The sequence below is a fragment of the Callospermophilus lateralis genome, chromosome 16, assembly GCF_048772815.1.
Source record: "Callospermophilus lateralis isolate mCalLat2 chromosome 16, mCalLat2.hap1, whole genome shotgun sequence".
NCBI classification, from domain to species: Eukaryota; Metazoa; Chordata; class Mammalia; order Rodentia; family Sciuridae; genus Callospermophilus; species Callospermophilus lateralis.
The window spans coordinates 10,210,028-10,282,116 of record NC_135320.1 but is presented as its reverse complement, the minus strand read 5'-3'; the positions used below and the strand labels follow the sequence as shown (position 1 = coordinate 10,282,116).

Below are 72,089 nucleotides of genomic sequence, written 5' to 3'. Positions count from 1 at the left end.
AATAAAAGGTTCTAAAAAGACGTCACCTGAGTTTATCAATCACCCATGGTCAGCCAACCTAAGAGCCATATTGAGACTGACTGTGGAGGAACCAATGGGCCTGGAAACCCAGTCCTGTGACTTCAGAGCAAGGTCCACATGAGCCTATGTGAGCCTAGCAAAGGCTTAAATAGCCTTCCAAACCATGGAAATCAGAAACGGAGAGCATTTTGTCCAGAAGGACACAAGTTGGAAATGCTAGAGAGACCCCCAACTCTACTTAACCCTGTGAGTTCTGTGGCTCACAAAGAATAACAAGGCCAGCTATAGCAGTCAGACCAGTGGGCCCCAGAGACTGCCAGTCCAGCACCATCTGAGTTCCTGGGGCCCACTCAGGCCGGTCCCTGCTGGGTCCCAGCACCAGCCCAGTCCCCAGAGCCATCCAAGTTCCCTGGGTCTGTAGAACCCACCAGGTCCAACAGCTGCCCGGTTTCTGATACCCAACAGGTCGCTAGCACTTGCCTGTCCCACCTGGTCCATCACCCACCAGTTTCCCAGGTCCATGGTGAACACCAGATCTAGCATCAGTCCAGCATACAACCAAGCCCCTTGGCCACCCATATTCAATTCCCCTAACATCCAGGGCCCCTACCTAGACCACTGATTTTCTTACTAGGCCTGGAGATTTGCCACCAGCCCATCACCCAGGCTGCCTGGCTACCACTTTGCTGCCTGGCCTGCCCAGCCCTGCTTCATCAGTGGCCAGCAAGGCCCATCGACCAGCCCTGATCCACAAGCTCAGGCCAGCCAGGCCCACTGGACATAGCCAGCTGTGTCACCACCCAGCCACAGCCCCCAGCCCACCCATGCCCATCACCCAAGAAGGGACAATCCCATGCTCACTGATTGTCTTATCCACCATGGTGGAAAGGACTCCTTAATTCATTAACATTTCACCAAGTTTTCTCACCTTTTTTTTTTGCTTTTGTTGTTTTGTTTTGATTTTTTATTTTGCTTTTCTTTTTTTGTATATTATTTGTGTACTAAGTGACTCAAGAAGTCCTATACATATACACCCTTGTTTATTTCTCCTCATTTTTAGTTTTTGCCACAGTCTGGCTGGGCACAAATCACGAGCCACTCACAGCTTTGTAGATTCAAGCAGCAATTCTTTATTCCCGATCTCACACCAGCCGTCTACAAACACGTTCTGGGGAAAGCCACATTCTCTGCCCAAATCCACACTCCACTGGGCTTCTGTCTCCCAAATATATTCTGAATCCTGTGAGAACTCAAGGGGAACTCAGGCAGCAGGATACGCCCTATTCCCAGCAGGAATAACCTTAAACCGGGAACACCCTAAACTCGGATTATCCTAAACCAGGAACACCCTAAACACGGATCCGCCCTGGTCCTTGAGCAAGGTCACCTTCCACTAAGCAACATGGGGGTACGCTGGCAAGGAAATTGTCATACCTACTTGGCTAATGGATCCCAGCATCTCCCCCCTTCTGATTAATTAAACAACAAGTAATGTGGCTTAAGGACCGTTCCAATTCAACATATGGTACTTACCCGTCATCGGAAAACTGACCTTTAGGCATCAGCCTCCTGTCTTAGGTTGTGTGGAAAGGAACTTGGACAACACCTAAGAGCTGAGATTGGTCTGCAGCTGACAGAGAGCAAAGCATTGGGACCTCTGTGCTACTTCCATAAGGAAATGGCTTCTGCCACACCCAGAAGAGCCTGGAAGAGAACCACAAGCCTCTAGAAGAGATTGTGGCTTGCCTGACATCTTCATTTCTATTTCATGATGTCCTGAGAGCCCTGGTAACAACTGTGTCACACAAAGAACTACACAAAAGTAGGAGTTGTCAGCTGCTACTTTTGCACTCTGTTAGAAAAGAAAAAAAACACACAGCAATAACAAAAACAAACATGGACCCAATCATCCCTGCAAAATATTTTTGAAGTAGAGAGTATAACTTTGCCAGAAATTTGGGGCAGTTCCTGTCTAAGAACTACTTGAATGAACCCCCAACAAATATGAGTCAGGTACACCTCTTCTGTTTGGTACCCAAGCAGCTGACAACTAAATGTCTGCCAAGGCTTACTTACTTGGTTAATCCCACATCCATGCTTGGCACAAATCCTTCTATTGACTTCCACTGATTTATAATATCATAGAAACAATCAATACCAATGAACGTTGTTTTTCCAACTTTTTTTTCAGAAAAAAAGTAAATTCAAAACAGAAATATGAACAAAACTTAATTATTAGATTAAAAAGTAGACTTTTAAACTTCACTATGCACAAATAGAAGAATAGAAACTCGATTTTGTGAGTACACAGCTGGGTTTTTCTGGTTTCCACACAAAGAGAAAGGACTGTGCACAGAGGGTAGCATTCCCTCCCAGCCTGCCCTGCTGAACCCCTCAGCCAGACTCTGGGGGATGCCTTAAATGCATTCTCAGCAGCTGTTCCCTCCACTGTTCCCAGAGAAAGTGCAGGAAGACAAACAGGCCATGATCCCAAAGCTGCCACCACCTGAAAATGCTGCTCAGCCAAGAAACTTGCCCCCCAGCAGTTCCCCTTCTGACTGTCCAGGCCCAGGCAGGACAGCAGACAGAACTCTGACAGCTCAGGGGCGGGGCATGAGCTGAGGGATTCTTGCCATTGCAAGAGCTCCTGGCTGTCAAACTAAGCCCCGCCCACTCTCAGCAGAGCAAGGCTAGATACAAACACTAGCTCACACCTTCAAGGGAGGACAAGGTGTCCTTGCCGGCCCTAGCAAGCGAGATCCTGGAGATGCCACCAACACTTGCTCACCTGCTGGTGCACCGCCTATCTAATGACATTGCTTTCCCCTTCAGAGGCCCAGGGAGGCTACCCCCTGCTCCAAGCTTGGAGGTATGGGGAGCGCTTATATTGGGGCCATGCCACTTCCCGCCTTTTCCGAGAAGAGCACTCCTGAAGAGGCACCGACCTGTCCCTGTACCGGAGGTGCAGGTACTGCCAGCCAAACACCCGCTCATCACCCTAGTCCGCACGTGCTCCACGCCCCAAGAGCTACCCTCAACCTGCAGCAAGAGCCTTCTCAGCCCTCTGACTGCCCCCACGTCCATTGGAGTACAGCCCATCTGTGCTGCCATCCTGGCTGCCTCTGGGCAGGGGCAGGGTCATTGCACCAGTCTGAGGGGAGAGATCCCTGGCCTTGCCATAGCTGCCAGCCCTCACACCCAGCATCTACAACCCTTCCGAGATGATCCCGAAACGTCACTGGGTCAGGAGGTGGGTGGACCAGCGGGATCTGAATCACACCCCAGTGTCAGCACTCAACAGTCCCCCCAGGACCCACGCACGCACCAGGCACGCAGTTCCCTTGCCTATTTCTCCCGCATCTGGTGCAAGCACGTGGACTTTGCACGTGCATGCAGACTTTGCACATGCACGCGGAATTTGCACGCGCGTGTCCGTTCCTGGCGCAAGCCTGCCTCTTGCCCAGTATTGACGGTTTTCCTCACGTGCTCGCCTGTTCTTCATTCATTCCTTCCTCAGCTGCGCCGGGCAACAGGTCTGACAGCCATTTCGCCTGAAGCTGCGTGAGCAGCGGAAGAAGGCCTTCTGCCATGGACGCTAGACCATCTAGCGCCCACTAGCGACTTCGCTAAGACTGCCATGGAGACATCCCACAGCAAGTGTTGTCGCTCACCCCTGCCCCCGGCGCTGAGGGGCAGAGACCTGCCAGAAGGGTCCCACAAGAAGACCGGTCATGGGCCGCGCAGACTTCCCTATACTGGTTGGCCACTAAGGGCTTCCTGGGCTGGTGGCACCACTCGCAGGTCATCTTGCCGCCATCCTGCAACTGCTCCTCAGCGGTTGGGAAAAGTGCCTGCTCGGTGCTTTTCCAGGGTCCTGCGGACCCTTCGATCTTTTCTCGGAGACTTGGATATTGCCTCCTCCCTCCGCATGCCAGGTCTCCTGAAGAGGACGCTGCTGTCAACTGCAGCTTTCATGAATTCCTGCATCCCAGGCCGCAGACTCAGACAGCCGCCTTGTAGGGTGCAGGGGCAGGAAGTGGCTCCTTGCCAGCTTCCAGCACCCCAAGAACCCTGCCCAGGGAGGACTGTGATCACAGCCCCTGGAGACAGTGGCCAAGTGGTGGCTGAGCAAGCAGAGCACCCTGTAGACAGAGAACATCAGAGGGGGCGCCCTCAGGTCACTGCAAGAGCATCTGCTTTTAGGCCCCTGGGGGCCCATAGCTGTGTGCCTGCCTTTGTGCCCAGGCCTGGGCCTCTGTGCAGAAACCTCTGCACCCAGAGCTCCCAAGACAGAGCTGAGAGCTCCCGGGCCATCTGCATGAGCTCCTGCCGCAAAAGAAACCCCATCAGCAGCTCCTACAGCTCCACGCGAGGTCTCCAAGCCCTGAAGAGGAGGGCTCCAGACCCATCCAACGGGGAGCCGCCCCTGGGATGTTCTTCATCCCCAGGGATTCCCCCAAAGAAGAGTGAGAAGGTGGCAGAAGGCAGGGCGGGACACCCATTGCCCAAGAGGAAGATCTCACCCACGGGAGACACCAGCAGGCCACGGAAACGCAAGTTTCCTCTCCTGCAATGCCGCCGACGGGAACCTCTGAAGCTGCCACCGCCTCTGTTACTGGCCTGTGCAGTGACTGCTGAGGACCTAGACAGGGAGAAGAAGAAAGCTCTGCAGCGCATCAACCGTCTTCTGATGGGTGAGACCCAGGCCATTGGGAACAGCTGTGCCATGGCCCCACAAGCCCATGGGGGGGTCCCCGCTCCACTGGGAGGGGCCAGGCCTCTGGCATCAGTGGGCCTCAGCCAGAGCTTTCCCCATCCCCCCAGCAGCACAACCATGGTGGCCCACACCCCAGTGTGGGTCAGCTCTGCTGTCTCTTCCCAGAGCCATCCTCCCATCACCAATCTTACAGGACCGCTCTCCTCCAGCCTGCCAATTGCTGCTTTGGCCCTTCCTCCCAGGCCCTCTCTCAGCACATTGGCAGGCTTGGCTGCACAGCCAGTGGCCCCCTTTGGGGTCACACCCTTGAACACCACTATGCCTTCACAGCCCCCACACCAGGGGCCTCCCTCCACCTTGGGTAGGAGCTTCCAGTGCTCTCACCAGGACCCAAAGCCCTACTGTACTCACAGGCCCTCACCTGTAGCAAGCTCCAGCTCTCCAGCTCAAAGGGTACAAGGACACATTCCGCAGGGTAAGCAGCCTCTCACCCCTGGAGCCACCGTCCCACCCAGTTCTGGGGTTCCTGGTGGGATGAAGCCTGGAGCCCCTAGCTTTGCCAGCTTTCATCAGCTTGGACAGGTGGGAGCTCCAGGTCCAGGTGCAGCTCCGATGCCACCCTTGACTGTGGGCCCAACAACCTTGGGCAGCCTAAACTACTCAGCCCTTGGGTCTGACAAACACAGAAACTCCACCGTGGGTCCTCGTGGCAGCACCCAGACACATTCAGTGACCTCAAAGGCAGCTGGGAGGAGAGATTTGTCCTTGGGTCAGACATCACACAAGGAAATATCCAGCTCAGAAAGTAGAGAAACCCCCAAAACTAGAGAGCACTGTGGGGCAAGTTCGGGAAATGACACCTACACTGCCCCTAGCCAGAGCACCACCATGGCACCCAGAAAACACACAGACAAGGGTAAAAAAGGGCAAGGAAAGAGTGGAGTTCCCACCCCGAGTGCCATTCCTCAAAGCCTGCCCATCCAGAAACATCAAAGCTCACCTCAAAGGACAAGTACTACAAAGGGTATCTCTAGTTGCCCTTCAGTCCCTGGGACATCAAGGAGATCAGAGAGCCCAGACTTGCTCCCTGAAATGATGTCAGCCTTTGGGGCCTGGTGTAGCTCCTCCCAAAGAGGAGAAACCCCAAGCAACAGGCAGCAAGAAGGAGCAATGTTGGGACAGAACACCTCCAGTGCCCCTAGCCAGAGCACCACCATGGCACCCAGAAAACACACAGACAAGGGTAAAAAAGGGCAAGGAAAGAGTGGAGTTCCTACCCCGAGTGCCATTCCTCAAAGCCTGCCCACCCAGAAACATCAAAGTTTACCTCAGGGGACAAGCACTAACACTGAAAAGGGTATCTCTAGTCTCCCTATGGCCCCTGTGACATCAAGGAGATCAGAGAGCCCAGACTTGCTCCCTGAAATGATGTCAGCCTTTGGGGCCTGGTGTAGCTCCTCCCAAAGAGGAGAAACCCCAAGCAACAGGCAGCAAGAAGGAGCAATGTTGGGACAGAACACCTCCAGTGCCCCTAGCCAGAGCACCACCATGGCACCCAGAAAACACACAGAAAAGGGTAAAAAAGGGCAAGGAAAGAGTGGAGTTCCTACCCCGAGTACCATCCCTCAAAGCCTGCCCACCCAGAAACATCAAAGTTTACCTCAGGGGACAAGCACTAACACTGAAAAGGGTATCTCTAGTCTCCCTATGGCCCCTGTGACATCAAGGAGATCAGAGAGCCCAGACTTGCTCCCTGAAATGATGGCAGCCTTTGGGGCCTGGTGTAGCTCCTCCCCAACAGGAGAATCCCCAAGCAACAGGCAGCAACATGGGGCAAGGTTGGAACGGAAAACCTCCAGTGCCCCTAGCCAGAGTACCACCATGGCACCCAGGGAAAACACAAAAGAGGGTAAAAAGGGGCAAGAAAACAGTAGAATTTCTACCCTGAGTGCCATCCCTCAAAGCCTGCTCACCCAGGAACACCACAACTCACCTCAGGAGACAAGCACTACAAAGGGTGTCTCTAGTTTCTCTTTGGTCCCATTGACATCAAGAGGATCAGGGAGCCAAGACTGGCTCCCTGAACTCATTACAGCTTTTGGAGCCTTGTGTATCTCCTCCCAAAGAGGAGGTACCCCAAGCAACAGGCAGCAACATGGGGCACAGAAGGCCTCCAGTGCCCCTAGCCAGAGTACCAGCGTGGCACTGGGGAAACACACAGAAAAGGGAACAAAGGGACAAGGAAACACTCGTGTTCCTACCCTGACTGCCATCCCTCAAAGCCTGCCCACCCAGAAACACCCAAGCTCACCTTGCGGGACAAGCAGTGCAGCCAGTAAGGATAACTCTAGTTACCCTTTGGTCCCAATGACATCGAGAGGATCTGGGAGCCATGACATGCTCCCTGAACTCATTATAGCTTTTGAGGCCTTGTGTATCTCCTCCAAAAGAGGAGGTACCCCAAGCAACAGGCAGCAACATGGGGCACAGTTAGAACAGAACACCTCCAGTGCCCCTAGCCAGAGCACCACCATGGGGACCAAGGGACAGAAAGCAAGGCACACCCCAGGGAAATCAACCTCTGGTGTGGCCACAGTTACTGCCATCCCCCAAAGCCTGCCCACACAGAAAGGCTTAAGCTCTCCTGGGGGAACCAACACCACATCCTCAAAATCAACCTCTACTTGGACCTCCACCCATAGTCCATCTATGAGCCCTGGGAGCCCAGACTGGCTCCCAGATCTGATCTCTGCTTTTGGAGCCATGGTCATCAGCCCACGTGGAGAAACAAGAAGCGCAAAAAAGCGCTAAGAACACACTTGGGCTTTAACACCTTCAGCCCCCCTACCCAGATAGGATGATGCTAACTTCTCTAAGGACTGACACTGCCTAGATCCCAACAGTCCTCCACTGCCCTCAGCTGGGCCTCAGCTGGCCCTGCCTCCACTCCATGGGGCCACTGGGCATCCTATCACTTCCACCATAGGATGGTGAGTCTGGCATGCTGTAGGCCTTGAAGACTTGTGAGGGCACTCAATTTGGCCAGGGCATCCACCCAGTGAAGCAGGGCCATACCTGCAAAGACAACAGCCCATGGGAGCAATCCCAAGGTCAGCTACTAAAATACAGTATTACAACTTGTTTGTCTTATAAGTAATCACCTTATTATTATAAATTACCTTCAGTTGTTACATTAAAATTTGTACTTGCATAAGGCTTTACGAGATAATAGTTTTAAAACTTGTAAGGATAATACAATATAAAACGAATAAGAGTAAAAGATTTAATTTTATAATAGTTATAGATTAAGGAATATATTTTTTCATAATTTGAAGCATTTACTTATTTATATATAGTGTTTTTGTTTACTTTAGGAATATAGTAATCTTTATAACAGAAGCCTATCTTCTGAATTTAATTTTAAATACACTTGAATAATTGTCTAGATTGATATGGGAAATGATATTACCTACTGCCCAGCTCCACATCCTGTCTGTCCCCAGAGTGGGGCTGCAGTTGAACCCTTATGAGGTCATTCAGACCTCACTAAGAAGAATGCATTCTCCATTTTGAAAATATGAAGACAGCACTCAATATTCTTCACAGCTGCTGAAACTAATTCTGACCTCCATGCAGGAATTTCCTTCTTCTAGGACAACACCCACTCCTCAGGACCCTTCTCATACATTCTAGGCAGGAGACTCAATCCTACTTAAGACATAGAAAAGCCAGAGATCAGAAGTGCAACTCATGGATAAGTGGACAGGCCCTCATGAATTTCTCCTAACCACGCACTCACACATTTCTAACCCTCATTCACCACATCTGAAGAGGAAGGACACCACCAGAAGATGATTGTCCTGCTCATCCTGGGAATCCACAGTCCCTGGTTAGCTGACAACCCCTCTACAAATCTCACATGTCTGTTCAGGAGACAAGCCCCAGATGGAACATACCAAGCTTTCATGTGTTCAATTACTGTTCCACTTGACCTTCTCTCTCCCTCCCTCAATCCAGGTCAGATTCCTTTCCACCTGGTTACAGATTGGGCTCTCAGTTTCTGATCTCTATCATCAGGTAGATGGCTGGGACTTCAGAGAGCTCCCTCTGCTGGACACTGACTAACTTGGAAAATTCAGGCAGCGATTCAAAGTACCTGGCAGCAGTTTCCTAACTGGCTCAGATCAGGGGGGAATGCTGCCATGCTCAACCGAAAATGCCTCCTTCCTCCTTCTAACCAGGAGAATCCTGAGATGTTAAAAATCAAGGCTGAGAAGAGAAAATATGTCTCTTCTAGAAAGAGAAGTATTCGACACCACTCCAGACAAAGGCAATGGAGTAGGTAATGGAGCCAGATGGCTACTGGCAGGAGAAGCTGAATGGGTGAGAGATCCACCTCATGTATTGGTACACTACATGACTTTTGTGGGACTCTCCACCAAGTAGATTGGGCTCCCCAAAGATGTGGAATGCAACCATCACTCCAAAGGAGACCATGTGCCTTGGCCTATAGATGCATTCTTGCAAAATAAAGCATCCCCCTTTCTGGCCTATTCAAAATATTTCTTGAGTTGAAGGGATGCTGGCCCCTGATCTAGTGCCCCAACTATAAGTGTAAAGGGAAGACTCACACTTGCTGTACGAGCTGCCACCTGTCACCCACTTCCTTGGTCTTAAAGGGTCTGCATCATCTGTCACATCCACTAGGGGCCCCACTGTCCACACTTTGCCCTTTCTGAGGTGGCCTCTTTTTGATCTTTTGTGAAGTTTGTGAGTCTTGGGCCAATCACCATCACGAACATCTTCCACAGAGAGTGCAGGCCTGGCATCAGAACACCTGGGCCAGGAAGAACAAGAAAAGAAAACTCACTTTTTTTTGAACCTAGGGAAAAATTACTTCAAGGGTGTAACATATTCTTGAGGCATTGGTGTCATTCTGCTTTGACAGAGAAAGAGTGCCCCCTGAGTACATCTTCCCACTTTCTGGAATTGGGATGATAGTAGAGTGTTTTCTGTGTGAACAAAAAACTTGATCACAGTAGAATACACTAAGATGGTTATTCTGCACCTATTTTATAAATTTCATGAGGGAAAATGAAACGGTCATAACTACTACCAAAAGTGGGAGTGGGGGAATGTAGTATCCAGGAGCAGCTCTTGGTTGGGTCATCACCTCTAGGATTCCAGCTCTCATTTAGCTTGATTTGGATCACTTCACATTTCTACCAGGACACTTAATTTACTGAGAGCCATGTTGCCTGCCTCAGAAGGCTGACACCTGTGAAGACTTGTGTTGGTGTTCCTTTTTGGGCTTCCTCCGATGTCATCAAACAAATATCTTGTGGCATTTTTTCTATACTAAAGGGTAGGCTAATTGACAAGTCCCCTCTCTCCCAACCCCCCAGAACAAGCAAACCGTGGTTTTATGTGAAATGTGATACCTCTCAGTTTTTGAGAGCTGTTCCATTCTCTTAATGACTGGTTGTCTCAGTTGTTGGCGTTAGTATCAAGATTTCCTAGAAATCTTTATCATTTTCCCCATATTTTTACTGATGCAGTATGGCTCAGCTCCCCTACCCCTACCCCTTGGTCCCTTTTCTCTACTCATCTTTCCCACATTTCTTTTCCTTTTTGTTCTTTATATTTTGCATATCAGAGAAAACGTACATCCGATATTTGTGCATCTAAGTTCTTTGGGGATGTTGATGTGTAGGTTTTTTTCCTTCATGTGTCCTTATCTGGTTTGGGTATGTGTGTGATGCTGGCTTTATAAATTTGGAATGTGTTCCATCCCTTTGTATTTCATGGAGTAATTTGAGGAGTTTTGGCATCACTTCTTCTTCAAAGATTTTTGGTAGACCTCAGCTGGGAGTCCATCCAGCCCTGAGTTTTTCTTTGTTAGAGACAGTAACGAAAAGCCTTCCATCTCATTACAAGTCATTGGTATGTTTGGGTTTTCTTTTGCTCTGGATTCAGTTTTGGTAGATCCTATTTATCTAGAAATGTATTCATTTCTTCTAGGTTTTCCAATGTATTGGAGTACAAGTTTTCAAACTAGTCTCTAATGATCCGCTGGATTTCTGTGATATCTATGATGATTTCACCTTTTTAATCTCTAATTTTATACACTTGGCTTTTCTCTCCTTTTCTCTTGGTTATTTTAGCATGGGGGCTTATCAATCTTGTTTACCCTTTTAAAGAAACAACTGTTTCATTGGTCCTTAGTGTTGTTATGTTTGTTGTCAAGTTCCTTAATATTGGCTCCCATTTTATTTCCCTCCTTCCTTCAGTGTTTGCTCCTCCACCATAGCCTGGCTTTTACACCATTTCCCATGTACACAGTGCATGATGTCGGCTTCCTCAGTAGAGGGCGCTGAAGTGACACTGCAGGAAGCAGAGGCCTCTTTTTGGTTAAGCTACTGCACCATTGCTCTGTGATGCTGGTATGAGTCCATGTGAGGGCAGTGTGGATCAGGCGAGGAGATCCTCAGATCCTGAGGAAGGCTTTGGTCTCCAAAAAAATTTCCCAACACTTTCCAAGCTGAACTTAGGTGATGGTGCCCTCCTAGTGAATGGTCCAACTGTAGTGGGAGGCACCTGGCTCTGAGTTCAGAACTTGGTAATTCCTGGCTCTACCCATGCCCACCTGAGTTGTAGCACACCAAACACACTGCCCTTAGCAGGCACATATTCCCAAGGGTCCCCCATCCCTTTCTGTTCAGAGGATGCTGTGAGAGCCATGGCTGCTGCTCCCTCAGGTAAGGAAGGTCCAGGTGGGCTGGGGAGTGGACAGCCGTGGATGTTCCTACCATGTGGTCACCCATGCCCACCAGCTTGTTCCCTAGAGATGAAGACCTGGCATAAGGCAGAAGCTGCTGCAGAGTATTGAAGCTGCTGCTGACCTTGAGGAAGAAGGTAGGTGCAGGACGCACATCTGGGAAGGCACAGCCAACTTGGGTGGGGGGCAATGGTTCCTGGAGGGGTGCTCCCTTGTGACAGGAGCTGCCACATTGTAGGCAGGCTCACCCAGGATGAGCATCTACCTCTGGAGGGCTGAAGGGGTGACCCATATGTTTAGGGTTCTGGGGCTGGAGGTATGGGGTACCTGTGGTGTCTTTAAGCTGTGTGCAGGGGTGGATGCAGTGTGAAGATCCTCCAGGTTGGGGGCATAGCTTGAGGTGTCTGGTTGGGACCCCCTGTTGTGCAGGAACAGTTGTGTGGATCTCAGTGAGGGGGCCTTAAAGGAGAGACAAGCTTCTGGGGACAGGTAGGCCTGTTTGGGGAGGTCCATGTTGAGTGGGCCTGCCAAAGAGGGCCCAGTGTTCAGCAAAGGAGAGGTTCAGTTTGGGAACAAAAAGACTCCCTCCTGCACCCACACATTTGCAGTCCCCAGAGCCACCACCACCAGGAGACAGAGGCCACTTCTTGGGGGTCTCAGTTCTGTGAACTGCTCCTTTGGCAGGCAGGGAGCCTGCCAAAGGAGAATGACAAACAGACTTCTGCTGCCCTGCTGCCCATTTACTGTCCCTTAGGCCATGGTGGAGATTAGTCCAGTCTCTGGATTTATATCTAGTCACCTCTGAGGTCCCTGTAGAGGTGCGGAACATGTATACTGGCGGGGCTAAGGATGGCATCTGCAGGTCTGGACTGAGTGTGCATGGGTGCACACATGGCTGTGTGTGTGTGTGTTTGTGTGTGTGTGTGTGTGTGTGTGTGTGTGTGTGGTGTGTATATGTGTGGAGTTTGGGCTGCAGCGTGTGAGTATGAGAATGTATGTGCATCTGTCTGCAGATGTCCAAGTGCATTTCCAGACATTGCATGTGAATCGGTGTGAACTGTTTTTGTGAGTCTGTTTTGTGTAATGCATGAGTATATATGAATAAATAAGACTATGATTTGTGTGTGTGTGTGTGTGTGTGTGTGTGTGTGTGTGTATGTGTGTGTGAGATTTGCCCTTGTCTTGTCACCCCCCACCATTGCTCAGCCTGGCACCCCTTTGCAGCCATGTTTGCATCTTGTGAGCTGTCAGCTCGAGATCTTGCATGGTGTAGACATTTTGGCCCAGCCTGGTCTGTGTGTGTGTGTGTGTGTGTGTGTGTGTGTGTATGTGTGTGTGAGATTTGCCCTTGTCTTGTCACCCCCCACCATTGCTCAGCCTGGCACCCCTTTGCAGCCATGTTTGCATCTTGTGAGCTGTCAGCTCGAGATCTTGCATGGTGTAGACATTTTGGCCCAGCCTGGTCTCTGTGTGTGTGTGTGTGTGTGTGTGTGTGTGTGTGTGTGTGTGTTAAGGGTGGCATCATGTGGTGGACAAACTGAGCACCACTGAGGCTCCCCTCCCCATGCAGATGCAGATTGAGCACTTACTCACATGCTTTCATTGAGAGTACAATCCAGCCTGAGGACAGGTAGATAAATAATAAGTTCCATGGCAGAAATAAAGGTCAGAAAGACAGGGAAAGGGCTCACCAGAGGTGGTGGTCAGCTTGGCCTCGCTGAGGGGATAATGTTTGAGCAGAGCATTGAAGGAAGGGAGGACATACACTTCTTCAGGAAGGGTGTTCCTGGCAGAATTATCAACACCTGCAAGAACTTGAGCTGGGAAGACAGAGTAGCAAGGTGGCCAATGAAACCAGAGCAGAGTGAAGGAGAGTGATGATGAGGTCAGAGAAAGAACAGGGTCCACCTTGCAGAGTCTCGTGGCTGCTGAGGTCTTTGGCCCTTACTCTGGGTAAGATGGGTGCCCTGGGGGAGTTTGGACCAGAGGAGGAACATGGAAGTATCAGGGACAGGTAGTAAGGAAGCACAGTCACTAGGGTGTCAGGCCAAAGAAGAAACTTCGGCCTATTCTTTTCAGAATTTTGCCTCTGGGCTGGGAACCCCAGGCTCAGCCTCTACTTTTCAGCATTCAGAGTAGGGGTTGCAGAATCCTTGTTCATTGAATGGGCACAGAACTTCCAAGAAGGACATTTATGGGTCCCCTGAGTCCTGTAGGATTGACTCAGTTGAGCCTGTGTGTAGGCTCATGGGGGCAGAACTTCTCATGAATAATGCAGTCCCACCCACATGATGTGTTTTGCGGCTGTTTCAGGACTCTGACAGCACAGCTCCTGGGAGCTTTGGATAGTGTTGGGTGTCTGGTAGCCTTGATCTCCCTGGTTATCTGTAGTGAGAGTGACAAGAGGGGCCTGGCTTTCTTGTTTGCTTGTGTCTCCTGTGCCATGCTGTTGGGTCTCCCTGCAGAAGCCTCATGAGGTGCTGTAGTAGCTTTTGGGAGCATTTTGTCATGGGCTAACAAGTAGGAAAGGGCACTTTTGTCACCCCCATGGGCCTGCAAAATTGCTAAGGCTTCAGGCACCTGATGCAACAGGACATGGCCTGAGTCCTTTTCCCCAGGCCTCTATCCCTAACAACCATGTGATTCCTAAAGAGTCCTGGATCACATCCCCCTGTTCCTGCTTTCTAAGCACAGGAGGTTCTAGAGCTGACCACCACCTCTGGGAGCCCTAGGGTCTAGCCACCAGCTGTCACCATGATCTGTGACTGGGCCCTCCCTGGAATTTGCCAAGGCTGTACTTAAGATATAATAAAACAACAGCTAATAAGGTTTGCTCCCCTCCAGGAAGCCTAGAATTCAATTAAAGACATCCTGAATAAATAAAGGCATAAAAACAAACAAAACAAAAAATTACCATATGATACCTAGCTGTTCAATAGCCAATCTCATTTAACCACACCCATGCTCTGTGGAGTGAACAACACACCTTCCACTGGTGCATTAGAAAACTGGGACAAGGACATGGCAGGATTCTTGCCTAAGGTCACAGAGATAGTGAGTGGTTTACCCAGGGATCTGGCTGCAAACCGTGCTTTACAATGCTCTGCAGCTGCAACCAACAGCCCATAGGTAGTTATGACCTATGCTGGGAGTTGAGTTGGAGTTGGCAAAGGGCCAGACTTTGGAATCAGACAGTCCTGGGTTCAAATTGTGGTCCTGCCTGTTTAGTAGCACCTGAACCTCTGGAATGACAGTCTCTTTTCCCTTGTGCAGCAGTGTTGCTGACCTGTTCTCGTGGTGCCATCTGTATGCAGAAAGGACTGCTTCGCTCACTCCAGTGGGAGCAAGATGGACTCAGCTGCAGGGGGTCAGTTTCTGCCCTGTGCTCACAGATGACTTTGCAGATGCTCTCAGAGCATGAGCTTGATCACCTGGATAAGCCCTGGGTAGGGGTGCTGCAGGCCCCAGAGCTGTGCTATATGTTGAATGCAAGGGGTATTTCTTGATGTCCAAAGGGACAAGCTCTTTGGGGGGAGCCTCCTGATCCTGCCATGGAGTAAAGATTAAGGTAAGCTCATCCTGAGCCCTTGGGTGAGGGGTTTCAGAGTTCTAAATTCAAATGGGTCACTGTGATTTTCTTTTAGTGATATGAGAAGATGGAAGATCCATATTTTTATGCTTTTTCTGTGCCTGATGTTTTAGGAGCTCAGATTGAGGGTGTTCTTAGGAATGTGACAGTTGCTGCCATACCGAGGCCACATTGAAAAATCAGATAGCTGAGGCCCTAGGAGTCAGACACTCAGTGACACTTGGGTCTTTGAAAGCATTCCCTGCAGCTATTCTTCAGTCAATTATGCTTAATTAGTAGACTAGAATTATAGAATCTCCAGTTCATCAAACATCAATCCTAAGTGCTTTGCCTTGTCTCATGTAATCTACAAGGCTGACTTCCTCTTGTGTAGGTGAAAGTAGCAACTCCTCTTTATTAGCAAGGAAGTTGAAGCTTTGAGGGTTTAAGGACTTGAGCCAAGGCCACACAGCTATGAAGCAGCAAAGTGGTCCACCTTTCAAATTGGATAAACCCTAACAATGTTAGCTAGATCAATAAGTAAACAAGCATAACTTTACAGGAGAAAGAAAGGCTGACAAGTGGATTGCTTTGGTTCACATGTTTGGGAATTGTGGGCTGAACAGATTCAGGCACAGCTTTATCCAGAGGTTGCAGTGTCATCATCAGGACACTGCCTCTCTCCATCTCCCTGCAATGCCTTCTTTGCCCACCCTGTCTCTGGGGGTGGTGGCATGTTGCCAAGCATCTTTAGAGACACAATCTTCTAGTTTGGCATTGGAGGAAAAGACAGTGTCCTAATGATGATAGTGAAAGTCATGGGCCAGCCTGGGTCACTGCGTCTTTCTGCCCATCATGGTGGGATGGATTGATCTCAGTGGTCAAGCCTGGAGGGGCTGAATCATTGTGTGAGAGAAAGAAAGAGTCACCAAAAATATTCAAGGGTAAATGATGAGACAGGGAGATGAAAGCCAAGCAGGCAAGCCACAGATGTCCCCACTGAAGGGGTGAGAGCAGCTGCATTTAGAACACAGCCCCTTGCCGTAGAGGTGGCTGATTTTGCCCCTGTGCCTGTCTTTGGTCCTAAGTGCTGCCTGCAGGCTTACTATTTGCCAGGTGTCCACTGGATCAGGTGAGAAGACCCTGCTATTGTACAAACAGACACCAACTTGCTGCATGGAGAGAGCATGCTCAGCTTTCCTGGGTACCTCCAAGTGTCCAGAGTGCATTACCCAAGCCTGGCTCAGATTGCCCAGGTCTGAATCAGTGGAGGCAGTTGTAACTACTACCATCAACTGTGTGGCTTTGAAACATCAGAAAATGATTTCTCACAGATCTGAAGGCTGGCAGGCCAAGATCAGGGGGCCAGGATGGCAGGATATGGTGAGGGCCCTCCCTCAGGTTGCAGCTGACCCACTTCTCATTATATCCTCACCTATGACTTTTCCACAGCTTCCAAGCCCTGCTTTCCAATCCTGGGGGAGCTGGGGAGACCACAGTGAGCACAAGGAAGGCCTATACCCTCTTGGAACCCACAGTCTAGAAGGAGAGACCGAGCGAGGACAAGTCAACTGATGAAGAAATAGGATGAATTCAGAAATGGTTGAGGAAACAGAGGAGAGGGAGGGTCAGGGTGTTCCTAGGTGGCAGTCAGAATGGGCTTCTCAGAGGAAGTGTCATGAGAGCTGAGAGCTTATTGATGGACAGGAGCTGCTGGGCCCAGAAGTGGGAAGGACAGCTTAAAGGTGCTCAGGCAGCAAGCAGCTGGCAGACTCTGAGGGAGCAGGGGTGGAATGGAGATAAGTAGGGACAGTCCAGGGACAGAGAGAAAGAGGTGGGCCACCCTAAATCTGAGTCTTCCCTCAAGGCCTTCTGAGGAGGTGTCAGGCAGGGCTTCTGAGCTGTCACCATCAGACAGCTTCTCTATAAAGACCCCAAAGCCCCTCGAAGACCATGCTGTGCTGAGCTTGGAGAGAGGCAGGTTGGGAAGGAGGTGCTCGGTCTGTTTGCCCCAGCCTCTGGTTGCCTGCCCTCAGCCTCTCCCAGTGCAGAGTGACAAAGCACACTTCTTCCTCCTCTTGCTTTTTACTTGATAACATTTTAGAGCATTTTTAAGCTCAAAATTGAGGGGAAGAACAGAGATTTCCCAAATGCTCCGATCCCTGCCCAGCCTCTGCCTTTGTCACCATCACTACCCACCAGAGAGGCACATTTGTTCCAGTTTAGAAACCCACATCATTGTCACCTAGAGTCTGGAGCTTACCTTAATCTTTAGTCTTGCTGATGCACATTCTGTGGGAATGGACAGTTGTAGAATGACATCAACCCACCTTTGGCCATGACCATGATGTTTACTGGGTGTGATCTGAGGAAGCAGGTGCATTGGCCACCAGGACAGAGCAACCTGAATCCATGTGGAGCTTCACTGATGCAAAGTGCAGTCTCCTCACAGGCCTGATGGGCCTTGCCTTCCTAGGTCAGCAGCCTCATTGGAAACTTGGGAATGGTAAAAGTGACACCTACATTGCATGGGTGCTATGATCTTTGGGCTTACGCAGGAAGCACTCACATCTAGGAGGCACCCATAGGGGTTTGTTGAATGAGTGAATAACGGTACTCTCTTCCAGACATGGTGTGGGACAGCCTGGGTTTGAATTCCCACCCTGGCACATGTAGCTGAGTATTCTGTGGCAAGTCATTTCATCTGACCATGACTCAGTTTCCTCATCTATAGAGGGGGGATATATCCATCACATTGAGTTACCATGAGGAGTTGAAGAAACCATATCCATAAGCATGGGCCAGAAACACAGTGGTAGGTGGTGCTACTAAAACAAATGTATGCACACTTACTATGCAGCAGCTACTGTCTTCAATTCTTGAAAGCTACTTTATTCCTCCCCAAATTTGGACATTCCTCAGAAGGTGCTGGAGCTGCTGTGTAAAAGATGTGTATTGCTTCCAAGCCCTGGCACATGGCCATCTCCTGCTTGGTGCTGGGAATTCTGGGAACTCAGTCAGCTCTGGGGAAAGTAGTGTTTTCAGAGAAGCAGCCTGCCTGGATGTTTAGAAAACTGAGTAGGATGAGCCCAAAGAGTGTCTGCCTCAGGCCTGGTTCTGTGTAACTCTAGGCAGCCTATAGCTCTGGCCTTACCGTGTGGGCATATCCCCTCCCTGTGAGAAAGTTCTCTGCCTCAGGCCTCACTACTCTGAGGCTTCAGGAAAAACAATTTCCACATTTAGGAAGCAGTCTGTGGATTGCATCTGGGAGCATTTCAACCTGCATGTAGCCAGAATAGAAACACTTGGGGAGAAACAAATAGAGTCCTGGCCCTGAATAGCTAGGCAGTAGGTGGTTGGGCTCAGTCATCACTCAAATGTATGTGTAGCACCACCATGGGCCATCATTTGGCCTATTATATAGGAATCAATGCAGACAAACCTTCTAGTCCTCCTGGAGTTCCAATATTGTCAGGAAGTTAGTCAAGCCCACCAGCCATCTTGGCAGATGAGGGGCACAGGATGTTAGAGGTGTCAGCCTCCTCGCCATCTCTAGGTATAGAAACCTGGAGCCAGATGTTTGTGAGGAGTAGCTTCAAGGAAAGAAGGGAGTGGTCTTTGGGCCAGTCAGGAGGGCTCCTGTTTCATGGGGAGCTGTTATAAATGATGGCTGGGCAAACCCCAATTTCCACCCTGTGTGATTTCCATCAGAGGACTCAACTCTGGGTTTACCGTGTAGAAAGAACATATTGTGGTGCAATTGATTCTGGGCACCAAAGGAACAGAGCAGTGGTTGGGGCCTCAGAGCCAAGCCCTGTGTGGATCCTTTCCAACACAGCCAATCCAAACCCAAGTTGCCCATACTTTTTTTGTGCAGAGACCGGAGAGCAAGTCTGGGGAGCCCCTTACCCACCCATGTGCCTCACAGGTTGCCCTTTTGATCTGGTGCATGGACCTGCCTGGCTACTCTTTGGGAACCCATGATGCAGGGACCGTGGGAGGTTCCAGTTAAAAGAGAGGCCCTGTCCATCATGACTCCCTGTTTCACTCCACATTCCATAGCACCCCCTGCTCCATCATCAATACCTCTATCCAGAAGATTTTTGAGGTCCCAAGACTTGGACAACCTGAACCTTTCCAGGACCTTCCTGTTTGTCATTATGCCAGAATCAGAGGGGAACTTTCTTGTCCTTCCACAGCTGAAGAACACAGATCCTGTAAGTCTGAGCTCTCTGATGATGGGGTCTGGGGCGGATGACTGAAGGTGTGTGCAGAGGAATCTCAGCTGGTGCCCCTGGGATCTGCCATATGTTCCCAAGACACACAACGCTAACATCCTTCAGCTGGTGGAACCTAGTCTGGGAAGATGGCCAATTGTGGAGGAGGGCCAGGCCTATTCTCAGAGGCAGGGTTCTAGTGTGAGTTGGGAAATACCCAAGGAAATTCAGTCATGTTGGTGTTTTCTCCTGCAGCTCTAGCACCATATCAAGTGATATAATTGCCTCCAGCAGCTGTGGCCCAATTTACTTGCTTACATTTGGGGGAGCATATTATCACATTCCCTGTGAAGGAGGAGAAATAGCCCTCAAAATCAGAGGTTGGTCCTACACCAGCAATGACCACACAGGAAGATATGGAGCCACCAGTGGCCGCTGAGCCTTCAAGAAGAGGAGGAAGCTTAGCTGCCAATAAGCAAGTCAGTGGATATTGAACATTATCCTCCACTTGGTGTATATATATGGTACATATGGTGCTCCAAGCTGCCATCCCATCCTTTGAAAGAGAGCCACCTTTCCTGGCAGCAATATAAATTCAGGGTCCAAAACAATAGAGGCAGGAGGTCAAGAAACTATTAGGCCACAGCCCTCCACATCTACTAGAATGTATCTTCACTTCCCTAGTTCTAAACTTTTCAATGGCATCTCCCACATGTGAGCTCCTGAGCATTACCTAGTACCAGAACCCCCAGCACAGCTATCCTTCCCCTCCCCTCTGAGATTATCTATTTAATTTTTTGTGATGCTAATTCTTATGGCATTGTAAGTATTTTTAGTGGCATTCTTTTATGTTGACCTAAAAGTGCTTAATCCATTCACCAGGCTGTGCCACCACCAGTACTGCGTAGTTGCTGATGGAGCCCATGTAGAACTCATAGGTGCTGTGAGAGAGGATGCAAACAGGCCATCCAGGAGGAGGTGAGATAGATGCCCCTGTTATGGAGCAGAAGGGAATGCCTAATGAATGTTGAAGAATTTAGGCCATTATAACTCATACTATGATCTATTTTAACTGTCATGTGGCACTACAAATCCCACTCATATAAGATAAAAACCTTAATATGTACATTCTTATTGCTCCACAGATCATGGCTCACCATCCACTTATTCTTCAAGACACAAAATTGAAGTTAGAACCGTTAATGACTCAGCAATGGTCTGTACTGTTTAAATGAAAAGAAGAGTCTTACGTTTTGCACTTCAAATAAAAAGCTGTGCATCTTACACTACTTTGTCACACTGAGAATGCAAAGGAAAAGTTCAAGAAGGAAATTAAAGTGCTGCTCCAGGGCATATGTAAATGACTAGAAAGCAAAAACAGCCTTATTGCTGATCTGGAAAGACTTTTTATATTCTGAAGAAAAGAAGAAACAACCCACGTTCTATGAAGATGAAGCCAAATCCAGATAAGGCCATCACTTTAGATTGTTATACTGACAAGAGAAGTGAGAAAGCTGCAGAAGAAGTTTGAAGGTGCCAGAGTGTGGCCCATTATGTTTTTGGCAACAGGCCCCTCTCCATAAAATGAAAGTGCAAGGCAAAGAAACAAGTGCTGATGTATTAGCTCTTGCAAGTCATCAGGAAGGTCTTGCTAAGCTATTCGATGAAGATGTGTGGTGCTTTAGGTAGTAGGTGTCCCCAGAAGCTCATGGGTGAGCCAATACAAGGATTATCAGTGAAATGATTCAGTTCTGAGAGCTGTAACCCAATCAATGGTTTATTCCACCGACAGATATGAACAGGCAGCAGGCATGGAAGGGCATGTGCTGGACCCTTCCCAAGCCTGGAGGTATAGGTGGCACCTGCAAAGGCATCTAGTGGCGGTGAAAGAAGTCTGTTTTCTGGGACTGAAGCATATAGAAGCCAATCTCAGCGTTCCACAGCAGGGTTTCACATTGGAGGTTCCCAGTGACCAGGAGCAGTGTCAGCATCCATCTGTGGGGAGAATGTCAAAGAGCGAGCCAAGGTGTCTTAAGGCAGTTTGAGGAGCCCAGATGTATCAGTGGCAGGATGGAGAATTGGCCTCAGGCTTGGAGGACAGCCATGGGCAGGAGCCTGGACAGTGAAGCCTTGGCGTTTGGAATCTGTGGAGGTATTGGTGTCTGAAGTTCAGTTATGGCAGCGGTGGCAAAGGCAACCAAGGAGTCTGTAGGTGGCAACGTCAAGCCAGGCATCCAGAGAGGAGCATTCCCATCCTCTGGCAGTGGCAGCAGTCTGGTCCCAGTGCACTGATGGTGGCTGCGGCATCACTGGTGGCCCTGTGGGGACTCCAGTGGCCGCAGTGTGGAGCTCTGTTAGCGGTGATGGTGAAAGCTTGGGACAGCAGGCCTCAGAGTCAGAGGACGACTAGAGGCTGTGATGGCCTCTGCAGTGGCTCCTCCAGGCAAGTGGTATTGCTCCTGGTAGGGCCTGCCTGCTCATGAAGCAGGGCGCAGGAGCTGGTGGTACCCAGACACCTGCTGAGGACCTTATGCTGCCCATTCCAGCATTGCCTGGCATTGGCCTTGAGTCCACCAGGCTGCTCACCTAATCCTTGAGTTCACCCTGCCCCTCCCTGGGTTGCAGCCTCTGAGGGATGAGTAGGCCTGCTGCCAGCTGGGGCAACCTTGGGAGAAGATACCCACCCTCCCCAGCTACATCTCCCCTGGGCTGTGGTAGCAGATGCAGAGGTGGGAGGTGGGGGGGCCTAGAAAATCCTCACCCTCCAAGTGCATCCCTGGGGCAGGACAAGGGTGGAGGGCACAGGAGGCAGTGGGAGTCTAAGGGCAACAAGTTCTCTGTCTTGGTCTTCTGCCACCCCCAGCCACAGAAATGCACTTTGGGGGTGACGATGCCCTAGGACCTCTGCTTTCTGCACCCACAGTCCATGCAGGATGTGGCTGGGGATGGTGAGGTTCTCTCCTAGGACCGCCCCAACATAGCAGACAGCCTAGTTCCTCAGTAGAGAGGCTATATCAGGTGATGGGGTGAGCAGACATCCAGTGGGCACATGGCCAGAGCAAGACATGGCAGCTGTGGGCAGCATAAGGTCCTGGGCAGCTGCCTGGGTACCACCGCCTCCCGCGTGCTTCTTCCTGAGCAGGCCAGTCGACCAGGAGCAAGACCAGGGCCTGGAGCCTCCACCACAGAGGATATCCCAGCTACTGGTTACCTTCTCACTCTGACACCCACTATCCCATGCCCTTGCTGCCATGCCAGCCTGGAGCTCTTTGCTGCAGCCAACCAGACTCCCCACATGGCCACTGGATGCCACCTTCACTGCCCTGCAGCCGGACCCCAGTTACTTCTGCAGGATGAAGATGCTTACTGCTGGACACTGCCTGTTGTTGCTGCCCCTGCTTCTGAACTCTTATGGTGCCACCACCATTGTGCAGCACTCAAACTTCCAAACTCCAGATGGACTCCAACACTGCCCACCCCACACCTGGTGCCCAACCCCTATACTGAGGCTGGACCCCTGATGCAGCTGCATGTTGCTCCTGCCCCTGCCAGACTCTGGAGCTCCACCCTGCTGCCACCAGACTTTAACATGGATACTAGACAGTGACACTCGGTACTGGGGCCAACTTCATTGCAACTGCAGGAAGACCCTTGTCACTATGGCAGATGAAAACACTCATGGCTGGATGCATCTGTTGTTACAACCACTGTTTCTGGATTCTTCCACTGTCACCGCCACCATGAGTAGGAAGCAAGGAACTCTCAAATCACAGCTGCATGCTGACACCACCACAGTCACCCCCACCCCACGCCAGTACTCAACTCCTGACTTTGGACGCCTGATGCCTTATGCCCCAAACAGCTGGATGCTGCTCTTGCCACCATATGCCACCATTTCATGATGGTGCCATTGCAGTGAATTGACCCCAAGGATGCTTCTCTGCTCAAGATGTATAGGAGCTGGGAAACTGATCATTCTCCATTACAGTCACCTCACCAAATTCCACTGCATGCTGCCTGCCTTTTGTCACCCCAGGACCAGCCACCAGTTTTCAGGACCCTTGAGGAGTTGTGGCTCTAACTCAGGGAACTCATCCAAATAAACAAGTGAGCACTTTAAATAAATAAAGGCTGCAGTCCTCACAGCAGGCAGTGGGTGGGGCTAGGTGGGTCCAGCTCACTGGTGAGAGGGTGGAGTTAGAGCCTGGGAGCTGCTGGCCAGCTCTAGACCTGATCCTGTAGGCCAAGATAGGGAGGGATCTCTGGCTGCTCTTGGAGTCTAGCCCTGGAAGAACCTTCTGGTCCTTTTTGTTGAACTTTCCATGGTGTCTCCTTCCCCTACTCCTCCACTCTTGTGCAGCGACCGGAGAGCAAGTCTGGGGAGCCCCTTACCCACCCATGTGCCTCACAGGTTGCCCCTTTGATCTGGTGCATGGACCTGCCTGGCTACTCTTTGGGAACCCATGATGCAGGGACCGTGGGAGGTTCCAGTTAAAAGAGAGGCCCTGTCCATCATGACTCCCTGTTTCACTCCACATTCCTCAGCACCCTCTGCTCCATCATCAATACCTCTATCCAGAAGATTTTTGAGGTCCCAAGACTTGGACAACCTGAAGCTTTTCAGGACCTTCCTGTTTCTCATTATGCCGGAATCAGAGGGGAACTTTCATGTCCTTCCACAGCTGAAGAACACAGATCCTGTAAGTCTGAGCTCTCTGATGATGGGGTCTGGGGCGGATGACTGAAGGTGTGTGCAGAGGAATCTCAGCTGGTGCCCCTGGGGTCTGTCATATGTTCCCAAGACACACAACGCTAACATCCTTCAGCTGGTGGAACCTAGTCTGGGAAGATGGCCAATTGTGGAGGAGGGCCAGGACTATTCTCAGAGGCAGGGTTCTAGTGTGAGTTGGGAAATACCCAAGGAAATTCAGTCATGTTGGTGTTTTCTCCTGCAGCTCTAGCACCATATCAAGTGATATAATTGCCTCCAGCAGCTGTGGCCCAATTTACTTGCTTACATTTGGGGGAGCATATTATCACATTCCCTGTGAAGGAGGAGAAATAGCCCTCAAAATCAGAGGTTGGTCCTACACCAGCAATGACCACACAGGAAGATATGGAGCCACCAGTGGCCGCTGAGCCTTCAAGAAGAGGAGGAAGCTTAGCTGCCAATAAGCAAGTCAGTGGATATTGAACATTATCCTCCACTTGGTGTATATATATGGTACATATGGTGCTCCAAGCTGCCATCCCATCCTTTGAAAGAGAGCCACCTTTCCTGGCAGCAATATAAATTCAGGGTCCAAAACAATAGAGGCAGGAGGTCAAGAAACTATTAGGCCACAGCCCTCCACATCTACTAGAATGTATCTTCACTTCCCTAGTTCTAAACTTTTCAATGGCATCTCCCACATGTGAGCTCCTGAGCATTACCTAGTACCAGAACCCCCAGCACAGCTATCCTTCCCCTCCCCTCTGAGATTATCTATTTAATTTTTTTTTAATCAAAGTTTATTTCTGTGATCCTTTTCTCATTTTTTTGGCATTGAGAATAGTGAAACAATTTTTTGCTATTATTCACATATGAGTAAATACATGGTTTCAAAGTGGTAGTCTTACTTTTTCATGTCAAAACCATTTTCCTGATATCTAAAGTGAATCTTGGTATCTATGAACTATGTTTAGTATAGAGATAAGAAACAGTCATACTGTCCAATGTGTCCTTAAAGCTCAAATTGTTGAATCAGGTGATGGAAATTACACTTAAATCTGAAATTTTAATGAGCTTCCTTTCTGAAACTATTAATGAGCCATTCATTTTCTTTAGGTGTTTTAATATTTTTCCTCTGTATCATTTCTGATGATTAACTTATTAACAAATGATGATTTTATGGGACTATATGATATATACTCGGGCCATTTTTTGGTAAGTTTCTTGATTTGGTATCTAAATTCCAAAAGTCAGTTCTTATGGTTACATGAATTTAATTGGTACTCTCAGATGTCTCCTTCATAAAACAGGTGATAGATTAACAGGGTTTAATTATGAAAGACCCTAGGGACTAAGATACTTCAGTTCTAGTGTTGGATATCAAAGTAAAAATTTTAGATAAGTTATTTATTTAACTTTTATTCTTTGGTTTCCATAATTAAAAAATTAGAGGCAATATCCTATCTATCTTATTAAAATGTTTGAAATTGGATAATATATTGAAGAACTGTGAAATAGTATCAGTTTACCTTTAGCAATCTCAATTTTTCAAATTGTTAACCCTGGGATTGAAGTTATTAAAGGCACTTGTTTCTCTTTATTTAAAAGGTCTGTGAAAGTCTCTTACCATGGTGTGCCTCAATTCCTAAAGTTTCACTTTCCTTCCACAGGGGACATGTACTAACAATTTTAGATTGTCAAAACAGTAATTTGTGGTCATTATGATTTGTCACAAATTATACCCAAAAGTACTTCCATTGATAATAGCTTGCTTAAGGCCTCCCAGGAAAAATATTAATGATGTCATATTTGCATTGATATCTTAGAATATTATAGGATACTATGCTGCATAAATCCAGTAGAACTTTTGTTCAGATAATTTAAAAATTTAGAACATGATTTTAAAGGTGACATGTCTCCTGCAGAAGAAATCTTGCTGAAAGAAATTACAGCTTCTTGAATTAACAGTTTTTCCTGCTTGTGCACCTCTCTGAATGAAAGAATTAGGAAGAATGGTTTCACTGTTCATAGTTTCACTGGGGAGAGTGAGAGAGGGAATGAGAAAAGTCATAAGACATTCTTAGAACAACTGAACACAAAATATACACACAGATCCTGAGATGTTATAACAAATTTAAAAATAGATCAACATGATCCAAATGGTTTCCAAGACACCGTTATGGTGGGTAAACAGCCATTTTACAGGGTATGTTGCATGGATGTCCACATCATGCCAAGAAAACCCTACTCTTTATCTCCAAATCTGAAAGTTAGTCATCCAGAGCAGGTGGCCAGTCAACGTCTACAGACTCCACATCCAGCTCAAGAATGTCAGCAGTCACATTCATCAGAGAGCCAATGTTTGGCCTGGTTCTCCCAAAGTCTCCATGTACAAACTCTTTAATGTAGGTTCCAGCTTGAGTCTTCAGATAAAGGCAGAAATGATGTTCATCCACATAGTGTGTCTCCATAGAGTGGATGACACGAGTTCTCAAAGCCAAGGGTCTTCGGTGAAGGACCCGTAGAGGGGTTTTCTGTTCAATCTTTAGGTCCTTTATATCATTCAGGAATTCGATGTCTTTCTTCTGTATTACTTTATTTGTCCATATTAAGGCACTATAGGTCTTAGTCTTTTCTTCTTCACCTTCTTTCATATGACCTATTGCCTCTCTTGAGACAAGCTGCAAGTCACGTACTTGGATTTTGTTAGATGACTTATTAATTTTCTGCTGAAGTTCCTTAATTTCTTGTGAAGTGAAATGTACTCTATGAGGATTCACCAGCTCAATTGCAAAGGGCCTTCCATTTCCTAATGTTCTCACATCTACATCTTCTCTTCCAGAGGATGAGAAATTAAAACTCTCTGCTTTGAATACTGTCAGCAGATGATCTGAAATTAATTCTTCCACTGAAGATTCCAGCTTCCTTTCTCCATCAATTATCCAAGGAGTTTGTGGTAGATTCCTGGAATATTTATTGTATCTCCCAGCCACAAAAACAGCACCATGAGCACATTCAATTTCAAGAACAGTGCAAACAGCCTTTGGTGAGTTTGGAGGACAAGGAAACTGCTTGCGGAAATCCTCTTCTTTTATCTTATTCAAAGCTTTCATAACTGCCATTCTAGTGAATACCGACTGCTTATTTTTGGCTGGCTTGAAACAGTCTGGGAAAATTTTACCTAGGAAGTGGCAATCCCCAACTGTTTCTGGGTGAGCAAAGACCACACTCACTTCAAACAAGCTCTTTCCATCAATGGGAACACCCAGTTCCTCTGAAAACAGGGGGTATGTTATCCATTTGTAGGCTTCTTTTAGCTGTACTATATCATTTCTTCCCGGTGACAGACTCTGTTTTCCCATTTCCTGTTTTACCAGCAACCATGCAGCATGCTCTCTTACAGAGAGCTGTGGTGGGAAGGAGACTGAAAATACCAAGTTTGTGAATTCAAACCCAGAGGCCTCAACCTTTTGACACACCTTTTTAATGAACTCTTTCTCACAGAATTCTTGAAGAATTCCCAGGCAAACATTGCATACATTTACATTTAAATTTGAGTTTGGGGAAGCAATGCTCCCATCTTCAATAACAGAGATCTTGCTCTCCCCATTTTGACTCAGATTATCAATCCCATCTTCCAGTTCTTGAAGCCGAATTTTCTTGAGAGGTGGGTTTGGAACTTCCAAAATTAATTCATCTTTTTCAGCTTTCAGAAATTTCTGTATATCATTAAGCAACTCCTCATATGAATGTTTGTATGGTGCATGAAAATCCACGCCACAGAATCTGAAGATACATCTTGGACAGGTGCCAGTACTGAACAACAACTGAGCCACATGTTTATTTTCCTCAGTCAGTGGAAACATGCTGAATTATAACTTCTCCCAAGATCCTGGAGCCTAATATTTAACCCCCTTATTTAATTTTTTGTGATGCTAATTCTTATGGCATTGTAAGTATTTTTAGTGGCATTCTTTTATGTTGACCTAAAAGTGCTTAATCCATTCACCAGGCTGTGCCACCACCAGTACTGCGTAGCTGCTGATGGAGCCCATGTAGAACTCATAGGTGCTGTGAGAGAGGATGCAAACAGGCCATCCAGGAGGAGGTGAGATAGATGCCCCTGTTATGGAGCAGAAGGGACTGCCTAATGAGTGTTGAAGAATTTAGGCCATTATAACTCATACTATGATCTATTTTAACTGTCATGTGGCACTACAAATCCCACTCATATAAGATAAAAACCTTAATATGTACATTCTTATTGCTCCACAGATCATGGCTCACCATCCTCTTATTCTTTAATACACAAAATTGAAGTTAGAACCGTTAATGACTCAGCAATGGTCTGTACTGTTTAAATAAAAAGAAGAGTCTTACGTTTTGCACTTCAAATAAAAAGCTGTGCATCTTACACTACTTTGTCACACTGAGAATGCAAAGGAAAAGTTCAAGAAGGAAATTAAAGTGCTGCTCCAGGGCATATGTAAATGACTAGAAAGCAAAAACAGCCTTATTGCTGATCTGGAAAGACTCTTTATATTCTGAAGAAAAGAAGAAACAACCCATGTTCTATGAAGATGAAGCCAAATCCAGATAAGGCCATCACTTTAGATTGTTATACTGACAAGAGAAGTGAGAAAGCTGCAGAAGAAGTTTGAAGGTGCCAGAGTGTGGCCCATTATGTTTTTGGCAACAGGCCCCTCTCCATAAAATGAAAGTGCAAGGCAAAGAAACAAGTGCTGATGTATTAGCTCTTGCAAGTCATCTAGAAGGTCTTGCTAAGCTATTCGATGAAGATGTGTGGTGCTTTAGGTAGTAGGTGTCCCCAGAAGCTCATGGGTGAGCCAATACAAGGATTATCAGTGAAAAGATTCAGTTCTGAGAGCTGTAACCCAATCAATGGTTTATTCCACCGACAGATATGAACAGGCAGCAGGCATGGAAGGGCATGTGCTGGACCCTTCCCAAGCCTGGAGGTATAGGTGGCACCTGCAAAGGCATCTAGTGGCTGTGAAAGAAGTCTGGTTTCTGGGACTGAAGCATATAGAAGCCAATCTCAGTGTTCCACAGCAGGGTTTCACATTGGAGGTTCCCAGTGACCAGGAGCAGTGTCAGCATCCATCTGTGGGGAGAATGTCAAAGAGCGAGCCAAGGTGTCTTAAGGCAGTTTGAGGAGCCCAGATGTATCAGTGGCAGGATGGAGAATTGGCCTCAGGCTTGGAGGACAGCCATGGGCAGGAGCCTGGACAGTGAAGCCTTGGCGTTTGGAATCTGTGGAGGTATTGGTGTCTGAAGTTCAGTTATGGCAGCGGTGGCAAAGGCAACCAAGGAGTCTGTAGGTGGCAACGTCAAGCCAGGCATCCAGAGAGGAGCATTCTCATCCTCTGGCAGTGGCAGCAGTCTGGTCCCAGTGCACTGATGGTGGCTGCGGCATCACTGGTGGCCCTGTGGGGACTCCAGTGGCCGCAGTGTGGAGCTCTGTTAGCGGTGACGGTGAAAGCTTGGGACAGCAGGCCTCAGAGTCAGAGGACGACTAGAGGCTGTGATGGCCTCTGCAGTGGCTCCTCCAGGCAAGTGGTATTGCTCCTGGTAGGGCCTGCCTGCTCATGAAGCAGGGCGCAGGAGCTGGTGGTACCCAGACACCTGCTGAGGACCTTATGCTGCCCATTCCAGCAATGCCTGGCATTGGCCTTGAGTCCACCAGGCTGCTCACCTAATCCTTGAGTTCACCCTGCCCCTCCCTGAGTTGCAGCCTCTGAGGGATGAGTAGGCCTGCTGCCAGCTGGGGCAACCTTGGGAGAAGACACCCACCCTCCCCACCTACATCTCCCCTGGGCTGTGGTAGCAGAGTGCAGAGGTGGGAGGTGGGGGGGCCTAGAAAATCCTCACCCTCCACGTGCATCCCTGGGGCAGGACAAGGGTGGAGGGCACAGGAGGCAGTGGGAGTCTAAGGGCAACAAGTTCTCTATCTTGGTCTTCTGCCACCCCCAGCCACAGAAATGCACTTTGGGGGTGACGATGCCCTAGGACCTCTGCTTTCTGCACCCACAGTCCATGCAGGATGTGGCTGGGGATGGTGAGGTTCTCTCCTAAGACAGCCCCAACCTAGCAGACAGGCTAGTTCCTCAGTAGAGAGGCTATATCAGGTGATGGGGTGAGCAGACATCCAGTGGGCACATGGCCAGAGCGGGACATGGCAGCTGTGGGCAGCATAAGGTCCTGGGCAGCTGCCTGGGTACCACCGCCTCCCACGTGCTTCTTCCTGAGCAGGCCAGTCGACCAGGAGCAAGACCGGGGCCTGGAGCCTCCACCACAGAGGACATCCCAGCTACTGGTTACCTTCTCACTCTGACACCCACTATCCCATGCCCTTGCTGCCATGCCAGCCTGGAGCTCTTTGCTGCAGCCAACCAGACTCCCCACATGGCCACTGGATGCCACCTTCACTGCCCTGCAGCCAGACCCCAGTTACTTCTGCAGGATGAAGATGCTTACTGCTGGACACTGCCTGTTGTTGCTGCCCCTGCTTCTGAACTCTTATGGTGCCACCACCATTGTGCAGCACTCAAACTTCCAAACTCCAGATGGACTCCAACACTGCCCACCCCACTCCTGGTGCCCAACCCCTATACTGAGGCTGGACCCCTGATGCAGCTGCATGTTGCTCCTGCCCCTGCCAGACTCTGGAGCTCCACCCTGCTGCCACCAGACTGTAACATGGATACTAGACAGTGACACTCGGTACGGGGGCCAACTTCATTGCAACTGCAGGAAGACCCTTGTCATTATGGCAGATGAAAACACTCATGGCTGGATGCATCTGTTGTTACAACCACTGTTTCTGGATTCTTCCACTGTCACCGCCACCATGAGTAAGAAGCAAGGAACTCTCAAATCACAGCTGCATGCTGACACCACCACAGTCATCCCCACTTCACGCCAATACTCAACTCCTGACTTTGGACGCCTGATGCCTTATGCCCCAAACAGCTGGATGCTGCTCTTGCCACCATATGCCACCATTTCATGATGGTGCCATTGCAGTGAATTGACCCCAAGGATGCTTCTCTGCTCAAGATGTATAGGAGCTGGGAAACTGATCATTCTCCATTACAGTCACCTCACCAAATTCCACTGCATGCTGCCTGCCTTTTGTCACCCCAGGACCAGCCACCAGTTTTCAGGACCATTGAGGAGTTGTGGCTCTAACTCGGGGAACGCATCCAAATAAACAAGTGAGCACTTTAAATAAAGGCTTCAGTCCTCACAGCAGGCAGTGGCTGGGGCTAGGTGGGTCCAGCTTACTGGTGAGAGGGTGGGGTTAGAGCCTGGGAGCTGCTGGCCAGCTCTAGACCTGATCCTGTAGGGCAAGATAGATAGGGATCTCTGGCTGCTCTTGGAGTCTAGCCCTGGAAGAACCTTTGGTCCTTTTTGTTGAACTTTCCATGGTGTCTCCTTCCCCTACTCCTCCACTCTTCCCTGAGGAGACTCTGTGTCCTGGACAAAGGGTCATCTGGGCACAGGGTCTCTGGGCAGTGGTGTGAGGACCCAGTATATTGCAGCAGGCTGGGGACAGGCCGACTGGCCATACCTGGACTTGTAGGATAAATCGCCTATTGGGAAAATACCCTCGTAGATCTACCAAATTGAGCCTAACACTGGCTTCTTCCAAGAGATTATCAAGAAAGAAAAAATATAAGTAAGCAAGTTTGTCTGGCTAAAGCTTAGTGTGAGAAGTAAAGACTTCAGATTGGGTAGAGCTGGATTTAAATCCCTCTTAACTGGGTGACCTTGACCAGGTTGCAGAACTAGGTACAGCCTTGGGTTTGCATCTGGTAAAGTAAAGTTGGTGAGGAGGATAAGCCAGGGGTAAAATTAAGCTGTTGAGCGGTACCTTAACTTTGGGCGCCAGGAAGGCATTTGACATGATTTCCATTCAGAAATATATTCTGAGATTAAAGTCAATCCACTTAGAGGTGCACCTTTGGAAGGCAACTGACCTGTGAGCAGGTGGTTGAATTTACTTCATTTTTTAGATGAAATAATAATATATGGAAGATCATAAGCCAATGTTGGGTTAGGCTTGTGAAATTATACGCTGTTTTCAAATTTGTTTAAAGTTACATTGAGTTAAATTTACATAGTTCAAGCCTCCTGGGATATCCCCCACCTCTTGTCACACCCCCACATAGAGCACTATCTACAATCCCTTACTCTTTTTAGAGTGTCACCAAATATGTCAATACATGTATGTACACATGCAGAGATATACATTATGTAATACTTTGTTCCTTTTAGCCTGCTTTGGAACCTCCTAAAAATAAAATCTCTTATTCTTACGTACATTCTTTTGCAGCTTTCCCTCCTTAATTTGTACCCCTTAAGCTGAGCATCAGGAAGAAGGGAACACCAGAGAAACTCAGAGATCCAAAGGACACCACCCTGCTCAAGTCACTCTGGAAGCTGACTAGCCTGAATGTGCCCAAAGCTTGAGGAAACATCAGCCCTGCTTCAGTCACTCTTGGTTGGATGTACAAGGTGAAAGATATACTAAACAAAAGGAAAATGGACTGTTTCACTCCTTAAGACAGCTCTTATACTGTCATTGCCACCCCTTACTTCTGTCATATACAGAGTCCTTTGTTTTGTCTTGACTCTAGGACTGATAACAATCAAACACATAGTTAATAATATCAGAAAAAAACCCACACACACATGTATCAGTGCAATCCTGAAAGGGCTTTGCAGTTGAGATCCAAGCTCACTATTTGGAGGATGGTTTCCTTTTCTTGGTGGATTCAAAATCTTAATTGATATAGAATGGATTATGCTATGAACTTGTTTATTGCTTTCATGTTTGTTTCTTCTTTACATTAAAACTAGTGGTTCTACAATTGAAGCAGGTATTTTTTTTTTTAAAAAGAGAAACAACAACTATGATATTACATTATATAAAGCTTTAAGCCAAGAGGAAATAATGCCGTTTGACTTAGAGGATTAAATAATGAGCCTCAAAGAGGGTAATGCTGTAGTTCTCAAAAGACTCCCACCTTAATTGTAACACACAAGTCTCTCTCTTAGTCAAGAAGAGATTATTTTAAGAAGTCAGCAAAATTTTCAGAGCACTCATTGTGTTTGAGCTCCTTTCTGTTGTAAAGGCCAGGTTTCTCTTTCTTTTAAGAGTTAGGCCTGCAGGGCTGGTGTTGTGGCTCAGTGATAGAGCACTTGCCTAGCACATGTGAGGTCTGGTGTTCAATTCTCAGCACCCCATAAAAATAAAGGTATTGTGCTCATCTACAACCTAAAAAAAGTCTCCTATCAAGTTTGTTGATGTGCAAAAATTTCTGTTTTCTTTGTAAAAAATTGTGAAACATCTGTCCAACCTATGAATGTGGAACAAAATTAAGTTATATTAAACATTGTGCTGTGTAACCACCCATTGAAATCTTAGAGAATTTCCAGACCTGGGGTTCAGAGCTTGTTTGGTGTTAGCCCCTCTGGATTGCTGCAGCTTAAATATATCTGCTTCCTCCAAATTCCTCAGGTGTCCAGACTCATCTTTCTTACATCAATGCCTGCTTGAAATGCTAGAATGTCCTAATTCTTGAAGGGCCTGAAGAGACAGTCTCTCAGACTCTTGTCACAGTATGAATTCTAGGAAAAGTAATTCATCACAATGAAACTAAATTCAGGTTTCATTATAGGGACTTCCTGGATGTAATATCAAAGTTGCATGATAAAACTTGTATACATCTATTGAGTTGCCATAATATACCTCCTAAAGATATATAAATGATATATTTGAAAAAAAATTAAATCTGGGGGAAAATATGTTTTGTGAGAAATCTAAAGCCATGCTTGCATTTTGTGTTGTTTTAAATTCTATGCTGTAATAATATTAGATTTTATTATTACATTTTTAAATCTGAAAAAGACATCAGAATTTTGTACCATAATATTGTCATAAAGGGAAAATTTTATTGATTAGAACATATGCTTTCCTGCTTTTAGAGCTAACAGTTGAATTAAAGGTTTGCACCAGACACCAACTCCATCAGAACCTCAGTCTGGTGAAACCACATCTTGGTGCCTGCCCAGGCCAGTGCCCATGTGTGCCTGGTTCTTTGCCACCCAATAGATATGAGCCCTGAATGAGGGTGGTGGGACCTGAATTCCAACCCCCTTAGTGCTTATGTTTGGGCCACTTGGACAGCTGTGCTCTGCTTTAATTTCTTCTCTGTGAGGACTTGTGTCCAATCTGCCCATGGGACTGTTGAAAATCAGTGAAGAAATTCACCAAGTTTTAGGAAGCCTGGTTGCTGTACAGTGTGAGGAGGGACATCCTGACAAAGGTACCTCTGTGACTGACCCCTACCCTCTACCTGCTTTCCTTCACAGTCTGTGTGGAAGGCAGGGGGATTTTGTTCATCTGCCATGCGGCCTGCCAGCTCCAAGGCAAAGGCACCCTCCTCTGACCTCTACCTGCCAAATCAAAGAAGGCAATTGTCAGTTCTCTCAGTGGGTGAGAGATATTAGATCGCAGTTAGTAGTGAGCACTTAAATGCAAACAAATAACAGCCAATGTCATGGATTTTCTTTATGTTGCTCTTAAGGCTTTCTTTAAATTACTTTTAAGGCAAGTGGGTAGACAGATAATGCAGAAAAACAACAGGTACACAAATAATCAGAACAAAGAGAGTCAATTAAGAAATACACCAAGAAAGATTAATGGGGCTATTACTAATTCTTGTCAGGGTCATTTGGGGTCATTGTGAAGCTAGAATTTATGGCCATAAGTGTCTCAATAAATTTCAGAAGAGAAATTTTCTTAGCATTACAGGAGAAAAAAGTTAAGTCCTTTCTGGTCATTGACCCCAGTACTCACAGTAACATAGTATTTACTTGTAAATGAAGCCCCCCCCCTTAATATGATGGCCAATATGACAGTTCTGGAGAAGAACAACTAAGTAAAAACTCTACCCCTTGACATGAAGGAGTTGAACACCTGATTGTCAAAAAGTGGTGAATGTGGACCCAGTTCTCAGGGCAACCATAAAATACCAATGAATTTGGAGACGGCTCTCTTTCCTTCATTGTTCTCTGCTGGGAGTGAACCACTGTTTGGAGAATGCTCTTTGTTTGAGCCTTACTTTATTTTTACTTAAAAATGTTATCTTGCATTATCTTTGGTTTCTGACTTCAAATTTTCTTTCTTTGGAACACAAGACCTGAGGTTTGGAGTTTCAATTCCCCACTCTCCAGCAACATCTAATCAAGTGCCTTGAATCAGATTGACAGCCATCTACAGGAAGGAATTTAAACTTCACCTTATTCCTCTCCCAGCTTTGGTTGAGATGATGTCTAACTTAGCCTCTGATATCTTACAGTTTGCTTTAGTTTCTCTGTCTACAATTTCCTCTCCTGAAACCTCTTCCATATGTCACACTCATGCTTTGTCTAATGTCATTTATGTTGTCACTGTTCATCTTTTTTTTCCTCTTAATAACAGTGACTTTTTTTTCCTGCTGACATATAGATGTACACTTTCTCTTGCTTTTTGAGCAAGGCCATCAGAGAGGCAATGAGGCTCCACTGTTATGGCTGTTGCCTTTTGGTGTCCCCCTGTCTCTCTTCAGTAAAGGGTATCACACCACCATTTTCATAGGATACTTCCAGAATCTGGAGGGCAATGAGTTAACCACCTTTATCTACTTACAAATCTTCTCATGGGGCACTAGTTGAAGATCCCTCATAGCTAAGAAATATATTCTCAGTTGGTATCTTTTCTTCACCAAAGTGGTAGTTATGGTCCTTATTTTATAGTGCCTTTGCATGGACCCCATGTCCCCTCACATTTATTATTCCAAAGGAAAGCCAAGGAATACAATGATTCTTGCTCTTTTCTATGTCAGTAATCCAGTTGTTATTTTTGGACTATCTATGTTTCCAATAGAGTGACACAAAACTCTTGCTCCCCTCCCCCAGTTTTCAATATCATGCCCATCCTACTCTGATGAGGCCTTTCTAGTCAAATGAGTCAAAGCATTACTGGCCTAGGGACCCCCAAACCATACCTTCCTTCCTCTCAACGATGTACCTAACACTCATCTGTCAATATCAAAATTCCCACTCTCCTCTGTACCCACCATTACCTGCTCCCATTCCCGCAACCCTATTTCCCTCATCATGAGTCTGTCCCTATTTAGCCTACTACCAGTTTATACACATTACAAGAGGAAAATGGAGAATATTGACTGGTAAGAATGCAGGTACCTTTTTCTATGCAATATCTAAAACAGGCCCAACAGGATTTAGGAAGATTTGCTGATGACCCTGATAAATATATAGAGGGATTCAAACTCAGGCCTTGAGGTAATCTGGAGAGATATAACAATAATTTTGAGTCAAACTCTAACAGAGACCTCAGTTTGCTAAGGTTTGGAGGATGATTTATATTTTCCTAACACTTTATACCTTGTGGGCCCTTCTGCTGTTCAAACTGAGCATCCTCTTTGGAGTTATGATGAATCACTTTGAAGGTGATACAGAGATCACCTGATCATTTGTCTCAAGGCAGCACTTAAAAATAACAGGATGAAACCTATTCTATGACATTGGCATCAATTGATCAGGGGTTGGGACCTAAGAAAGGAGAAAAGAGGGCCAAGAGACCAATACAATTATTGACTGCAGCTCTTCATGGTCACCCTCTTTTCTTCCCCTCAGAACCCTTGAGCCTCTGTAGGTGTCTATCGTCATTACAGAAAGTGAGGGCACTAGAAGAAACTCTGCCTAATTAAGGGCAGGCTTCCAAAGACTTCTTGCCCTGTATGTGGCAGGAGAAGCCACTGGAAAGTGAAGCACATGCCTGAACCCCTGTGGCTGGGGAGGCTCAGGCAGGAAGATTGTAAGTACAAAGTCAGCCTCAGCAAAGTAGCAAGGTCCCAAGCAATTCAGGAAGACTCTGTCTTTGAATAAAATATAAAAATGGTTGGGGAAGTTGCTTAGTGGTGAGTTTCCCCTGACTTCAGTCTCTGGTAATCCCTACCATAAAAACCAGATTTGCATTCCCCAGAAGATGCTCTGTCCTCACCACCCTTGCCATGGAGACAAGTTTTTAGTTGGGGGTTTTCTAGCACTTTCTGGTGGAGGAAATTTCTGGTTTTTGGAACACCTCAATGTATCTTATATTTCTCTGTCTCTTGGTATATCAATTTTATGGTGATAGTTGTATCTTGTTGTTTTTCTCATAGGGCATTTGCCTCTAAATGATTTCCTCTATTTCAGATATTGAGGTCCCCTGGATAGAGCTTAACTCATAATCAAGAGCATTTCCCTGATAGCAAATATGGCAGATACCTACCCTTATCAGCTGAAAGTAGGCATTAGTCAACCTTGTCCCAGATATGATTTAGGGTCTTGAATCTTGGCAGGGGGTATTAGGTAGCAGTTAGTAGTGACCAGTGAAATGCAAACCAATAACATAGCAAGGTCATGGGATTCCTTTAAAGTTACTTTTATGGTTTTCTTTACGTTACTTTTAAGGCAAATGGGTAAACAGATAACTTACAGAAAAACAACAGGTGTGGAAACCTTAAAGAATAAAGAGGAAAAAGAGGTCCAATCAAGATATATATCCGGAAAGAAAGATTAACGGGGGCTATTCTAACTCTCGACAGGGTCAATTGGGGTCATTGTAAAGCTAGAAATTATGGCCATAGGTGTCCCAATATATTTCAGAAGAAAAATTTTCTCAGTAGTGCAGGGGCTGTAAGGTGAATTCTGCCTTGTCATTAACCTGAATATTCATATTAACAGAAAACTGACTTGTAGATGAAGTCCTCTGAACAAGAAGGCCACCATGACAGATCTGGAGTGGACCAACTAAGGTCAAAACTCCACCACCCAACATGAAGGAGGAGGACACCATATTGGCAAATAGTGCTGAAGGTAGACCCAGTTCTCAAGGCAACCAGAAAACACCAAAAAATTCAGAGATAGCACTGTTTCCTGTTGTTTTTGCTGGGAGTGCTCTTTGTTTGAGTCTTAATTTAGTTTTACTACTAATAAAATTCTCTTTTCTGCGTTTCAGTGACTGACTCAAAGTCTTATTTCTTCAGAACAGAAGAACTGGGGTTTGGAGCTTTACCCCCCACCCCCAGTCTCATACGACAGGAGAGACTCCGGGCCATATTTGGCCAGCAGAGTCCCCAGTAGGAAATAGGAGATTTGAGGTGATGCTGAGAGAGCTTTTCTTGCAAAGGTGGGGAGTTCTTCCCTGAGCTATCAGAAGTCTCCACGAGTTGGGTTCCACTGAGCAGCCTGGTTCCCAGCACAGCTGAGGTGTGGGGAGGGGCCAGCTATGTAAGCATCTTCACTCCAGGGTTCTGGCTACCTTATCTCTAAGCAGGCCAGCATCTGGATGTTTGACAGTGAATCCCTGAATCTCCCAAACAGAAACCTCTTGAGATATGCCCATCTTGGGAAAAGAGACACAGTTGTTGGCCAGTTGGTGGTGTTTCCTCTGTCCCTCATGGGCAGTGTTTTGCAATAGATTGTCTTGCCTGGCTTCTCTATGCATATAGGAATAGTTTATACCCCAGAGGGTTGCAGGGGTCAGGTAGCCCAGCCCAGAGGATTGTGGGGTGCCCGTAAAAACCAAATCTTTTTAGGAGAAGGATACCAGTCCAGTCTCAGACAGGAGTAAACATCAAAGGAGATTTGCAGTGCCTTTTCTTCATGGTGCCCATAGGCCCACTCTCACTTCTGTAGCCAGGCCTCTCACACCTGCCATGTCCCCATGAAAATAGATGCTTCCTGTGTCTTCTCCCTTCCCCTCCAACCCTTCTCCAATGTTACAAGCCATCTGCCGCAGTCTGGCTGGGCACAAATCACGAGCCACTCACAGCTTTGTAGATTCAAACAGCAATTCTTTATTCCCGATCTCACACCGGCCTTCTGCGAACACATTCTGGGGGAAATCCACGTTCTCTGCCCAAATCCACACCTCCACTGGGCTTCTGTCTCCCAAAAATACTGTCTGAATCCCATGAGAACTCAAGAGGAACTCAGGCAGCAGGATACACCCTATTCCGCTGCAAGGAAATTGTCATACCTACTTGGCTAATGGCTCCCAAGCATCTCCCCCCTTCTGATTAATTAAGCAACAAGTAATGTGGCTTAAGGACCATGCCTGGTAGGTTGTCCAATTCACCATATGGTGCTTACCCATCATCAGAAAACTGACCTTTAGGAGTCAGCCTCCTATCTTAGGTTGATACCACTGCAACTGGATCATACCCGTCACTGACTACCGGTCCAGCATATAGCCATACTTGTGGATAGGTCTATGCACCAGTGGGGGGGGTGAGGTTCTTTGCTTCACCTCTGTTGGCCCCCAAATTTGGCCTTGGTGCTGGTGGGGGAGTGAGGTTAATGTGGCTTAAGGACCATGCCTGGTAGGTTGTCCAATTCAACATATGGTTCTTACTCGTCATCGGAAAACTGACCTTTAGGCGTCAGTCTCCTGTCTTAGGTTGATACCACTGCAATTGGATCATACCTGTCACTGACTAATGGTCCAGCATATAGCCATTGGCCCCCAAATTTTAGACCATCACTAGCAGAAGGGAGGAGGATACAGAAATGCCATGACACCAAGCCAATTGATGGCTCCTTTGGAAAAATTGCATCACTGGTGACACCATCAGCAAAGATATGCCAGCACTACCACAATTAACATGGGGTGTGCTGGCAAGGAAATAAAAATTGTATCACTGGTGACACCATCAGCAAAGATATGCCAGCATTACCACAATTTGCTGCACCAAACGATAGTTACATAGTCCAGGCAAGTTCTGCAAGCAGTTCAAAGTGGAGGAATCTATCAATATGTCCATCTCCTCCCAAAGTCCGTTTCCTCCCAAAGTAAGTTGACTCTGTGAGCATTATTTGTTGAGTTATATTCATTGATGCATCAGTTTATACAGTTCACTGTGATAGCTATCATAGAAGCTGTAGTTTGGTTTTATCTTTGTCTTCACTGGCACTGGGATGAAGATAGGAATTCTGGCAATGATGCTAAACAGACATTATCCTGAAAAGAATTATTAAATATAATGAAAAGAAAAGGTGAAAGTAAACAAACAGATCTGTTAACTTTCTTTAAAAAACAATCCTTAACAGCTGTTTACCTAATTTAAATTAAGCCATTTAAATTACGTGAATAGAAAAAAAATAATTCAGATCCATATTTTCATGAGCACTCCTCATATAAGAAATATGGACATACGCACACACAGACATACAACATAAAACACAAGAGTACAACACATAAGACAATAATAAAGGCCTTGTAGCTTTACCTAGGTGAAATCTCCATTTCAATGTTTAAAAACTCCACAGTCAAAAAATAAAACTGATCAGAAAAACATTAACCTGTGTCTGTATGAGCTCAAAAAATAAAATAGAATTTTATGATGTGGAAAAAATGCAATAATAAAATAGATATTGAAAAAAGCACCCTGGTTAATCACTGTCGCAGATGTAAGAATGGCCAAGCTGAAGTTCTGGATATCAGCTGTTATGGATTTGAGTCAAATCATCTTCTTTTTGATCTGTAGAAATTGCTTTAGTTAGTCTTTCTGGAATCCAAATTGGCTGCTGTTCTCCCTGTGGAAACACACAAACAGAGCCCTGACTCCAGACAATCACTGGGTCAGGACCTTTCCATTGTCCTGTTAGATGAGAATTCAGAGTGTAAGTACAGGTTTTGTTTAAACATTGACATGCAGATTTTTTTTTATTTTAACCTTTAGCTGACATAATATCTGAACATAGGGAGTCTCATATTAGAATTCAATACATGTTGACATTGCTAGCTGAACACTTTAGGGGAATTAACATTTTGATTATCTCAAATTGTATAATTTCTTAGTGTGCAGAGTCTCAAAACTCTCATTTGGTCACCTGTAATCACCTGATGTAGATTCTGGCGACCACATTGAACTATAGACATGAGAAATGCTGACCCCCAGCCCTGCAGCTGTGCCCAGATGCCCCTCACTCCTCCTCTGACTACTCCTTCCACTGCCCCTTCCCGGCCTCTGCTGAGCTGCACTTCTATGTGGGCAACATATTTAGATTCCCTACATGAGTGAGGACATGCAGTAATTGACTGAAAGAAAAATTCTATAAAAAAAAATTGGGGGGGAAAAGTTTATTTTTTTCTGAAATGTGGTGAACAGGCAAAAATGATAATTTTATTTTTTCACTCATTAGCATATTTGGTCTGCTCTCAGGACAAGCTTGGGAAAGACACTTGAAGTATTTTACATAAGGGCACATCTGTTAGATGTGTTATGGATCACAGATGATCACAGACACATGGCCCTGTTATTCTAGGGTGTCCTTGTACATAAAACTGATGCACATCTCTTCTCATATACCTGTTTATTTCAAGGTAATATATGTACTGGTGAAGACTTACAGTATGTCTTTACAATATGTATATTATCCATTGTTTCTGTGAATTGAAAAGATTTAAGAAAAGCTCAGGGTTTCCAGGGTTTGTTCTATCTATCTATCTATCTATCTATCTATCTATCTATCTATCATCATCATCATCTATATATCTATGATCTATCTATCATCTATCTACCTCTCTCTCTCTCTCTCTCTCTCTATATATATATATATATATATATATATATATATATATATATATAATCATTTATTTACAACATTCTACAATAAAAATTTAAAATGATATTGCTGAAGTTGCATTCTTTTATGCCATTTCTGGAAAATGGAGACTTTGATTCATTATATTTAATTTATTTGAAAACATGGGGCCACTCAAACACCTACCATTATAAAATTTATAGTAACATCAATGAATTAGATAAAATTTTCTTCAGTGTTACTTAAAAATTTGTTCGTGCAAAGGTAGATATTTTGGAGAAAGCATGGATGAGAAGAAGCCATGAATTTTCAGTACCATGCAGGAATTAAAACTTCCGTTCATTGTTGCTTTAAAATGACCAGAAACTCTTATTTTTTCTGAAAGTGAAATTCCAGAATAGTAGCAAGAAAAAGAAAACACCTTTCTCCAGTGCATATAAGAGTAAGTGAACACACTAACTACAAAAACTGTGAAGAAGAAGGAGAGATCACATGTTTCTAGAGTTACCCGGGTATGTGTGTGTGTGTATGTATATATATATATATATATATATATATATATATATATATATATATATATATATATATATTGGTTCCAGGGTTTGTACCTATGGGTAACTGATCACTGACAAACATTTTCAGTCCACTCCACCTATTTTTAAAATTGAGAGACAGGGTTGTGGCTAAGATTCTTAGGGCCTTCCTAGACTGCTGAGGCTGGCTTTGAAATTACGCTTCTGCCTCAACATTGCCCCTGGAATTATAGTCATGCACAACTGAGCCTGGCTTCTGTCCAAAGTTTAGATCACATTCTGATGTATTCGTTTATCATATGCATCAGACACATAGGCCTTATTCACTTAAATTTTATAAAATATGTAAGTGTTCTAAAGGTAAGTATATAGCTATGTCTGTGTTAATATCTCCTTTATATTATATTCTGGTGAACAGGAGGCCTTCATAATAAAAGCTAAAATAAATCACCAGGCATGTCCTCTCCAGCCATGAGTCCTGGCACTCAGTACAGAAGAGACTAGAGGCTCAGGGACAAGATGAAAACTTCCTACCCCACTGCAATCTGTTCAAGGGGCCTCCTCATCTAAGGCTATTAACACAGTGATGGTACTTGGAAACATATTGTTTGAAGCAAAAACAATCATTTTTTTTAAACAAGATAAAGCAAACTATCCTAAAAATACTGGACAGTCCACAGAGGGGGACATAAATCACAGGGAAAGTAACATGGGTTGGGCATGGTGGTGCACATCTATAATCCCCACAGAATGGGAGTCTGAGGCAAGAGAATTGCATTTTTGAAACTAGCCTCAGCAAATTAGTGAGGACCTAAGCCTTATAGCAAGAGACTGTCTCTAAATAAAATGTTAAAAAGATTAGGGATGTGGCTCAGTGGTTAAGCACCTCAGGGTTCAAACCTTGGTATAATAATAATAATAATAATAATGATAATAATAATAACAGCAACTACAACAACAACAGCAGCAGCAGCAACAGAGGGGCATAATTTGTTTTCTCTTTTCCATGAACTTAAGCCTCCCCCTGCTCCCATCACCTACTCTATGTTAACTAAAGATGAACAATTGAGTTCTGGGAGGGGCTGGTCCTGCTTCATGTGAATTTGGGACTGAGGGGAAATTGGGCAGCAAGCTGTACTTTGCATCACAGTTCTAGCTGGGAAACTATGAAGAGCACTAGGGAGGAACAGCTTGCACATAAGGGAGGGCACAACCACTACCAGCCAGGTGCTATGCTGTGTGAAAAACCACTGTGAAATGTACAAGCTACAAGAATATGAAGAAGGAAAGCCTGTAGAATATTTGGGTAAACGAGTGATGGCTATTCCTGAAAAATCTGGTTGATGATCACCCATTGTTCCCATACATTGGAAAGATTTCAGTAAAGCTCAGGGTTCCCAGCTATGAATACACAATAACAATAGTTTGATATATGTCTTCAGGTTCATTATAAGAAAAGTTACTTTTTTAACAGCAACAAGAAACTCCAAAGGAGCTTCCTCACAGGCACTAAGCTTTCCTTACTGGGAAACCCAACATACCTGCAGGAGGATCTGTTTCCCTGATGATGTCAATAATAACCTGAGTCAAGTTCAAATTGCTTAAAGAGGAATAAAAGGAGATAGGTTCACATTTGTTCTGTAACTGCATTTGCATGAAAATATGGACTTAAAAAACAAATGTGGGCACAGACACCTGAACAGAATGAGGATCAACTTTTCCAAATATTCTTCCTAACAAAATGCCTATTAGACACAACCATTATTAGGAAAATGGGAAGTAGAATTTTAAAATGAATAATAAAAAGAGACCAGATGAATGGACCATATATTCTTTCTGCTCAACTATTGAAAATTATATTCCTAGATCTTTGGGGGCAAAAAAAGGAAACCACAATCAGGTTCACTTGTCTTCTCATGTGAAGGTGACACAGGACCACTGCCCTCTCACTTTAAATTGGCTACTGGGCAGAACACACAATATGGAGAGTCACTATTCATTTTTAATTTGAGAGATTAAATGTAGGACAATGAAGATTTCATGAGAAATTACAATACATAGTTGTGGTAATATAAGGTCACCCCTGTTACTTTCGGGTTTATGTAAAATTACTTTTTAATTACTGAAAATTTAGAAAGTCGCATATCAATGAGCATTCCATTTTTTCAAGAACATGAGAGAAGCCAAGCTGAGCATATTTAATAAAGAGGAGACATGGAAAATGATTACTTCTCTAATGATTTGTATAGGACTAAATAACATAGAAAACAGGAGCTAGCATAGATAGCATGTGCCGCTTTCCAGAGAAAATTAAATAGAAGCCTGAAATAGTGGAAATTTCTTATGGAAAACAAGGATTAATTTTCTAAGTCTCAAACTAAAGAATGATACATGCTAGGAAGATTTCCTTCATTGCATCTCATTGAGCACCGTTGTCTGGTTGAGTGCCATGGTTAATAATGGATGGCTCTTCTAAAGCTACAAAAACCCTCACTAGGACACCCAGTTTGCCCCTTCCTCCCTCCTACTAGAAGCCCATGTTCTCACAGCCTACATTTGGGGAAACAGAGAAGAGCTTGGCTGGATGGATGCCAGCAACTTGGTGCACCTGAGAATAACCTGCACACTTTTAAGGAAAGGGTGTGGTGAGCTCATCTCTCTGTAGCCTGTCATTTTAGTGTCTATAATTAGATGACAGGATCCCACTGGGAAGCCTAGGACAATGGAATCCCCAGGGGAACATTTCACTTGCCCCTTAAATGGATTCTGTTCTGGATAATAGCCACCTGGGGAGAGGTGTGCTCAAAATTTCCTCCAAGTTCCTTTCACAAAAAAAAAAAGTCTGTCCCAATCATCTGGAAACCCCAAGTTCTGTCACTTCCATCCAAAGTTCAAATTAGCCCATACCCATTCCACATGTCATGATGCCTGGAATCTGGGCAGAGTCTCCTCGTGCCTCCTGTGGCTCTGAAGGTCCTCTCTCTACAATGTCTGATAGGCACCCTCTTTCCCCACTCCATTCTCACGTAGGTCACCTGAGTTTTTACATTACTGCTCATGTGCACCAGGACTTCCATACTGAAGATTTCAGGATCCAAGCTGTGGCATCACATGAAAGTGCACTTGAAAAAAAATTGGAAAAACAGAGACAGAGCTGGAGTCTGTGAGCTGCAGTCATAGCAGCAGATGGAACATCCTTGAATGCAAGGGCTCTCTCGTTCACCAAGGATGTCCATGTAACAGGGTAGAGGAGTGTGTGGCTGCAGAGGCACTAATCAAGACCTCCAGAGACCAAGCAAGTATTGGGCCATGGAGCAAGTGCAAGGCTGCAATATATACACTCATATCCAAGGCTATGCCTATTGGGTAAGGGGTTTGCCGCTCACTTGCCTAGCACGGAGGAGTGGCCTGACACTCAGATGCCCTTAACATATGCCATGTATAAAGTACTCCATGCACTTGTCCCCACATCTCCCCCCTCTGACTGTGCTGCAAGGATTTCAGCCAGCATTGCTGTTTTCCATTCCCTGGCCTTTACAGGATTACATAAGTGTCACACAACACAGGAAAATATTATCACTATCATAAATAGTAGGGCCAGGGTGATAGCATTATATGACTTAGTTAATTTGGCTATCAGGTTTTTCCAATGTTCAGGTTTTTCTGCAGTCCAGCTGCAGCAAAATAACCGGGGGATGACGAACAACTTGTGTACATTGATACAGCAGGAGTGGGAGCCGTTTATTATAGGACAACAGAGGTATTTATACATTCCACACAGCTTATCTAATTAACATAAATTATATACAGCAGTCAACCAATAAGGAATTTTCACACTTAATGGCTCGATGGAGTTACTTCACAAACCACTCTCTCTGGCAAAATGCCAGGCGCCATCCAGACTTGTTTACAGACTCTAACATTTGCCAGGTGCCATTTTGACTTGTTTTCAGACTCTAACACCCTGGAGGAAAGAGGAGGTTGTCAAGATAAACACCTTCATCTCATTGGTTTTGATTACTGACATGGTAAGGTTATGCATAGTCATAACATAGTCAGCATCCCAAGCCCCCTCAATATACTGAGAAAAATTAGAGAGGTGTAAGGTTACATTTTCAGACATAGAATATTGGGTGACACAAATGCTATGGAATTCAGGGTCACAAGTGAGATATGCAACATAAATAGAATATCTAGATGTTCCTGGTGGAGGTCTAGTTCTTGATGAATGACTAAAATAGCAGCTCAGGACATTTTATTTAGGTCATTTTGAATGACAAGGGCTTCTGCCATAGCAGTAGACACCTTTTCCATAGTCTGAGCCATATGGACACTCAAAGTGAGCAAAGCAGTGACAGTGGCTGTGGTGGCAATGGTGGCTACCAGGGCGATAATCCAAGCAATGACAAAGCTAATTTCATGCCTTGTCCAGTTCAGGCTCTTTTTCAGAAGGTTCTTCATCTCCATGTCCGAAGGACCCCTGCACTCTCTGGACAGGCTCACTGGAAGCCAGATTTCTGGGTACACTCTAAGGATAAATATAAATTTTAGTTTTCATAGCAGGAGTTAGACAATTTATAAGCCAGATGGATGTATTGACTACACATGAAATTTCTGTATGAATGATATTTATGTCATCAGTATCATTGATTATTAGCATGGCAAAGGTTGGTGTACACAACATGTGCATCATGGATATGGGTGTAATTTGGCACAAGGCAAATCCATGGTCAGAGTCTGGACTCACTATAGACCCATTCATCCAGCTGGCTGCTGCTGTTTTGATGGAGCTAGCAGCAGGCAATATAGGTATGATACCCATTATGCCATACTGATTTCCTGCATAACAGTTGGTAACAGCTTGTCCCATGAAGCAGGTACTGCAGTGGCCCATATGGTTTTGGGGCACATCAGCTACATTCCAGAGAGCTGTACCCACTCAGGTGCATAGATATTTTTCTTCCCCAGAGAAGTTCCACTTATCAAGGAGATGAGGTATGTCAGTGACACGTTGATTCCATGGCATGCTATTATTATCTGAGGGGGGGCTTTCCAAAAAGCATTGTTGGACATGTTGGCCGCCAGGGTTTCTTTCATTTGCCATGGGGGAGTCTATGGCTTTAGGTAGCACTAACTATTACTCTAAGGTCAGTGAGAGATATCCCAACATATGCCTGATTATAGTTATCTACAACAGTTTCATGCGCAATAGTAAAACAGAGGGGACTGCCTGGATCATAGGTTTTATTATATACTATGGAGAAACAAATGGGCAGAGTTGGTGTGGAAATTCTGGCATTCCAGGGTACGGTCACATCCTGGATGGATAGCTCAGGATCAATAAGGTTGGAATTATTAGAGAAGAGCTTAAGGAAAGCCCCTTCCCAATTAGCAATTGCTAAAGGTAATGGAGACCAAAGAGACCAAAGCCCAATTTACCTGATGGGAGTCTTCACTGTTGTCAGTGAACATTGCACACAGTAGGACCACCATCATAGTAGGCTCAGGGATGGTGTTGCCATCAGGCAAAAAGACCAATCTGGTGGCTTGTTCAACAAGACCTTTAAGATCACCCAGGTTACTTTATGTGAGGTCTGTTTGTGTTGAGTCTCTTGCTTGTAAGGTTTTTCCTCCAAAGTTAATTCCTTCAACCTCTTGGTTTGTAGCTCTGGGGGGTCTAGGGCTTGACTTTCTGGCAGGCACCCAGATGCAGTGAGGCTCCTGTTAACATATGCAAACCCTTGACCCTTAGTTAGGAGGGGCCCTGGATCATGCCATGGATTTGTGATGGGATCCTTCCATGAGACCATAAGTAGATGGGAGGGCCCTGTGAGGGAGGCCCTATGTTAATGGGCTTCTGTTTCCATAGAAAATTTTGAAATTGAAAGAAAATTTAAAGCAAATAAGGTTTTGTTGAAGACATCGAGAGGGGACTTGGTATAGTTTGCCCTCTCTGGCTTGGAGCATGGTCTGTAAGTCCTTTCTATGATGTCTTGAGCCTGTGGGTTGTAGGGGATCTCAGCTAAGTGTTGTATATGCTGATCATCACTAACCACCTGAAATGTCTTGCTAGTAGAGGCCCTCTGTCAATTTTAATAGACATGAAAACACCCATAGTTCAAAACATTTCAATAAATGGGAGATGATCTTTATTGTGGTTTCTCCTGTGGGGGCTGTGGCCATCACACAGCATTGATAGATATCAATCATTACGTGAATCTATTTTAAATTTCCAAAAGAGGCAAAATGAGTGACATCTCTTTGCCATAAAGCATTCAATTTTAACCCTCAGGGATTCACTCCAGCAGGTTGTAAAAGGCAAATGGGGAGAAAAGTTGCACATTTTTGGCAGTCTCTGACTAGCTATCTCCAAACCTCCTTAGTCCTGCTTTTATGCAACAGCCATGGCTGAGTCCAGCAGAGAGTCTTGAACTGTGTGTGTCCCTATATCCTTGGTGGCCCCAAATCCCGTCATCCAGTGTGCCATTGTGTACTGGCACCCCTGCTGCTCTATGTTCCTTATTTAGTCTGTTCCAGATCAACTTCTTGACTATGGCCACCCAGGCTCCTTCATGAGATACCTTTCCTTCTATCACCTTGTTTACTCTGTCAATAAACTGTGACAAGTCCTCAGTGGCTTTTCTGCCTTAAGCCCTGTATAGAAACTGGACCTCTCCAGCTGGTAACTTCTTCCAGGCTTTTAAAGCACAGAGTCAAACCCGATTGAAATAATTGGGCCAACTTGTGGCTTGTACCACAGGGGAACAGCATATTCCCCCTCCCTGCAAGCATTCAGCTGGGAGGTTAACATCCGTGATTTGGTTGTGATCCCCCTGCTATTCACATTCATCATAGAAGAATGCCATCCACTTCAAGAATGTTGCAGGCTCAAAAGCGGCTCTGGCTCTGGGCAGAGTAGGAATGGAAAGTACCCATGAATTGACCATGAACTCTACAATCTTAAAAAAAAATGCAATGCCTTCTATGGTGTTGTTAGGGTAAGCACACCAGTACACAGCAAGTCTCAGGGGAAACGGAAATGTTATACCCATTTAAGGGCAATGACCCTTTCCTGCCAATCATATGCAATCAAAATGTCACTCTTTTTTCTTAAATTTCACCCTTTAGAACCATGAATAGCTCTGTTTCTTTAATTGGCCAACATCAGTTACCATAATGTCCTTCAGAGTCATCCACACTGTGGTGAATGGCAGAATTTGCCACTGTTAAAAGACTCAGCATGTTGCCACAGTTTCTCTGACCATCTGTCCTTGGGTGGCCTCAAGTACCTTCACATCTTGGCTGCTGTGAGTAAGACTGCCACCAACAAGGGAGCACTATGTCCTCTAGCAATGCTGACTCCCAGGTAGGGGCATGCATGACCACAGGGCATGACTGGAGCACAGGAAGGCCCCACCCCTTGTTCCTGGAGCACACCACCCAGACTGGTTTCAGAACTATGGAAAATTAACCATCATACCCTGCCAACAGTGCATATATTTGAGAATAATGGTTGTCTTTCTTTTCACATGATAGCCATCCAGATTGATGTGACAGGAAATCTTATGGTGGATTTGATTTGTATTTCCTTGAGAACTAGTTGATGTTGAACATCATTTTATTGCTTCTTGATCATATCTGTGTCTTTTCATGGATGGGATATCTGTTCAAGTCTTGTGCTATTTTGAAAAAAGGTTATGAACATTTTTACTAAATTCTAGGAGGTTTTAGTAAATGTTCAAAATTAATCTCTTTTCAATATGTGATTTGAAAATGTGTTCTCCACTCCATGGGTTGTCTGTTGACTGCTGTTTATCTTTCTGCTTCAGAAGCTTTTTTAGTTTTACGTCATATCATTTGTGTATGACTGAGTTGGTTGCCTATTCTTTTGGTGTAATATCCAAAAAAACCTTTTTCTTTTTTTAATTTTTTTTATTGATTTTAACAATAAATAAATAACAGGGAATGCATTATAATTCTTATCACATGTATACAGCACAATTTTACTATATAAAATATGTTGACACCAATTTTTGTCTTCATATATGTACTTTGGATAATGATGACCATCACATTCCACCATCCTTGCTAATCCCCTGCCCCCTCCCTTCCCCTCCCACCTCTCTGCCCTATCTAGAGTTCCTTTATTCCTCCCATGCTTCCCCTCCCTACCCCACTGAGTCAGCCTCCTTATATCAGAGAAAACATTCAGTATGTATTTTTGGGATTGGCTAACTTCACTTAGCATTATCTTCTCCAATGCCATCCATTTACCTGCAAATACCATGATGTTGTTCTCTTTTATTGCTGAATAATATTCCATTCTGTATATATGCCACATTTTTAATCCATTCATCCACTGAAAGGCATCTAGGTTGGTTAGACAGTCTAGATATTGTGAATTGTGCTGCTCTAAACGTTGATGTGGCTGTGTCCCTGTAATATGCTGTTTTTAAGTCCTTTGGGCTTAGACTGAAGAGAGGGATAGCTGGGTCAAATGGTGGTTCCATTCCCAGATTTCTATGGAATCTCCATACTGCTTTCCATATTGGCTGTACCAATTTGCATTCCCACCAGCAGTGTATAAGTGTACCTTTTCCCCACATCCTCGCCAATACTTGTTTTCATCTGTCTTCATAATAGCTGCCATCATTTTCTATTCCACTATCCTAAAGTTTTTCAACCTTTTGATTTTTACAGATTTATAGATTCACTTATCCCATGTAAATATTCAATATGTCTTGAGTTTAATGTTTGTGTATGGCTGTAGGATAAGGGTCCTCTTTGATTCTGTGCATGTATTTTTTGAACAGACCATCCTTACTACATAGGCTATATTTGACAGTGCTTTTAAAGATGTCTTAATGAGAATGTATCTGGACATTTCTCTAGGCAGTATGTTCTGTTCCACTAGTTTATATGTTTACTTTTATGCCACTACCATAATGTTTTCTCTGTGTGTGTGTGTGTGTATGTGTGTGTCTATGTGTGTAATGAAGTGTTGATGGTGAACTCCAGGGCCTTGTGCAAGCTAGGCAAATTCTACATCTCCAAGATCCATCCCAGCCCCTCCACATGTATCAATGACTATCACATTATCACATATTTTAAAATCAGAGTGTGGTTTTATTAGTTTTGCTTTTTTTTATCAAGATTACTTTAGCTATTTAGGGTATTTTTATGGTTTCATATGGATTTTCGCTTTCTTATTTCCTATTGCTGTAAAATATGTCACTGAGATTGGAATTGGATATCGAGTCTGATGTGTGTATAATTTGATCACGTGGACATTATAATGTTGATCCTTCGTATCCATAAACATGATGCTTTTTTCCTCTTACTCATAGTTAATTTAATTTCATTCATCTTTATAGTTTTTCAGGGCACAGGTCTTTCTCTTCCCTGGTAAATTTATTTCTCAGTCTTCTGCTTTTTCTAATCCTATTGTTGAGGGGATGTTTATCAGGGCCAGCTGGATCCTATGGATAAATCCCAGGCCTTCTTGATAAATGATGATGCTTTCAACATGTATAAATCCAATCTGCTCACATTTTTCTCAAGTTTTTTTTTTCTGTATGTGTTCACTAGAGGGGTTTGGCCTGTGCTTTTCTTGGCTTACATTTGTGTATAAGTGTGTCAACCTTATAAAATGCATTTGGAGATCCTTCTTCCTCTCTTGTTTGGAGGAGATAAGAGGCTTTGGTGTTAGCTGTTTTAAAAACTTGGTAGCCTTCCACCATGAAGTTCTGGGTCCCTGGACTCTTCTTTTGAGGGAGGGAATGTGTGTGCTACTGGTTTCATCTTCTCAATCATTATTGTTCAGTTCAAGTCTGTTATTTTTTTATTCCTCAGTTTTTGGAGATGGTGCATGTCTGGGGATCTGTCTGTTTTTATCTGGTTATTGATGGTGTGAGTGGAGTTGTTCTCAGCCCTCATCTATGGTCCTCCCCACCATCCGTGGTTGCAATTGGAATGCTCCTGATTTCATTTCTGATATTGTTACTTTTCCCTTTCATTCTTTCAGCCATTCTGCATTGAAGATTGTCAATCTTGTTTTCCTTATTTAGGAACAACACCTTGGTTGGGTTGATTTTTACTACTTTTCTGAGTGCTTTTCATTTGTTTCTATTCTCATCTTTATTCTTGTCCTTGTTCTGGATATTTGGGGAAATGGCTTTTAATGTTGTTCCTCCAGTTCCTTAAAGAGTCCAGGTAGGCAGCTTGTTTGGAAATGTTTTCTTTTTACAACATGAAATGTGTTGCTCTATGACTCTTCACACTCCCTGCATGGGGTTCCCTGAGGTCTAGTGTGTGGTCTTCTGATACATGTTTTCTCAAGAGCTTTTCTGATTCCACTTTTGAATTCTTTTTTACATTATTGTTTAAAAGGCATTGTTTAAACTCTCCCATATTTGTTCTTTTCAGTTGTCCTTCTTTATTTTAATTTTAATTTTAATTCTATTGTGCTTCTAAAGATACTAGATGTGACCTCAGGGTTCTTTGCATGGAGGAGGCTTGTTTGGTGACCTGGTGTTGTCCTCCTGCTCTGAGCACATCACAGTCCTGCATTCTGCTGTTGGTTGGAACTTTTCTATGTGTCCTAGATCCTTTTGTCCCTGTAGTGTTTATGTCATGATGTTAAGTATAATTTTTTTTGCTGTTATTATATTGCTGTTAATTTATCTTGAGTTTGGTCCATATTATATTCATTTTCTTCCTGACATTATCTCAGACATTTGTCACTAGGATACCTTCTTGGTGAGCTGGTGCTCTTTCCCAGTATGTGATGGCCTTCTTCTCCTCTGACCATGGGTGACCTAAAGTCCAGGTTCTTTATTCAGGTGCCCATGCTATGCTGGTTTCCTTCTTGCAAGGTGCATCATTTTCCTGACCTGTTATTTTCTGTGTGTCTTTACAACTCCAGGGCTTGTATTTCACAGAGTTTACATGGGTGGGTTTTTTTTTTTTTGGTGTGTTTATGAAGACACCCTAACTTGATAGTGGAGATTTATTTATTCACACTTAACAGGTGTTGATAATGACTTAAATCTCCATTTTTCTCATTGGTCTCTTTTCTGTAATTCTTTGATTTCTTTAATATTCTATTATGTGTTCTCAGTTTTTTTAAGTTCTACAAACATATCCTCTGTTTCCTTTACTTCTTCAATTTTTTTCTACAGTATTTTTTCAGAATATTTTACATTTAATTGATTTCCCTCATTTAAATATACTATATAAAAAGTGCACAATTTTTGCAATACTAATCTCATGATTAGGAAAATTTCCATTGGGTGACCTACCGATTCAGTTTGGTGTTTTGACTTCATATACTTTTCTTCTGAAATCCTTCTATTGGAGCTACCTACTACAGTGTTTAAAGTCTTTGAAAGGCTGAGCAGCACAGAGTGGGTACTTAGCAGAATCCGTAGGAAGAACACTTTTCGTGGAAGAGACTTAACGATTCATACTTTTCAAAACCAGTCTTACAATAACTGGGACAAATCAGTCATAACTTTTAAAACTCACCAAATTATACATTGTGGCCCATTGAGAATCTTATCATTTAGTTTTTAATTTCAGGACAAATATTTTCCACAATGGGTTTATGATAATTAAAAACACGTTTATTGTGGAAAATATATGTATATATCTAAAATGTAACAAAACACCAAATATATAAAATAAACATTGTGACTCTTTCTTCAGTGTACAGTCATGGATTGTCTGTTCACATGATTCCATGAGTTCTTGGCATTTTTCTTCTTATGGAGTAGAGATTAAAAATTTTCCACTGTCCACTTTGTTGGGTCCCTGGAATTCCATTTTATTTTTCTGTCCCTATCAATTTGGCTACTCCAAATTCCACCTCCTTTAAGTAAATTTATATAATATTTGTTCTTTTGTGACTCACTTGCTTTAGTGAGTAGCTTGAAGCCTCAGCTATGTTGCATTGTGTGCCCAAATCTTCTTCCCTTTTCTAAGTTCCTAATACTCAAGTGTCTGCAGAAGCTATGTATTGTTTGTATATTCTTAAGGTTGTAGGTACTGAGTTGTTTCTACCTTTGAATATTTAAAACGTGGATTTATGAGCAATTTTATAGAAAAAATGTTTTGAATCCCTGCACGGAGTATTGTGTATGTATGTTTGTTTGTGTGTGTGTGTGTGTGTGTGTGTGTGTGTGTGGTGTGTGTGTGTGTGTGTGTGTGTGTGTGTGTGTGTGTTGTATCAGGGGATATTTTATGGTAGCAAAAGTTTACATTATACTTTGGAAAAAATACAGATAACTAAGACAATGAAATAATTGAAAAGCCTTGGAAATATTGTATCTAAAAATAGTATGGAATATACAAGACCTGACAAGTGACATTCACCTCACAGGGTCCCTTGAGGACACCATGTGAAAAATGAATCCCTGGTAATATCCCAGAGAGGCATGTGGTTTAACTTTCTTTTATATATTTGCCATCTACACATACCCAAATAAATTATTTTGAGAGAAGAAGGAGGGATTTGTATTGCATTTAAAACAAAGAACATATACCCTCCACCATGATAAATTATTTTAAAACCAGCACATTTTTTTCATCTTAACACAATTTATCCATCACTGGCTAATGAAATGTGTAGTGTCTTACCCCACATATATCTCAAAATACTAATAATACGTTTTTCAGTAGCAATGAACACCAAAGGGCTGAATGAGGCATAGCTATGGGCCATGAAGATCTGTATACTGTAAAATATTTGATCATCATTCACTGTGAGTCTTGCATAGGAGATAATGCTGTCCAAGATGGACATGACCACAAAGCAACTCAAGTGCAGCAGGATTGTTCACGTGGCCCTCAGTTCTGGGGATGATATTGGGGACAGGCTGGTGCTATAAAGATTATGGGACTGCCTCTTATGCCTGCACAATAGAGTCACTATGTATCCATTTGCAATAGCCATGATTCCTATAAGGGAGCCTTCCCTGAAGGTCAGCAGGGTGGCAAAGGTGTGTTGGAGGAAGAAGGTCATGGGCCAAAGAGAGCAGAATTCTGTGACATACATAAAGTTGTCTGAGGTCAAATTGGGGGTAGCATTACTGGAGATGAAGTGGTGGCTACTGAAGGATGAATAGATGACCCACAGGAAGAGAAGAAAACACAGGTTGTGATGTGAGAATTTATGTTTGAACTTTGCCAAGAAGGAGATCCTGGGGCTGAGAGTGATGGCTTGGAGGACACTCAGCAGGCAGGTGGTGCAGAGGGAAAAGCCCCTCATCAACCTGTACAGGTAGATAAGCCATTTATATTTCACATGACCCCACCTTTCCCCCTGAGGTGTATAAATATCTGAATCGATGAAGCCCTTGATGAGCAGCATTGTTAGGTGAATTAGCACCAAGAGACCAATGGCCAGGTCAGTGGGCTTAGGTCTGTGCCTGGTAATGTGCAAGGAGACGTGGATGAGAAGAAGAACGATGTTGGTCAAGACCCCCACGTTAATTTCAGTGTACACGATATTTCTTATGTGAATGTTACTGTACAATTTATGGACTTTGCTCACCTTATGGTGGGAAAGAAAAATATTATTAATACCTCAGGAAAAAAAAAACAAGAAAATATCTTCTTTGGAAATATGATCTCCTTCATAGATCTCAATGAACATTACTTCTATGAGGAAAAAAAAGAAAATTCATCCAAATATATCTTCATTTCACATGAAAACTCAATTCTGGTGGGGGGCACAGTGGTGTCTTCCTGAAATCTCAGTGACCTAAGAGGCAAAGGCAGGAGGATCACAAGGGTGAAGCCAGTCTTGACATCGTGGGGAGAATCTGTTTCCAAATATAGAGTAAAAAAGACAGAGTGTAACTTGGTGCTGGTACACTTACCCACAAAGCAATCCCCAGCAAACAATAGTAAAATAAATGATCCCTGTGTTTTACCTCACATTCCCGAAAACCTGTCCCCCAAAACAATCCCCATTCACTGATTCATCTCAACACCTCTCAGCCTTGGCTAGATTACATGTGCCATTGGGACCTCCACAATGGCATACTTAATAGTTCTTCAGTTTTCTTGTTTGTTAAGAATTATGGAGCTGGGGTTTAGGCTCACAGGTAGATCATTCACCTACGATGGGTGAGTTATTGGGTTCAATCCTCAGCACCACATAAAAACAAATAAAAGGAAGGCATTCTGTCCATATACAACCACAAAAAAACAAATTTAAAAAAAAAGAATTACCAGCCAGTCATGGTGGCACACTCATCTGATTCCAGCAGTTTGGCAAGCTGAGGCAGGAGGATCACAAATTGAAGGCCAGCCTCAGCAACTTAGCAAGGCCCTAAGCAACTGAGTGAGACCCTGTCTGAAATTTAAAAAAAAAAAATCTGATGATGTGGCTCAGTGTTAAGCACCCCTGGGTTTATTTCCTCTTAAAGAATAATAATAAACATTAGCACATATTTTAAAATATATTTCTTTCCTATTACTACATGTGTGAGGTTTTCTGGGGCAGGACAGAGTCTCGCTTGATTTTTACGTTGCTGATCTTGTTTGTCAGGTACATCATAGTAGCTCTCCAGTTTTAGGTGGATTTGAGTGGGGTTGCTTGCAGGAAATTGGAATGAGCCCATCCCAAGCCAAGAGTGTCACAGGTTAGACATGCCCCGAGGTTATTTCATGTCAGCACCATGTTAATTCTGGCTTACTTTCTGCCAGACCAAATATCTGTAATATATAAACAAGAAAACATGGGTGTAAATTCTGAAGTCTGATGCCTGAATTTACTTGTGTTATTTTCCATTCACAGTCGCCTCCCCTTGAGCTCTCTCTGATGCTGAGATACAGTCATCTCAGCTATCAACATAGTCACGTAAATCCTGAAGACATCATATTTGAAAAAACTAAAGTGTGTGCACCTACCTTGGAAGTGTTTATGGCACAAAATAAACTCCCTAGAAGTGTTGGATTCTAAAGTTATTATCATACAGTTCTTCATGTATGTGACCTGGGAGGATCAATTTAGTTATTTTAGTAATAGGTCTGTTCTGTTGCTACCTTACCAGAGAGAATGGAAAGTGGACATTACTCCTGCGCATGGTGGCACATGCCTGCAATCCCAGCAGCTCAGACAGCTGAGGCTGGAGGAGTGCAAGTTCAAAGCCAGGCTCAGTAACTTAACTAGGTCCTAAGCAAAACTCAGGAGACACTGTCTCTAAATACAATATAAAAAGGAAGTGGGGATATGGGTCAGTAGTTAAGAACCCATGGTTAAATTTCTAGCACACACACAAAAATTAGAAATTTAGTGGAATATTTGCATAATCCCTTTCAGAGAACCTGGTTATATTTTTGTCTGCCCTTGGAATCCTCTGCTGTGGCTGGACATGTCACATTTTTTTATCTTCAAGCCAGAAAAAATAGCCTATGTTAGAATATTCCAAAAATATTACCAAGAGCAAATTTCATTATTTTTTCTTTTCAGTGCTTTCCATTTTAGCAGCAAATAGGACTGCAATTAAAATAGACTTGGTGTTGTTCCATTTGAAGGTTTTATTGAAAGAACAAGAATCTAGCCCAATCCTGAAACATGGGCTCAATGATGATAATACAAATTAAAAGGTGACCTTCCTTCAGACTCAAAAGGTCTAAGTCTGAAATTTATGATGAAAAATTGTTGAATGATCTGCTGGGACTATATTTCATAGAGAGTGTGTGCATTTCTTTTAATATCATCCAAGTGAGATAGATGATATTGTAAAAGCTTTTCAGTCATAAAATAATTTTTTTACAGAAAATCAAGCATATGAGAATGATTTATGTTATGGCTACTGGTTCTACCATTTAAGATTCTAAGGGGATGCAAAAAATATTAATCACTCACCAACACTGGATACCAGTTAAGAATTCAGACGTGAGGCAGGTATTTAGTTAAAACATTTGAAGTGAAGATTTTCTGAAACAAAATTCTATAGAATTATTAGAAAAGGTAGCTATAATAAGATTAATAGACCCTGTATCCAAAATATTAATAGATTCCTGGTTAAATACATTTTATAGCCATATTCATACTACTATAATTTGTAAAGTTCTTCATTTAAAATAAAATCTTGTTTTTCTATTCTTGGTCTCAATAAAGAGAAGTCAGTAAGAAAAAGATAATCAAAAAGACAAAAATTCAGGTTTTTAAAAGAAATGATTACATAATATGACAGTTTTCTCCATTCACTCACCTAAAATATTCGAGTTGGTCCCACAATAACCCCAGTTACTGATAGTAAGATACCAAAGTTAAACTCACCTGTAAGCTTCATGGGTCATGGAAATGATAACTTGAGCCCTATATGTACTGATAACAGCACATTCTTGCTATTGTTTGTTTTTCATGTAAGATAATGTGTCCAGTGATCATGTTTTTTCTTTTATATTTTTCTTTTTTATTTTAGATACAGGAATTGAACCCAGGGGTGCTTAACCACTGAGCCAAATCCCCAATAAGTTTTATTTTGTATTTTGAGACATGGTCTTCCTATATTGCTTAGAGCCTCACTAAGTTACTGACAGTGGCCTTGAACTTGCCTCCAATTCCTGAGCAGCTAGGTCAAAGAATATTCTTGAATATATATACATTATCATTGAATAACTACCATTTAAAAATAGCTGTGAAACTACCTTAGTTCATATGATTTCTGTGAAATACAAGTTTTGCTTTCATTCAATTTGAATCATTTAAAAAACTTGAGCAGACACCAAATTCTATTGTGTGCATGCCTGAATATGTAACAATTAATTCCAAGGTTATGTATAATTATAATGCACCCGTAAAACTTAAAATAAATTAAGTAAAGCAAAAAAATTCAGCTGATAAATAAATAAGAATAAGAATATGAGCTGTAGAAATATTTGATATTACAGAGCTCTTGAAGGATTATATTTAAATAACCTGTAAATCAGGGTCCTTAATGATATTAATTGCACTTCTGTCAACATAAAATTTTAGGGCAGTCAGGAGTCTACTTTAGGCATGTTATTTGCCTTGTAAAAATGTGTTGAAGAAGTAATGTTTAAAACCTCAAGATAACATTTCCTATATAGATTACATATTAATGCAACTCATCAGTAAATGCAGTTTAGTTCAGGAGAGGTTCATTTGATGGATATCTCCAATGCAAAAAAATTGAGTAATTATGAGTAATTCTAAATAGAAGTTCTAAATAGACTAGGCAGGAAATGTTGTCATGATGCCATACAGAACACAGCCTTTGGCCCTAGGAAGATCTTAGAGCTGATGTCTCCCCTGCAGATACCAACAACCTCACCAAGAAGCCCAATCTTTCTCCTCCCACAGCCTTTCTAGGACCCCCTGCCCACTGATTCTGCATCTCTGGATCAATGGTCACTTACCCAGATGGAGGTGATGGGAAAGACTCGGTGCACCTGAGAAGAACCTGTGCTGGTTTAGGGAAGGAAATTCTTTAACTCATCTCTCTACAGACCCTGAATTTTCATGTGTTTAAGAAGGTGACATTGTCTCACCGGAGAGCACAGAACGATGGAGCACCCATTGGGACATTTCACCTGCCTCTTCATTTGACTTTATCCCCTGGTGGATAGCAGCAATCTAGGGAGAACTGGGCTCCAAACTTTTCTCTAAGTTAATTGACATAGGTATTAGGGATCAGAGTGCCCCAACCATTGAGAGTACATCAACTTCTCACATTTTGACCTCAAACAAATTCATCTAAAAATCACTTCATATTTTCAAGACCACTTTCTGGGGTGAGACATTCCTGGCACCTGTTGTGAGTTTCCACCAGCTGAGTTCTCTGCCTACAATGTATGATGGGCATCCCCTTCCCCAGTCCATTCTTAATCTGGAGCACCTTATGCCTGGGTGGTGTTGGCTCTGCTTTCCATGATTTCCAAAGTAAAAAGGTCAGAGCTCAAGGTGTGAGCACAATTTAAATTGGAATTAACATGTGGTGGGATTAATACTAAGAATGCAGATGGAGCTGGAGTTTGGGTTGGCAATCACAGGCAGAGAGAGCACAAGCTGTTCAACTCCATGGGGAACTTAATGAGCAGACCTCTCCCTCCCTGGTAGAGGAGGAGGGGGCCAGTTTCTGAAGGAAACTGTATACAGTTGTGCTTCAGTATCCAGTGACGTTTATACAAAATAAAACCTTCTATGACCTGTGACAAATTAGAATCTTGTTACCTGGAGTCATAAGATGGCACAGTCATTTGTGGAAGATCAACTGAAGTTTTAGATATTGAAATCAAAAGATGGTGCTTTGTTACAACTATTATGAATCTTTAACAATTATGATAAACTCAGTGTCTTCATACATGTACTTTGGATAATGATGTCTATCACATTCCTTGTCCTTGCTAGTCCCCTGCCCACTCCCTTTCCCTCCCACCCCTCTGGCCTATCTAGAATTCATCCATTCTTTCCATGTACCCCCTCCCTGCCCCACTAGGAGTCAGTCTCATTATATCAGAAAAAAAATTCAGCATTTGCTTTTTATAAAATTCTGGCAAATCAAATACAAAAACATATGAAAAAGATGGTGCACCGTGATCAAGTGGGATTCACCCAGGGATGTAAGGTTGGTTCAACATATGGAAATCAATAAATGTAATTCATCACATCAATAGACTTAAAAATAAGAACCATATGATCGTCTCAATAGATGCAGAAAAAGCATTTGACAAAATACAGCACCTCTTCATCTTCAAAACACTAGAAAAACTAGGGATAACAGGAACATAACTCAACATCACAAAGGCTCTCTATGCTAAGTCTCAGGTTAACATCATCCTAAATGGAGAAACATTGAAGCCATTCCCTCTAAAAACTGGAATAACACAGGGAGGCCCTCTTTCACAACTTCTATTCAACATTGTTCTTGAAACACTGGCCAGAGCAATTAGACAGATGAAAGAAATTAAAGAGATAAAATATATCAAAAGAATAACTTAAATTAGCACTATTTGCCAACCATATGATTCTATACCTAAAAGACCCAAAAAGCTCCATCAGAAAACATTTAGAATTAGTCAATGAAGTCAGCAAATTACCAGGTTATAAAATCAACACCCATAAATCAAAGGCATTTCTGTATAACGGGGACAAACCCTCTGAAAGGGAAATGAGGAAAATTACCTTATTTACAATAGCCTCAAAAAAGAAAGATACTTGGGAATCAAGTATTGTTTTATTTAAATATTTTTGGTCTTCCCTACCTTACATATCATCTTACACACATGCAAGAGACCCTGACATAGTTCACAAGTTTTCTGAAGTTGTCCTCCAGTTCCATTTAGTTGTGCATGTTCTATTTAATGAAATTTCAATCACTTGGTCTTTTACAACAACTTTTATTTTTAACAACTTCCTTGACTCTCCCTGTACTCAATGGTGACCTCTCCTGTGTATGTTCTTGGAAAATACCATAATTATGCTTTTGTAGATTGTTTCTTAATTTCTTTTTATTTTGGCTATGGGATGTTATAGAATTCAGATGTGCTTCATCAGTGAGCCACATCCCTAGCTCCTTTTATTTTATTAGAACTCATTGTCTTGTACAATTTTGGCAAATACACACCCACTCAGCTGAATCAGCATTGCATTTATATTATTTTTAATTCCTTTGTATTTATGGCAGTTTAAAACACAATTGTGTATATAAATCATATTTTCTTAATCCATTCATCTATTGACAGCCATCTGGGGTGATTTCATAATTGGAATATTGTGAATTGCACTGCTATAATTATTCACATGGCTGTAAGAGTACAGTATGCTGATGTTCATTTTCTTGGATAAATTCTCTGTAGTGGGATGGCTGAGACCAATGTTTGTGTCCTTCCTCGATTTGCCCCAAACTGGAAGCATGTAACATTTTTCCATATCCCCACCAACACTTAATTGTCATTCTCACTGGAGTGAGATGAGATGTCAGTAACATTTTAATTTGCATTTCCCTTATTTCTAGAGACATTGGACATTTTAAAAATATTTTTGTTACCCATCCATATTTCTTATTTTGAAAAGTGTCTGTTGAGTTCCCTTAATTGATGGATTGGGTTATTTGTTTAGTTAGGGTTAAATACTTTGAGTTCTTGATAAATTCTGGACATTATTTCCCTGTTGGAGGAGTAGCTGGAAAAGCTTTTCTCCCACCCTGTATTTACTCTGTTCTCATCTGTAATTATTTTATCTGTCATGCAGAAACTTTGTGATTTGGTGGATTCCCACTTGTTGATTTTTTATTTCATGAGCTTAAGTGTTCGGTTAGGAAGCTGGTGCCTGTACCTATGTGATGGGAATGTTGACTCTATATTTTCATCTAGCAGTTGCAAGGTTTCCAGTGAAATCTCTTAAGTTTTTGATCTATTTTGATTTTGACTTTGTGCAGGTTAAAATACAGGGATCTAAGTTTATTCATCTATGTAAGGATATGCAGTTGTCCCAGCTCAATTTATTCAAAAACTTTTCTCTGATATTTATAATTGACACTTTTGTCAAGTATCAAAAGGCTGGAAGTATAGAGTTTGTCTGAACCTTCCATCCCATTTATCGTTGGGTCTTCTTTGATTCCAATACCATGCTGGTTTTGCTAACATAGCTCTCTAGTTTTAATTTGAGATTGGGTATTGAGATGCCTTTTGTATGAGTTTCCATGCTCAGATTGTTTTGACTACAGTGAGACTCTTATTCCTTCAAATAAATTTTAAGAATTTTTTTAGTTCTATGGAAAATGGCATTAGTATTTGATGGAAATTGCATGTGTATATCATTTTTGATTATAGGACCATTTGACTGTATTCATTCTGCCCATCAAGAACATGAGAAGTCTTTGATCTTTTAAGTTTCTCTTCAATGTCTTTCTTCAGTATTCTAGTTTTCATAATAGCAGTCTTTCAACCTTTGGTTAGATTAATTCCCAAGAATTTTTTGAAGCTACGTGAAGTGGGGTGGCTTTCCTGATTTCTTTCTGAGAAAAGCTATGGATTGTTGAGTATTGACCTTGTATCCATCTACTTTGCTAAATCCATTTATTAGCTCCGGGAGTTTTCTGGTGGAATTATGGGAGGAAGTTCCAGATATAGTATCATGTCATTAGCAGACAGTGATAGTTGACTTCTTTTCCAATTTGTATGCCCCTAATTTCTTTCTCATGTCTGATTAAGACCTGGATAGAGAATTAAGACCTATATTGAATGGAAGTGGTGAGAGTGCAAATCCTCATCTTGTTCTTTTTTTTTTATGTCATGCATCTCATCTTTATGGAGATTCAATCATTTTATAAAAATTAAAGAGATTTCACACTTGCACTATCCACCCCATGTCATTCAATTTATGCTTCAAATTTGCCCAAGTTCTTGGATATCATCCACATAAACTTTCCCACTGTTCCCACCATCACCAAAATAATGTCTGAGTTTTCTGCACTTTCCTTTTGATGCTATCAAGACAGTCTCATCTTTCACAATTTCAAAATTAATTTAACTGGTCTGAAAACATATTGGCCCATCCTTATTCCGTGTCCGCCCCCCCCCCCCCGCCCCCCAGTATGATCAAAGAAAATGTACAGCTTTCTGGACACATTAACACAAGATTCAAAAGAAACTATTTCATAGCCAGTGAGAATTATACAATTCCTTTCCTAAATTCCCTCCTAATTATGAAAAACTATACACCAGTAATCCTCTCTTCAAATTAAAGCAGAAAAAGAACATAAAATTACCCACCAGGCCAACTATACTTGGTACAGTGACATCAGAGTACAAAAATCACCATCACCTCACTGGGCGAAGCTGAAACATTCACATGTTACCTAGCACCTGACTAGAACAAAAATACAACATCAATTAAAATTAAGTCAAAAAAATTAAGTCAAAACAGAGCAATTCCACCTTGTTAGCTTTTTTGAGTTTTAACAAACAGTAAGCAGGCAAGGTGAATCAACACCTATACCTTGAAGGTGGCAAGGAACATCATATTCGATCTCATCATGTCTTAAGGGGCTTAAGAACAGAGTTCCATCCACCAAAGGGAACTGTTCGAAGACAGGGAGTGCCCGGTGGCACAGAGCACAGTTTACAACATTTCTGTGGCTGGCACTGAGGGCTGCAAGAATGAACTTCCGTAGATCCTCGCCCTGGCCCACTTGAGCATCATCTTCCATCCTTACATGAAAAGTGTTCAGCTTATGCCTGGGGATGTGAGTGAGGAGCTCAGAGAGGTCCAGTCGCCGTAGAACTGTACAGGGGTATCAAAGTGTCCCCCTCTGTGAACAGATAACCCAGTTGGAGCATAATCGAAGTGGGCATTTCTGAACACATGGCCCCCAGCCATGGCCTTTTTGTAAGGCGCAAGATGGATGGCATTCTTTAAGAATTCCCCAAGGTATCTGGAGGAGCGGGGACCACTGAAGTGGGCAGGGGAAAGGATAGAGTAGCCAGTAGGTGGGGACTGGCCAGGGGAGCCACAAGGGGAACGGGCACCATAGGTTGTGGCACTGACGACCTTTTCCTGGGAGTTCTGCTGGTCCATGGAATGTCGTTGGGGGAGATCATGGTTCAGGCCTTTCTGAGACTTGTTTGGGGGCCTGCATTTTTTTGCCTCCTCCCCAGCCTCCCCTGGGGGCCTCCCTGTGTTCTTCTCTGACCCAGACTTCTTCTTTTTCTCGTCCTGCATCCGCTTCACCTGGTACCAGTCTGTGTCCTTCTTTAAGTGGCCCTGACCACAGCAACAGGAGCAGAATCGAAGGCCAGGTCATAGCCCTTCTTGGTCCACATGTTCTGACGGCACTGTTTCTCATTCCAGCTGCGAGCCCGGCCAATGCAGTTGGATTGTGCCAGGATGCTGCTCTCCGACTCATAGAAGCACTGCAGGTGCATCCAGGTAAGGGCAGTGCTCATTGTTGCACACCACCTTCTGATAGTCATCCTTCTCCAGGTCCACTGGTCTCCGGAAGCTGCAGAGCAAGGGCGTGGCACATAGGGCTTCCTTCTTGGCGTCTCCCGCGGCCGCAGTCCCAGTGGCGGCGCAGCGTTCGCGGCTCCGGTCCCCGCACCTCCGTTGCCCTCCGCGCCCCCGGTGCCCGCAGCGCCCGCCGCCGCCGCCCCGCAGCCAGCCACCGCCGCCAGGGCCCCCCCGGCCGCCGCGCCCGCCGCTCCCGCCGCAGCCAGGGCCCCGGCTCCATTTTCTTGCTCGTCCCCGCTGCTGTTGGCACGCTTGTTTTTGCGGCCGCCTTTGCTGTTTTGGGGGTTGGGCATCTCGCTCACGAAGGTCCAGGTGTCCGGCGTCAGCGAAGGAGGCGCCCCGGGGCGCGGTCGCTGCCGGCCCTGCGCAGAGTCGGCAGAGCGGAGGGCGCGGGCCAGCGGCTCCTCTGGAGCCCTCTAGCCGCGCGGCCCGCGCCGCGCCATCCCGGCCGCCGCGCCCTCTCCGGCTTCCTGGAGCCAGCGCGCGGCCAACCGAGGCTTGCAGCCGCGCGGGCGCCGCGGGCCCGGGGCGCGCCTCATCTTGTTCTTGATTTTAGAAGAAATACTTTCAGTTTTTCTCCCTTATGTATGATGTTGGCTATGGGTTTGTCCTATAAACTTTTTATAATGTTAAGTTTTTTGAATCCCTAGTTTCTCTGGTGTTTTTCAAATAAATGTATGCTGTATTTTATCAAAGGCCTTTTCTGCTACTATTGAGATGATCATATAATTCTTGTTCTTAATTCTATTAAGGTGATGATTTATATTTATTAATTTGTGTTTGTTTAACTATACATGCATCTCTGGGATAAAGCCTACTTGATAATGATGTATTATCTCCCTAATAGGTTTTGAATGCTGTTTACTAATATTAAGGGATTTTGCTTTTGTGTTCATTAATGTTGGTCTGTGCTTTTTCTTTTTAGATGGTTAGTCTGATTTTGGCATCATCGTTATATTGGACTCATTGAATGTGTTTGGGAGTATTTCTTCTTTATAATTTTATGAAATAATTTAAGAAAGACTGGTATTATTTCTTCTTTAAAGGTCAAGTAGAAAAAAAAAACTCTCTTTAAAATCACTCTAGTCCTGGATTTCTTTGAATGTAGGCTTCTTTAAAAAAATAGATAGATAGATAGATAGATAGATAGATAGATATCTTAAGGGGCCTTTATTTTTATTTATGTGTATGCTGTGCTGAAATTCAAACCCAGTGCCTCACAAATGCGAGGCAGACATGCTACTCCTGAGCTACAACCCCAGTCCCTTTTCTGAGACTTTTAATCCCTGTTTCTGTTTAATGATTTGGTATTTCTGTTTTGACACTCTATATTCCTGGTTCAGTTTAGGCAATTTGCATGTATCTAGAAATCAGCCAATATCTTCTAGAATTTTGAGGTTTGTGGTGTGTACATTTTGCAAATGTCTTTTGTTTACCCACTTGATTTCACAAGGGTCTGTGGTGATAGTTCATTTTTTAATCTCTCATTTGTTGATTTGGGTCTTCACTGTCTTCCTTTTGGTCATCTTAGCCCAGCATTGATCAATCTTTTTGGTTGTTGATATTTGTTTTTTCTACTTATACAATGAAAGAGGAGTGTATTTTGGCACATAGTACATACCCAGAGTATAACTTATTCTAATTAGGATACCATTCTTTTGAATAAACGTGATGTGGAGTTGCTCTTGTTGTGTACTTATATATGAACAAAGGAAAGTTATGTCTCATTCATTCTACTGTCCTTCCTATTTCCATCCCATTTCTATTTCGCCTTTGGCTAATCCAATGAACTTCTACTGCCCCTTCCCCAATCTCTTATTATGTGTTAGTCTGGTGTAGCTCTTCCTGAGTACCTTTTCTAGGTGACTCACTTTGAAGTGGATACTCTGGGACTAGATGGCAGAGGTGCTGCTAGTAGGTAGCCTCCAAGGGGAAAGATTTTGGGAAGGAAGTCTCACAAAATACTAACTACCACAGACTGGAAGGGACACAATTCATTTTTGCTCTCATTCCATGGCCAGAACTAGTCATGTGATCCTGTTACAAAGCAACAGGGTAGTGTAGTCCAGGCTGGAAAGCTTCTTCCTAGCTTAAACTCCACTTGTAAACCTATAATAATCAGAAAGACATCCCTACTTCCATATGCCCCTCTGGTCACTAACTATCCACATGCCCCTGTGTTCCCACATAGCACAGTTCATTCCCTTTCCCACAGGCCAACCCCAAGTCAATTCATTCATTGTATCCAACCTCACCAGGTTTGGATTATGGACTAAAAGGATGATTTATGCTTTCCACATTCAATGTCTAGTGGTAGAGCAGAGGCAGAGTAACCTCAGGACAGATTCCTCATTTGGAAAAAGGAAGAATGCCAGACACAGCTGTCATGGAACTGCAAGTATTTTTGAAGCCCCCTAATTTGACAATGAGTAAATTTTCTTGCTTAAGTCCTGATAGTTCTTTCTAGAGACAGCTTTCTTGCTCATTGTTTTCCTTGACCCCTGGATTTATTCTTTGGGAATTTTTGCCCCTCTTCCTCCTTTTGCATATCTTCTATGTCCACAGCTGTAGGTGTTGGGGAGCATGCCCTCCTTAGGGACTGAAGAGCTTTCATACTCCTCTTCTTGCTCATGAAAACTAGAGAATCCAGGGGTTATTGTATTATTGTAATACTCAAATATTTTAATTTATTAATGAAGTTTCTTCAAAGCTTGATACTCTTCCGATATATTTACTTGTTAGCAATATATTATATTATATTATATTCCAGGTACCTATAAGCCTGTTCAAGAATTACCAGACGTAACACTTGAAGCCGATTTGTTTCATTGCATCTTCTCCATGCTCCTTTCTTATTTCAACTTAATTAAGACCACCTTACTGCTGTCTGAAACTATGGATGGAATGGTTTTATACTTAATGTGATCTTTATGTTGAACCCCTTTAATCATCTGAATGAAGACTTAAATGTTTCTCATTTAGAACTCTTTAGTTTTTTAAATTCTCTTCCCTTAGTATTTGGAGTCTTGAAGCAGTTTTTCAACTATCCAAAGCATGTTGTATTGTTTCTCTACCTTTCTTATCTCATTTCTGCTTGCAAATTAGCTGATTATTTTTTCTATTTAAAATAAAAATTTAAAAGTGGGTGTATACAAAATTACATACAAGAGGAAGTGAGGGGAAAGGGGGAAAATATAAGGGGGAGAAATGAATTACAGTAGAGGGGGTAGAGAGAGAAGAGGGGAGGGGAAAGGGGAGGCGGGATAGTAGAGGATAGGAAAGGCAGCAGAATACAACAGACACCAGAATGGCAATATGTAAATGGTTGTGCAACTGATGTGATTCTGCAATCTGTATACGGGGTAAAAATGGGAGTTCATATCCCACTTGAATCAAAGTGTGAAATATGATATATCAAGAACTATGTAATGTTTTGAAGAACCAACAATAAAAATTAATTAAAAAAAGTGATACCTACAAATTATACATATGGGGTACCATGTAATGTTTTGACACATATGTACATTGTGTAATGTTCCAATCAGGGTAAACATATCAATCTTTTCAAACATTTATCATTTATTTTTTTTAAGAGAGAGAGAGAATTTTTTGATATTTATTTTTTAGTTTTCGGTGGACACAACATCTTTATTTTATTTGTATGTGGTGCTGAGGATCGAACCCAGCACCCCACGCATGCCAGGCGAGCGTATTACCGCTTGAGCCACATCCCCAGCCCCCATTTATCATTTCTTTATGGTGAAAACACAAAATCCATTATTCTAACTTTTAAAAAGTATATATCACATTATTATTGTCTATAGTCATTCTATGGTGCAATAGCACACCAGAACTCCTTGCTCTTATCTAACTATAATTTAGTACCTGCTAAACAACATTTTCCCTCCCTTCACTTTTTCTGCTCTACCCAGTCTCTGGTAACCACTATTCCAACTATTCTATTCTCATCTTCGAAAAGATGAACTTTTTTTTAATTCCACATATCAATGAGTAGTGTAGTGCTTATCTTTCTCTGTCTACTGATTTCACTTGACACAATGCCCTCCAGTTCCATTGATGTTGTTGCAAATGTCAGGATATTTTTTTTATAGCCAAATAGTATTCAGTTGTATATCTGTATCACTGTTTTACAAGTCAGCCAATTCTTTAACTAATCCAACAGATCATTAAGTGTTTAATCTTTTCTTAGAGCTGTAGACCAAGTAGTAATGTCTGCTCCTCAATTCACCATATGAACAATTTAACCAGGTGTTTTGTTCTAAATAACATGAGCTGCCCTATTTCCAACCCCAGATATTAGTTTTCTTGCCACCCAAGAGCAAAGCCAATGTCATATTTCTCTATTTTATTCTTTAAAACATAACCAATTGCCCCTGTGGATACTAACAGGGTTTCATTAATAACATTAAGTAATGTCACTTTATCACATCCACAATCTTGCATGAAGAATCTGTAGAGCCCTGGAAGGTTTATACTTTGGGAGACATAGTGATTTGACAAGCAGGTTTGCTTGCCCTAGAGTGCCTCTGCTCTTTTTCCAGCATCCTCTGGGCACTGCACGTTGGCCCTGCTTCCACTCTTTTCTGCTAGGCATTTGCACGTTCACTGGGCATCTGCCATCTCCTGCTAAACAGCTCATTTTCTACTAGTACCTTTCCCCCTCCCAACGTTTTTAGTTGTCAAATGGTTCTTTATTTTATTTATGTATGTGCAGTGCTGAGAATCAAACCCAGGGCCTCACACATGCTAGGCAAGTGCTGTACCATTGAGCCACAACCCCAGCCCCTACTAACTTGCACTTCCAGAATACACTGTTTTTCTGTGCCTAAGGGGTATTGCATTTTGCATTGATTTGTCTTATATATTTGGTATTACTATTTCATGTCATTCATAATGTTTATTCATCATACTTCAAGATAGATTCATATACATGGTTCCTGCCTCTGACTTTGGCAGCACTCTTTGTTCACAGAGCTTATACTGTGCCATCAGGTCCAGCTTTAGCACATGTGCCATATCCTCTCTATGTGGGCTTCCTCCAGGCACAGACACAAAGCTTTTTCCTTGCTGATCCTTCTCTGGACACCTGAACTCTGAGGAGCCCTGGCCTCATACCTGTAGGTATTTAAAAATCGTAGGCTAGATTCTCCTATAATTGCTCCTACAAATATATTTTATCATGTGAGCAAATAAGTATTCTGTCTTCCTAGATTATCACTCCTACCTTGTTTAGCCAGAGAACTGCTGTTCAGTCTTCAAAACCTTAGCTCAAGGATAATCTTAGTGCACCATCACAACCATCTCCCCTCGCCAGAGAATCTCCTGCTCTGTGCTCACTTGGCTTACAGCTTATTAGACTGAGGGTGGGTATTATCTTGCTTGTCTCTCTCCCTGGTGTTATAGTGAAACCTTTAATTGTATCCTGTGTCTGCCATTTACAAGGCATTTGGTCAATAAATGTTGCATTTAATTTCATCAAATTCCCTTTCTTGAAGCATGCCTCATCTTTGCAGGTGAAGGCTTTTCCACTCTGCTCTCCCTCTCTGTCATACACCTGTGGGTTATCTGTCTACCTCCAGCCAGCTCCTGGAAGGCTGTGAGGTGAGGGAAACACTTGGTAAGACCTATATGATTTTGAGAGTCATGTCGAAAATGTAGATATACCTCCTTCACCCCCACTCCTTGTTATCTGAGCAGCTCCTATCCTTGGTGTGCTAAGGTTTTATCTGTTCCTGGTATTTCAGAAGTTCTGAAATGATCTGTAGAGCTGTGTGTGGCAAGGAACAGCACTTTGTCTTACAACATTATTCGAGTTGTGACACAAGGCTCCTTGACCTAATTCATGAGAAAGCATGATACCATTTTGATCTGAAAACTGCTATAGAAAGTAATTGTCCTCTGAAACACATCTCAGACAATGCTGGTACCAACTTAATTTTCCTCCTTCAGTACTGTTATTTATGAGGCAAAGGCGAGGAGAAGAGAGATGTTTTTAGATGAAAGGTGAAATATTCTATTGTGGAATATGTTTTATGAGGAAAGGAAAGCGATATATAATTTCTGACTCTGGGTTTGCATAGGCTCCAGATATCTTTTAAGTTACTATCCCCACACATTATTTAAGGCTCTGTTCTTTGGGATCTTGAAGTCCTAGTTTATTTTTTGATATAAAATCCTATCACCGACATGGTAGATTCTCCCCTAACATCACCAAGTCAACAGCATTGTTTTTCCATGACCCCTCAAGGTTAGAGGGTTCCTTCGAGTCAGAATGTGTTTAATGAACATTTCATCATACAATATATTCTTTGAGTTTATCGTATGTTATAGTCCATTAATTTCTTTGATGGTGGTAACCTTTTTGGCTGTGATTTGAACTGCAGAGGTAGAATCATGAGTGGAATAGAGATTTAAAAGCAAAACTGAGGCCTTATATGAGAGAGGCATTTTCAAGGAATTCTTCCAATATACCTGGTTCCAGCACTGAATGGTCACAGGTATAGGCTCCAAACCCAACTCCAATCCCCACCATCATATAGATGAGGTAATTATTATAGGGGTGGTGGCAAAGGAAAGCATTTGAGATAGTCGGGGAGTGAGTAAGATCCTTTTCTTATTCCTTCTTAAGCAAGGTGAAATCTAAAACTGACCATGAAAGGAGTAGAGGATGTGAGCTGATACATTCTGGGAAGGATGCGAAAGGAAGACCAAAGGCAGAAGGAAGGGTCTGAGAGAGTTTTGAGCAGGCTGGTCGATACAAAATGGATATAAGGAGAAGGCAATGGAGAAGGCAAAGGAGGAATTGGGTATAACAGCAATGACAGGGGACAGCTTTGGATTGCAAGGTC

At 43.7% G+C, this 72,089-nt stretch overlaps 3 pseudogenes; all 3 read right to left on the bottom strand.

The window, feature by feature from the left end:
• Window positions 1–25,741: 25,741 nt before the first annotated feature.
• LOC143382080 (tRNA pseudouridine synthase Pus10 pseudogene) lies at window positions 25,742–27,887 on the bottom strand (annotated as a pseudogene).
• An 18,760-nt stretch (window positions 27,888–46,647) lies between these two features.
• LOC143638094 (vomeronasal type-1 receptor 48-like) lies at window positions 46,648–55,599 on the bottom strand (annotated as a pseudogene).
• Window positions 55,600–64,168: 8,569 nt separating this feature from the next.
• Window positions 64,169–65,513, bottom strand: LOC143382349 (headcase protein homolog pseudogene; annotated as a pseudogene).
• Between the last annotated feature and the right edge of the window lie 6,576 nt (window positions 65,514–72,089).